This window comes from Salvelinus alpinus, chromosome 28, assembly GCF_045679555.1.
Source record: "Salvelinus alpinus chromosome 28, SLU_Salpinus.1, whole genome shotgun sequence".
Classification (NCBI taxonomy): domain Eukaryota; kingdom Metazoa; phylum Chordata; class Actinopteri; order Salmoniformes; family Salmonidae; genus Salvelinus; species Salvelinus alpinus.
The window spans coordinates 14,500,060-14,570,007 of record NC_092113.1 but is presented as its reverse complement, the minus strand read 5'-3'; the positions used below and the strand labels follow the sequence as shown (position 1 = coordinate 14,570,007).

At 44.3% G+C, this 69,948-nt stretch overlaps 1 long non-coding RNA gene across 1 annotated transcript; it reads left to right on the top strand.

Moving 5' to 3' along the window:
* The first annotated feature begins 34,578 nt into the window (after nt 1-34,578).
* On the top strand, nt 34,579-69,716 carry LOC139558035 (uncharacterized). Its single transcript, XR_011671529.1, has 3 exons — nt 34,579-34,950; nt 65,978-66,019; nt 69,213-69,716. It is a non-coding gene; the product is annotated as an uncharacterized lncRNA (long non-coding RNA).
* Nucleotides 69,717-69,948: the final 232 nt, after the last annotated feature.

The following is a 69,948-nucleotide window of genomic DNA, read 5'->3' as shown; positions in this document are numbered from 1 at the left end:
AGAGGCAGGTGTCAGTAGTTGTCTCTGATTGGGAGCCATATTTAGGTAGCCTGTTTTCCTTTGTGTGTGGTGGGTGGTTATTTTCCGTTTCAGTGTTTACACCATACGGGACTGTTTCGGTTGTTTGTTTGTACTTTTGTTATTTTGTTCAGTGTTCTGTTGATTTATTAAATATCTCATTATGGACACTTACCACGCTGCACATTGGTCCGATCCTTGCTACTCCTCCTCAGACGAAGAGGAAATCCCTTACAGACAGCCCCGAAACCTGAAGGATCTGGAGAAGGTCTGTATGGAGGAGTGGGCCAAAATCCCTGCTGCAGTGTGTGCAAACCTGGTCAGGAACTAAAGGAAACGTATGATCTCGGAAATTGCAAACAAAGGTTTCTGTACCAAATATTAAGTTCTGCTTTTCTGATGTATCAAATACTTATGTCATGCAATAAAATGCAAATGAATTACTTAAAAATCATATAATGTGATTTTTCTGGATTTTTAGATTCCGTCTCTCACAGTTGAAGTGTACCTATGATAAAAATTACAGACCTCTACATGCTTTGTACGTAGGAAAACCTGCAAAATCGGCAGTGTATCAAATACTTGTTCTCCCCACTGTATACAGTATTTCCACACTATGAGGTTGGAAAATTGTCAAAGACTCCAGCCACCCTTGTCATAGACTGTTCTCTCTGCTCCCGCACGGCAAGTGGTGCCGGAGAGCCCAGTCTAGGTCCAAGGGGCTTCTAAACAGCTTCTATCCCCAAGCCATAAGACCCCTGAACAGCTAATCAAATGGCTATCCCGACTATTTGCACCCCCCCCCCCCCCCCCCCACGCTGCTGCTACTCTCTGTTATCATCTATGCAAATAGCCACTTTAATAACCCTACCTGCATGTACATAATTACCTCAACTACCTCGACACCGGTGCCCCCACACATTGACACATTGACACATTGACTCTGAACCGGTACCCCCTGTATATAGCCCCGCTATTGTTATTTACTGCTGCTCTTTAATTATTCATTTTTCTTATCTCTTTTTTTAAAAAAATTTTATTGTTATTTTCGTAAAACTGCATTTTTGGTTAAGGGCTTGTAAGTAAGTATTTGATTTGATTTGAATAATACTGTGAAATTGTGAAAATGATGATAATGCCATTTTAGTGTAAGATCGTCTGACATTTCTGCCTTTTCTGGTGGGATGGAGTTTTGGCCTGCCTGGTGACATCACTAGGTGATAAATTAGTTAACAGGCCAATAAGAAAGGGATTTCCTAACCTATCTGACAATAACATTTTTTACATTTTACATTTTAGTCATTTAGCAGACGCTCTTATCCAGAGCGACTTACAGTAGAGGGCCAAACCTGCCAAATAACAGATAGTTTTCAGTTTCCCCCTCCCCACTCAGACCAATCCCAGACAGTCTTATCAAAATTCTTGCTTGAAAAATTGCTCTTTGCTAAGAAGCAATTATTTTATTTTTTTTACCATTTTAATTGAAAACATTCACAGTAAGGAACTTAATTGTTACTCAGAAATGTGATATTGCAATTAAAATGGCTGCATTGGACCTACAATATGATCAAATTTGACATGATCCCTAAGTACTGACTTCTCAATATGAGCCCACCTGGGATTTGAATTGGATTTGGGGTACACTGATCTTTCCGCTGCGCCACAAAGTCTGTATCATTCTCAGAAGACCCCTACAGATTCATTACCTATAAAACATCTCTGCACTTAGCAAAGGGGTGCCATCTGCACTGCTATTTCAGTTATAAGTTCATCTTACTATTCTCTCATCATTGATTTCATTTACTTATTTCAGCATTTTGAGGGTTTTCTGTATAGTTGTATAGTATTCAGTTTTAATGTTACAACTCAATCATTATGATGAAAAAAGCTTTTTTTAGCTTTTCTTAGTGGATTTTGAACAGAGCTGAGAGTTACTTTGAAGCGGAAAGTGTAGTAATACAGGTGAAATATGTCATTGTCAGAGATGGTAGCGTAGCAGGAAGATCGGAATGTCATAAACCAAGAGGAATTCCAATCCCAGGTGAGGACATGTGGAATAATAATTACTGTATAAATAAACATACACAATGTAATCATGTGTCAAATATGTAAGTTAAAAATAGTGTGTGTGTGTGTGTGTGTGTGTGTGTGTGTGTGTGTGTGTGTGTGTGTGTGTGTGTGTGTGTGTGTGTGTGTGTGTGTGTGTGTGTGTGTGTGTTTAGCCTCGTTGCGAGCCAGGCTACCAAAAAATGAAAAGCCTGGAGAAGTTTATGGCAGAAAAATAGGGGTGGGAACTCCTCGCAACACGTCAAACCAATCAAATGTCTTGCTTTGGCGGAGCTCCAATAGTGCTCGATAGATTAGTGTCGTAGGTGCAACAGTGCGTGAGATTGGCCGCAAAATCGCTGACTAAACACCCATCAAAATATGTTGATTTTGTGCATAGAGCACACTTCTGGCAAAACAGAATTCAGTTTTTCCTCCAGGTTTTCTTCTATTTCCTGCAATATTACAAACTAGCATACGGAACAACACCCTGCAAAATGTGTCCTTCCCAGTCTGAAAACAGTGACGAACATAACACACAGCACCAACGGTCCATGCTATCCGGGATCCTTGGAACATCCCAACTCTGACCTTACCCCTTTGAAGTTGAAATTGAAAATGCTTATGGTAAGGGTTAAGGTTAGGGTTAGGTACGGTTTAAGGTTAGGGTAAGGGTATTGTCTCTGGCTCTGTTGTTGGCTGGTTGATATCCTGTTTTCTCTTGCACGAGTCCACTGCACCAGGCATTCATATAAATTACACATACATATGCAACCACGTCAAAGGAGAACACATTGCAGTGTAAAGTTATCCTAACGCCGCTGCTCTCTAAGCTCACAGTAAATAAGCAACCACAGAGAGAGAGCGCGTGTGGCTCTAGTACTCATCATATATTATTGATAACCCTAATCAGCAGGGTGAGTGGATAGGAGGAAACAGTGGAGAACAGCTCGTGCTCGGGAACGCACTGACTCTCCCAGCAGGACCCTGGGTCTCTGCAGGAATGCTCAGTCAAATGAAATGAAACCTGCAGAATGAGCCCAATAGCAATGGCGATTGGTCGGGAAAGAAATAGCATATGATCAATAATATTGGTGGAATTTGGTGGAATTATTTGTATTTTTTACTTTTGGTCTGACAGTAGTGAGTAACAGCAGGTAAAAATTGATAGACCAGACATTACATGGTAAACAGCATCAGACCTCAGTGTAATAATGGACATGAGGATCCACACGTGTAGAGACAGGAGACTTGCTGCTGAGTATAATATAGGAAGGATCTGGAACATTACAGACCGTAAAGTTATAATCAGCAGCATTTTGAACTTGAAGGGCCACAGTACAGTATGGAGGCTTAAAGAGTTTAGGGAGGCAACAGAAGACTTGTATGAGAGGCCCTAAGGGTTCTGACAAGAAGTTAGAGTCAGACGGAGGGTTGGGTTCTGGCCTGGTGCCATTAGGACAACTTTATAGTTATTCAATAACATATGACAATAATAACACACAGACGCATGTTAAGTCGTTTCTGTTTAATACACATCAATGGAATTTTATATCAGTACCACGAAACAATGTAGGCTTATTAAACTCATTTAATTGAACAGTTGTATTCATTGGACGTCTTTAATCAGACCATTGACCTAATCATGATTGGATATTTAATCCCCAGAACCCGCTCTCATTCTCTCTCTCACCCACCCGCTCTCTGTCTCTCTCTCGCTTTCTCTCTCTCTCCCTCCTTCCCTCCATCCCTCTCTTTCGCTCTCTCTCTCTCTCTTTGTTTTGCTAGCTGAAATGTGATCCTGTTAGACATGTAACTGAAGCTCTGTCACCCAAGCTTGTTGCGGCCGTATGGTGACTATTTTAGCTTGGCCTCTAACGGTTGTGCCTGTCACACTTCATGGGGAGCGTGGTGCTCTGTGGTGGCAGACGGGCGCAAGGACCAGCTACCAGTTTGTTCGTTCCCAGCTCTGCACACCGAGCCCTGCGCCAAGGTCGCTGCGCAGTGATTACTGACAACGCTGAACACACACTTCTCTCCCTTTCACTTCTCTCCCTTTCACTCTCATTGTCTCTCTCCTTGTATTTCCTTCTCTCTCTCTCTTTCTTTGTCCCTCTCTCTTTTTCTCTTTTAAGCTCTCCTTTACGTTCTGTTTCCCTCCATTCATTCATTTATTTCCTCGTTCATCAATTCAGTAATTCACTCGCTATGACTCTTGCCTGTTTTGTTCCCTCTCTCTCCCTGAGAGGGTGACATAACAATCATTTTTTCTTGCTCTGTCATTTAAACAAGAGTTGCTTATGCTTACCCATCATCACAGAGAGGAGCTGTGGTGTGTTTATTAACTCTGCTATAGTTCCACAGAGACTGTTGTAGTGTACTGTAGTGTAGTGTGGTGTAGTATAATGTACTGTAGTGTACTGTAGTGTAGTATAGTGCACAGTACTGTAATGTAGTATAGTGCAGTGTACAGTGGTATAGTATAGTGCACTGTGGTGTAGTGTACTGTAGTGTACTGCAGTGTAGTATAGTGTACTGTAGTGTACTGTAGTATAGTGTAGCGAAGTATAGTGTACTGTAGTGTAATGTATTGTAGTGCACGGTAGTGTAGTGTACTGTAATGTACTGTATTGTAGTGCAGTGTATTGTAGTGCAGTGTAGTGCACTGAGGTGTAGTGTGCTGTAGCGTAGTGTAGTGTAATGTAGTGTAGTATAGTGTATTGTAGGGTTAGTGTACTGTAGTGTAGTGTAGTGTAGTGTTATGTAGTTTAGTGTACTGTAGTGTAGTGTAGTATGGTGTAGTATACTGTAGTGTAATGCAGTGTAGTGTAGTGTGATGTAGTGTAATGCAGTGTAGTGTAGTGCAGTCTAGTTTAGTGTAGTGCAGTGCAGTGTACTGTAGTGTACTGTACTGTAATGTAATGTAGTGTAGTATAGTTTACTGTACTGTACTGTAGTGTACTGTGGTGTAGTGTACTGTAGTGTAGTATACTGTAGTGTAGTGTACTGTAGTGTAATGTATTGTAATGTAGTGTAGTGCAGTGTAGTGTACTGTAGTATACTGTAGTGTAATGGCATGTAGTGTAGTGCAGTGTAGTATACTGTAGTGTAGTGTAATGTTGTGTACTGTAGTGTACTATAGTGTAATGGCGTGTAGTGTAGTGGAGTGTAGTATACTGTAGTGTAGTGTAATGTTGTGTAGTGTAGTGTACTGTAGTGTAGTATACTGTAGTGTAGTGTAATGTAGTGTACTGTAATTTACTGTAGTGTAGTATACTGTAGCGTACTGTAGTGTAGTATACTGTAGTGTAGTATACTGTAGCGTACTGTAGTGTAGTGTAGTGTATGTAGCCGCAGTGGTAACCTTTGATGCTCCTCAAGTACATTCATGGCAGGGTTGATGGGGTGGTGGTGGGGGTAACTAGGGACTAGAGGGGTGGGGTAGTCATTGTCACTGGAGTCTCCAGACAGTGCCACTCATACAGCTGGATTGTATTCCTGTCCATGATCCTGACCCAGGATCCAGTCCAATGATTAATTCTGCTTTATTTCATTTTATGCATTAAAGTCAATTTCGGAAAGGTCAGAACAGGGGTGGTACTGTTAGAATTATTTGAGTTTCTAAAAAGCTCTTTGTTGACTCAAGGCAACTTTTCTCTGCAAGAGCTGTTCATAATCAGTTCTATGGATTCTTTCTTTCTTAACTTAAGAAAAATTATGCAAGGTAATATTATATATTCAATTATGGCTAAGCCCTACTTAGCCCAGCTAAGAGAAAAAAATGATTGTAATTCATTATGGTGGATTAAATGACAATTTAAAAGGCGTTTTGGTGAGATCATGGGCTGTGTTGAGGGTCTGGTGAGGAAAGGGCAGTGGTGCATTGAGCGGTTTAATATGAGCCCTCCATTTAGATCAGAAAATAGCTTCGTTTTACATTTCACGCCTGTTGGTCTGTCTCGACGGTGTCGTTTTAAAAGGCATCTTCGCGGCTGAGCGTTACACCAGACATACACTACATTACCAAAAGTATGTGGACACCTGCTCGTTGAGCATCTCATTCCAAAATCATGGGCATTAATATGGAGTTGGTCCCCCCTTTGCTGTTATAACAGCCTCCACTCTTCTGGGAAGGCATTAATATGGAGTTGGTCTCCTCCCCTTTGCTGCTATAACAGCCTCCACTCTTCTGGGAAGGCATTAATATGGAGTTGGTCTCCTCCCCTTTGCTGCTATAACAGCCTCCACTCTTCTGGGAAGGCATTAATATGGAGTTGGTCTCCCCTTTGCTGTTATAACAGCCTCCACTCCTCTGGGAAGGCATTAATATGGAGTTGGTCTCCCCTTTGCTGTTATAACAGCCTACACTCTTCTGGGAAGGCATTAATATGGAGTTGGTCTCCCCTTTGCTGTTATAACAGCCTACACTCTTCTGGGAAGGCATTAATATGGAGTTGGTCTCCCCTTTGCTGTTATAACAGCCTCCACTCCTCTGGGAAGGCATTAATATGGAGTTGGTCTCCCCTTTGCTGTTATAACAGCCTACACTCTTATGGGAAGGCATTAATATGGAGTTGGTCTCCCCTTTGCTGTTATAACAGCCTACACTCTTATGGGAAGGCTTTCCACTAGATATTGGAACATTGCTGCGGGGACTTGCTTTCATTCAGGCACAAGATCATTGGTGAGGTCAGGCACTGATTAGGCCTGGCTCACAGTTGGCATTCCAATTCATCCCAGAGGTGGTCGATGGGGTTGAGGTAAGGGCTCTGTGCAGGCCAGTCAAGTTCTTCCACACCGATCTTGACAAACCATTTCTGTATGGACTTCGCTTTGTGCATGGGGGCATTGTCATGCTGAAACAGGAAAGGGCCTTCCCCAAACTGTTGCTACAAAGTTTGAAGCACAGAATTGTCTAGAATGTCATTGTTGCACACAGCTGTGTGCTCAATTTTATACACCTCTCAGCAATGGGTGTATAGCCGAAACCACTAATTTTAAGCGGTGTCCACATCCTTTTGTATATATAGTGTAGAAGATGGAAGCAGAATGTGATACTTGTGTTTTAGGGTGGTTACTTCCTTCAACATGGAAAATGTATTATTTTTGTTCTTGAGACCTGACATTCTATTTCCAGCCATTGTAATGATGAAGGTAAATCAATGCTTTACTTCACTGTGTCAGCCAGCGGGTACTTACTATTAAATCAATAATTTATTCACACTGGATTAAGGTAACGATGGCTGGGAAGATGAGTAGCTGCTGGTTTGCTTACATAGTGTCGTCAACAGAGCGCCATAATGATGGAAGAAGATCAAAGATAAACAGTTATTTGATGTAGCTGTTGCTTATCCCAGGTTAGGGGATCAGTGGAGTAAAGTGCATGGGGTACTAAAGGGGGGTCAGGGAGAGAGCGCTGACAAGAGCGGAAGGGAGGTTACAGTGGTGGGTCTGAGACCTTCTTTGTGGTTCAGCCCCTCTGAATGTCGCTTTTGGGTCATGTTTCTCTCTATCGCTCTCTCTCTCTCAGTATCTCTCTGCCTCTCTCTCTCTCAGTATCTCTCTGCCTCTCTCTCTCTCTGTATCTCTCTCCCTCTCCCCCTGCATCGTCATCCACTGGGCTTATGTAAATCCTCCCCCTCTTACACCCACCTGATAGATAGATGGATCAATCCCACAGTCTGAACAGAGCCGTGCTAATAAACTGTAATAAACAGCCCGTCCACTGCTTTTTCAACTTTGACTCATTTCTTTCAATTAACCTTTAAGCTCTCCCTCCTTTCACAGAGACACAAATAATGTGGTGAGAGAAGGGGTTGGGGAGGTGGATATAAAAGGAAAGAGAGAGGGGGGGAGAGGGATATAGAGGGGGAGAGAGAGAGGGAGAGAGAGAGAGCGAGCGAGAGAGGGAGAGAGAGAGAGCGCTCCAATTCCCCAGCTGGATCAATCGATAGCCTATGAATATTCTTATCAGTGTCCTCGGCCCTGAGAAAAATGTCAACGCTTAGCTAGGCTGAGAGGAGGAAAAGAGAGGAGAAACAACGGAGTAGTAGGTATTGTGTAGTGGTGGATGGAGGAACGAGTATGAAATGTTAAGTTGATTGGGTTACTGGTATTAGCCGTGTGGAAACAAGTTACTCAGGCTTCTCCAGTGGAATACACGGGAACCCAAGGGACCCTAGAAGGTTGTTTCATACAAAATGGCAGAAGTAGTGATGAAAGTACTGTATGCATCAGCATTTCACTAAGTATACCTGGAAACAGAGGGAAATGGACTCTGACCATAAAAAAAATTGATTTTCATCTTTTGGGATGCAAAAGTGTTGTAACTTGTGAGAGGGGGTAGACCCCTCCTGTGTACTTGGAATGACAGGGTCATGTAATTCCATTATTACCCTGACTGACACATGGACCCTGAGATGGAAACATATTCCATATGCATGCACCCTCTGACACATTCCCCGTTTAGCCACCCCTCCCTCTCACAAGAGTCAAAATTGGAATGGAACTTACAGAGCTAAAGTGTGTGTGTGTGTATGTTTGTCTGTGGGTGTGTGTGTGGAAAGAGGGAGGGAGGGAATGGGGGAGAGTGGGGAGAAAGAATACATGCCCTACCCTGAAGGACAGGCTCCTCTTTGACTGGTTTCATCTCCTAAGTGATGTCACTAGCCCCTCCATTTAATCTTACTGGCTCCCTCCCTCCCCAACACCTTCAGCACCAGGACTATCACCCGTTATCAAGAAATTACTGGGACAAAATAGAGAGGAAATCTTTCAAAGCATTTTCTCTCATATTCTCACCACTCTCCGTTCTCTCTATCTTTTCTCCTCCGTTATCTCCTCTTTGTCCTCACTCTCATCTTCTTCGGTCTTTCTCTCTCTTACTCTCTCTATCTCCCCCTCTCCCTCTCATCTCTTTCTCCCTTACCCTCTCATACCCCTTTCTTCCTGTCTCTCTTGCCGGTGTTGGTTTCAGAGGGGTAATTCTCCTTGACCTCTGTGTAGGTACCTCGCGGCTTCGAGGATCAGCATTTTTCTCAGAGCTGCTGGTCTACCCGTGTGAAGGAAGGAGCAGGGCTGCATGGGTTGCACGGTCAGGCAGAGCACTCCCATACCCCCCCCCCCCCCCCTCTTCAGGGGACGGCGGGGGAGGAGGTGGGGGGTAACACCAGGAGAATGTCCTTCAGGAAGCACCTCCTCCTCGTTCTCAGCATCTGAGTCAGCAGCGTTAGAGAGGAGCTAAAGCTTTAATGGAGACTCTTCATCTAGAACACTTTACAAACACAGCACACTGCAGGACCATCCCATCCCATCAATGAATCAGGCCGAGGAGACCAGAGACCAGGAACTAAAAAGTGAATCAATCACCAGCAGGCTTCATAGGGGAGCTGTTTTTATACAGCACAGGACAGGACAGGGCAACAAGGACTTAAGTCAAATGAATCAAGAGAAGCCTCTTGATTCATAGCTGATTATCACCTTAAACATTGAATCAATTATGAAACATCTAATTTACTGATTAGCTTCATCCAAGGGTATTCCGGATTCAGTAGCATATGGTACTCTTCTCTAAATGGTCTTGGTGGATGCAGCCAAAAGGTCAGGCATTATCCTAATCTATATCTTAATAAATGGTCCGATCACTATAAACTATATTTAGCCCATTTAAAAAAAAATTGGTCCAGCTTTGGCTCATTGTTGTCCACCCATTGAAGCTCTGTGAAAGGGTGCTATTTCCTCCAACCTCCCCAACCTCCCCAGCCTGTTACCCTTGTTTCCCGTAATGTAATGAATGGCGCACCTATGTGATCATACTATACATCATGCACTTAAACTGTATATAATTTTAATGTTGTTATCTATTGACTTTATGTCTGACCAGTAGGAGACCGCATGGCTTTACTAGAAAGCTATGTAAACAGGATAGGCCTAATCTAATTGAAATAATGTTACTTTAGCTCATTGTGTCTCACCTCTCATACAGGACAGAGACTATAATCCTTGGCTTCTCTGATAGATATCAAAAAGACTTACGGGAATATTTGGTTATCATTTCTCGGCAGATTTTTCATCTCTTAAAGCACTATGTCATTATAACCATGATAGCCACGAGAACATAATCCTTGGCTTCTCTGATAGATATCAAAAAGACTTACGGGAATATTTGGTTATCATTTCTCGGCAGATTTTTCATCTCTTAAAGCACTATGTCATTATAACCATGATAGCCACAAGAACACCTTGATGACCTCTCCAATGTGTATTGACAATAAGCACAGATTGAGTTTGTGTGGATTTCCAGTGCCCCCTCTGCCAGCGGGCGATAGAGGAAGGGAGAGTGTGAGTACCACTCTATTAGATAAAGTGACAAACCCTCCCCACCCCTTCTCGCTCCCTTTGACCCACCCACTCCCCTATGTGTTTCTACACTTTAGCACTGATAGCACTGAGAGTTTGGGGCCTGCCAACCACACACCTAGAGTTAATAAATGGAGCCCAAATGCATTTGACCTCCAGGGGACACCGTAGATAAAATATGACACATTGACACAGGGATAATATCAAGGTATTGCGACCTTGATATTTTAACCAAGTACTTGTGGGGATGATTGACCCAAAATCCATTCTCTTCTCCATAACCCTCTCCACCCTCTACCCCTCCACTCATCCTCCTCCCATGCAGCAGCGGTAGTGGCAGTAAATGGCAGGGTTCACATGTTGGCTAGGCCAGCAGATGAATGACCTGGTTCATCTCACTGTTGCCATGCACCATGTGTCGTTACATTCATCATCTAGGGAGGCTATCACTTACCTCCCTTAACCTCCTCGCTGCTTCTCTCTATCTCTCAGACTCCCCCCCTCCCTTTTCTATGTGATTGTTGTCTTGTTGTTACTCCCCTTATGATATACAGTATGTACAGTACATATAATTATATGTATATATATATTTATCTTCCGGTCTCTGACATTGCTTGTTCTGATATTTCTGAATTTTTCTGGATTATGTGTGTATTTAAAAAATATAAATAAAAACATAATCTGGACCTGCTATAATATCTGAAGATCTGTGTAGGTGACCAATAAACTTTGATTTGATTTTGATTATATTTGAGAAGAGAGTTGTAGTTATTATGTTTCACTCTTATCTGGACCTCCAAACCACCCCATTGCTACCATAATGGCATAAGACAATAGAATGAAGGTCCCTGTCTCTGCTTCTACAGGTGCCTGTACATTCTAAATGGCCAAGATGAAACGGAAGTGGCTTCATTCAATAGAAGCCATGAATGAACAAACAATTTTATTGAGTTTGCCGTTATCTTTACGTTATTCCAAACTGAATTTACGGTCCTATATTTCATCGTAACATAGCTAGGGGACGGGGGAACGGACGGACGGGTTCATAATTCTCATACTAATTGTGCTAATACTTGTCATAACAACCACGATTATCATCCACCAATTCGGAAGCCTTTTGAGAAGTGTAACTTTTAATTTCACCTCATTTTAACATTCTGTCATAAAGAGCACCCTCTCAAGGGGTTAAATGAAAGAAATAATATAGTAAGTGCCAAATAAAGTAACAGGGTTGACCATAACAGGGTTGATGATTTCATCTTAAATCAGCCATGTATCCCCTCGTGACAGGGGGAATGGAAGCTTGTTGTGTGCAACAAGGATTGGCAATTAAATGCAAGTGTAAAAACAGTGTAAAAACAAATGGGGGGGGTCAATGGAAATCTTCCTAGAAGTTACACAGAGTTGACGGAGGGACATGTTAAAATGCAAGATTTGGGCACTTTAGCAAGCCTTTATTCATATAAAAAAAGTGGTCTATATTAAAGGGCACTTAATTTAATATAACAGGCTTTTACATTTTAATATTGGTGCACAATTTCTACTGAAAATATCTAAAGGCACTCTTTTTGTGGAACGACCCATGCGGGTGTCCAGTGTCTCAGACAGGAAACATTTAGCTTAGCAATAGCCAGTAGAACTGCACATCTCAGCTCTGTGTAAATCAAGGATTCATTTTATCGCTATGGGAACAGCTCTTGAAGAGACTTGCCTATCTCTTACGTAGTGAGTGTGTGCGGGTGTACAGTGTCTTTAAATGTGCGTGAGTATAAGTTGGGAATACGTGTGTGTGTGTGTGTGTGTGTGTGTGTGTGTGTGTGTGTGTGTGTATATGTGTGTGTGTGTGTGTGTGTGTGTGTGTGTGTGTGTGTGTGTGTGTGTGTGTGTGTGTGTGTGTGTGTGTGTGTGTGTGTGTGTGTGTGTGTGTGTGTGTGTGTGTGTGTGTGTGTGTGAGCAGGTGTATGAGAGAATGTGACACGGTGGTTGTCCCATCTCATCTTCCCTTTTCTGGGCTGGTTACACTGGGGGCATCTATAAAAGGAAAGGGGCCTGTCAGCTGGCCTGTAATATACAGTAGCTGCCGCATGTGTGTGTGTGTGTGTGTGTGTGTGTGTGTGTGTGTGTGTGTGTGTGTGTGTGTGTGTGTGTGTGTGTGTGTGTGTGTGTGTGTGTGTGTGTGTGTGTGTGTGTGTGTGTGTGTGTGTGTGTGTGTGTGTGTGTGTGTGTGTGTGTGTGTGCAGAGGCAGAAGGATATGGGCTAGAGGGGCCAGCTGAGTTTTCAAAACTTTCACAGGAGACCAAAATAGCCCCGAGAGTGTGTGAGTAGGTTGAGAGTGTGTGTGTGACTGAGAATACAGTAGTGTGTGTGTTTCTGTGTTTGAAAAAGATGTGTACACGTCCTGTACAGTATGCATCTCTTTTATGTTTAGTATAAAAGAGATCATCGATAATCTGAATGTGGTTTTGGTTTTTGATTTCACTTCTTTTAGTCACCACTTTAACCACACGTGTGTCCTGTCCTTCTGTACGTCCTTTAGCTCCCAGAGTGGTCAGTGGGAAGAGGGAAGAGAACAAGAAAGAAAGGGGGAAAAAGGGGGGGGAAATCTGCAAAAGATTGATGACATAGTGAATAAGAGGAAGCCGAGGAGTGAGGAGGGAAGGAGGGACGGAGCGAGGGAGGTAGGCTGAGAGGAGAGGCGTGTGAGGAAGTTATTGGAGGGATGGCAGGAACACAGGGTGGCTGTGATCGGGGGACTGAATGCCGTTAAATTGACTTTTTTTGGTGTTGCCGGCTGAGCATGCCTGTCGCTGTCCGTATTCAACATCAGGTCCCAGACAAGGGCCCACTGCCGTGCCCAATCACCCAGGCATGAAAAAAACAGCTTGACTGATACCGGACCTTCAGCAGCTTCCCCCCACACACCAGAATGTTAATGATCCCTCTCTCACTCCCTTCATCCCTCCTGCATAGCTCGCCTACCATGCAAACATGTAGCAGCCATGGGAAGTCATGGCTGCATATAACCATCAAATATACAGTTGAAGTCGGAGGTTTACATACACCTTAGCCAAATACATTTAAACTCAGTTATTCACAATTCCTGACATTTAATCCTAGGAAAAATTCCCTGTCTTAGGTCAGTTAGGATCACCACTTTATTTTAAGAATGTGAAATGTCAGAATAATACTAGAGAGAATGATTTATTTCAGCTTTTATTTCTTTCATCACATTCCCAGTGGGTCAGAAGTTAACATACACTCAATTAGTATTTAGTACCATTGCCTTTAAATTGTTTAACTTGGGTCAAACGTTTCAGGTAGCCTTCCGCAAGCTTCCTACAATAAGTTGGGTGAATTTGGCCCATTCCTCCTGACAGAGCTGGTGTAACTGAGACAGGTTTGTAGGCCTCCTTGCTCGCACACGCTTTTTCAGTTCTGACCACACATTTTCTATAGGATTGAGGTCAGGGCTTTGTGATGGTCACTCCAATACCTTGACTTTGTTGTCCTTAAGCCATTTTGCCACAACTTTGGAAGTATGCTTGGGGTCATTGTCCATTTGGAAAACCCATTTGCGACCAAGCTTTAACTTCCTGACTGATGTCTTGAGATGTTGCTTCAATATATCCACATCAATTTCCATGCCTCATGATGCCATCAATTCTGTAAAGTGCACCAGTCCCTCTTGCATCAAAGCACCCCCACAACATGATACTGCCACCTCCGTGCTTCACGGTTGGGATGGTGTTCTTCGGCTTGCAAGTCTCCCCCTTTTTCCTCCAAACATAACGATGGTCATTATGGCCCAAACAGTTCTACTTTTGTTTCATCAGACCAGAGGACATTTCTCCAAAAGGTACGATCTTTGTCCCCATGTGCAGTTGCAAACCGTAGTCTGGCTTTTTTATGGCGGTTTTGGAGCTGTGGCTTCTTCCTTGCTGAGCGGCCTTTCAGGTTATAGGACTCGTGTTACTGTGGATATAGACACTTTGTACCTGTTGCCTCCAGCATCTTCACATGTCCTTTGCTGTTGTTCTGGGATTGATTTGCACTTTTCGTACCAAAGTACTTTCATCTCTAGGAGACAGAACGCGTCTCCTTCCTGAGAGGTATGACGGCTGCGTTGTCCCATGGTGTTTATACTTGCGTACTATTGTTTGTACAGATGAACGTGGTACCTTCAGGTGTTAGGAAATTGCTCCCAAGGATGAACCCGACTTGTGGAGGTCTACCATTTTTTTTCTGAGGTCTTGGCTGATTTCTTTTGATTTTCCCATGATGTCAAGCAAAGAGGCACTGAGTTTGAAGGTATGCCTTGAAATACATCCACAGGTACACCTCCAATTGTCTCAAATGATGTCAATTAGCCTATCAGAAGTTTCTAAAGCCATGACATCATTTTCTGGAATTTTCCAAGCTGTTTAAAGGCACAGTCAACTTAGTGTATGTAAACTTCTGACCCACTGGAATTGTCATACAGTGAATTATAAGTGATATAAGTGAATTATAAGTCTGTAAACAATTGTTGGAAAAATTACTTGTGTCATGAACAAAGTAGATGTCCTAAGTGACTTGCCAGAACTATAGTTTGGTAACAAGAAATTTGTGGAGTGGTTGAAAAACGAGTTTTAATGACTCCAACCTAAGTGTATGTAAACTTCCGACTTCAACTGTACATGCTACTACAGACCCAAACACTAGCCAAGATGTGGAAGACAGGGTTGCATATACACCCAAATATACATGCTACTACACAGGCAAACACTAACCTTATAGACACCCAACCACTACCCTTCTAGATACCCAAACACTACCCTTCTAGACACCCAAACACTACCCTTCTAGACACCCAAACACTACCCTTCTAGACACCCAAACACTACCCCTCTAGACACCCAAACTCTACCTTTATAGACACCCAAACACTACCCTTCTAGACACCCAAACACTACCCTTCTAGACACCCAAACACTACCCCTCTAGACACCCAAACACTACCCTTCTAGACACCCAAACACTACCCCTCTAGACACCCAAACACTACCCCTCTAGACACCCAAACTCTACCTTTATAGACACCCAAACACTACCCTTCTAGACACCCAAACACTACCCCTCTAGACACCCAAACACTACCCTTCTAGACACCCAAACACTACCCCTCTAGACACCCAAACTCTACCTTTATAGACACCCAAACACTACCCTTCTAGACACCCAAACACTACCCTTCTAGACACCCAAACACTACCCCTCTAGACACCCAAACTCTACCTTTATAGACACCCAAACACTACCCTTCTAGACACCCAAACACTACCCTTCTAGACACCCAAACGCTACCTTTATAGACACCCAAACACTACCCTTCTAGACACCCAAACACTACCCTTCTAGACACCCAAACACTACCTTTATAGACACCCAAACACTACACTACTATGAATCTAAACACTTCACTTCTAGCCACCCAAAAACAACCCTTCTAGATATCCAAACATTACCCTTCTAGATATCCAAACACTACCCTTCTAGATATCCAAACACTACCCTTCTAGATATCCAAACACTACCCTTCTAGACACCCAAACACTACCCTTCTAGATATCCAAACACTACCCTTCTAGATATCCAAACACTACCCTTCTAGATATCCAACCACTACCCTTCTAGATATCCAAACACTACCCTTCTAGATATCCAAACACTACCCTTCTAGATATCCAAACACTACCCTTCTAGATATCCAAACACTACCCTTCTAGATATCCAAACACTACCCTTCTAGATATCCAAACACTACCCTTCTATATATCCAAACACTACCCTTCTAGACACCCCAAAACTACCCTTCTAGATATCCAAACACTACCCTTCTAGATATCCAAACGCTACCCTTCTAGATATCCAAACGCTACCCTTCTAGATATCCAAACACTGCCCTTCTATATATCCAAACGCTACCCTTCTAGATATCCAAACGCTACCCTTCTAGATATCCAAACACTACCCTTCTAGACATCCAAACGCTACCCTTCTAGATATCCAAACGCTACCCTTCTAGATATCCAAACACTACCCTTCTAGACATCCAAACACTACCCTTCTAGATATCCAAACACTACCTTTATAGACACCCAAACACTACACTACTATGAATCTAAACACTACCCTTCTAGATATCCAAACACTACCCTTCTAGATATCCAAACACTACCCTTCTAGACACCCAAACACTACCCTTCTAGATATCCAAACACTACCCTTCTAGATATCCAAACACTACCCTTTTAGATATCCAAACACTACCCTTCTAGATATCCAAACACTACCCTTCTAGATATCCAAACACTACCCTTCTAGATATCCAAACACTACCCTTCTAGATATCCAAACACTACCCTTCTAGATATCCAAACGCTACCCTTCTAGATATCCAAACGCTACCCTTCTAGATATCCAAACACTACCCTTCTAGACATCCAAACACTACCCTTCTAGATATCCAAACACTACCTTTCTAGATATCCAAACACTACCCTTCTAGATATCCAAACACTACCCTTCTAGATATCCAAACACTACCCTTCTAGACAACCAAAAACTACCCTTCTAGATATCCAAACACTACCCTTCTAGATATCCAAAAACTACCCTTCTAGATATCCAAACACTACCCTTCTAGATATCCAAACACTACCCTTCTAGACACCCAAAAACTACCCTTCTAGACACCCAAACACTACCCTTCTAGATATCCAAACACTACCCTTCTAGACACCCCAAAACTACCCTTCTAGATATCCAAACACTACCCTTCTAGACACCCAAAAACTACCCTTCTAGATTTCCAAACATTACCCTTCTAGATATCCAAACACTACCCTTCTAGATATCCAAACATTACCCTTCTAGATATCCAAAAACTACCCTTCTAGATATCCAAACACTACCCTTCTAGACACCCATAAACGACCCTTCTAGACACCCAAACACTACCCTTCTAGATATCCAAACACTACCCTTCTAGACACCCCAAAACTACCCTTCTAGATATCCAAACACTACCCTTCTAGACACCCAAAAACTACCCTTCTAGATATCCAAACACTACCCTTCTAGATATCCAAACATTACCCTTCTAGACACCCAAACTCTACACCAATAAAGCTAGAACCACTTCCAAACATATATAATGGCTAAGGCCCACAAGGAATAGTGTAACCCCAAAGTCCAAGGGCCTGAGATAGCTACCCTGTCTCCATGTCACATTGATTCCATAAGTTTTTAAGGGGTCTCTTATCATATATAACCATTGAGACAGGTACAGAGATGGGGTGATAGGAGAGAGAGAGAGAGCGAGATGGGATAGAGAGATTGAGAGAGAAAGGTGGGAGCGGAAATCCATCCTGTCACTTTTTCTCCTCACTCCATGCATCCGAAGGCCTTTGTTACTTTATCAACCCAGTAAATAAGCTTTAGGGAGAAGTAAATCTGTAATGTTTCATAAAGTGGAAGTGAATTGACGTGTATGGTCTCGGTGGGATAAGAAGCTCACGCTGAGAGGCTTGTTTCCACTCAGTTGGGAGGGAAGGGATGAGTCGCAAGCACGCACGCACGCACGCACGCACGCACGCACGCACGCACGCACGCACGCACGCACGCACGCACGCACGCACACACACACACACACACACACACACACACACACACACACACACACACACACACACACACACACACACACACACACACACACACACACACACACACACACACACACACACACAGATAGATGAGTCTTTCTCCTGCAATGCAGTAAACAGGGAGTGCAGTCAGATACGATCTACCAGGCTCCCACAGTAACACACACTAAGTCCCAACTCCCCAATTAGGTCTGCTTGGCTAGCATGAACCCACTGGAGGATAACCCCAGCCCACTAGGATACCACCACTGAATGAGCTCCATCACATTGAGCTGAGTTCATCTAAATAGACATTTTGAAGTCCTGGAGAAGTCACTCAGCGAATCATACACATTAAGGACAGACAGTCAGTGTAATAGTGGATACTATGCTTTATTGTATTAATTTATACTCCATGGTTTTCTCAATGTAGCATTTAAACGGATTACATTTATGTCCATTAAATTATAATTTTAATTTACATCCAGCACTAATTGAAAATGGTTTGGCTTAACTTACAGTAGGAAGGGAACCCTATTTGGCTTAGGAGAGAGGGAACACACTTTGGTAGGAGCCAGGAACTGGGGGGCATCCCCAAAAACATCATTTTAGCAACACTGAGTGAAAGCCAGAGAGAGAGTTGGATAAAGAGCTGGACAGAGGGGAACAGGGGATGGATAGATGACAGAGGAAGATATGTTTAGTTGGTTGTGTGTCATTACTGGCTGTCACCCAATGTCATCAAACCAAGCACGTTCCCTGGTCCCCAGGCTGAGCAGGGCCCCTCAGCTCAGAGCAGGCTGGGGAGGGGAGATCAGTTACTCCTCTGCCCCAGGGGAAGCCAGGCCCAGGCCAGCTCCACTCTCAGCTCTCTCTCCCACTGGAGCTTTGGCCTGCTAATTGTACAGTACAGTACATGTATGTATACCTCCAACAAATATACACAGTGTACAAATACACAGTATACTGTAAATAATGTGTTATGAGAAAAGTATATAGAGATTGATATGCACTGCTCTTCACCTGTAAACCCTTAACCAGCACTTACTGTACAGCCAAGGCCCAAAACAGTCATCCATCTACGCTATCCAGTTGATGTAATAGAAAGAGATGATAGGGGGTGTAAAATATGTAAAATGGAGGCCTTGTGAGATTCTAAAATGGGGCCTTGCCGGTGTGGGAGATGAGGAGGGTGTATAGACGGATTATAGAGCCCGTCCTTATCACTCATTTCCCTGAGCAGATAACCACGATACTGGCCAAGCACACTGCCGGCCCATCTGTCAAGTTAAAGGAGGCTGTGTGGGTAGTTTAGGGAATCTGTCAGTAATATGGACAGTCCTGAAATCACTTCATTAATCTAGACCCTCCATTCATTCATCTCCTCGCCTCGACTACGTTTAAAAAACGGCCTTCGCGTCTGTCACTGCTCTGAGCCCGCTCTTATAGAGAGGCCAAATTGGTGGGGACAGAGAGAGGGAGAGAGAGGAGAAAGGGAGAGAGGGCAGGAGGGAGGGAGAGAGGTGGGAGGCAGGGGGGGGGGGGTAGAGGGGCCATTCCTTTGTGTTATCTAACCTAAAGGTGACATTGTCAGTGGCAGGTTGTCCCTGAGGCTTGGCCCCGTCAACCCGTTGCTGGCAGTGCCAGGCTGCATGCATTTTCCCAACAACCCCTCTGCTTCCCAACGCTGCCTGCGTCCCTCCTGTGTGCGTGTCTGTGTGCGTGTGTGCATGCCTGCGTGTGTGTTTGTGTCTTTCTTTAGCCCTCTTTGTATTGTCAGGAAGGGAAGTCTGGTCTCTTGGCCCTGACAACAGTGGTGGAGAATGCCAGCTGTTTATGCCTTTACAGTACCCAGCTAGAACATTTGGTTCCTTGGAAGTTGTGGGAACGTACATTTTCGGTTTCCCATTGGGAACGAAGCCATAGGTTTCCTGAACGGTAAAACTGAACGTTTTTTAAACGTTCTGAAAACGGAAGTGAAAATTTTGCCTGGGAATTTTTACATTGCAGAGGTGTTCTGAGAACGTTTTACTATGGTTCCCTGAAAGATTTCATGGGAGGTTTTATTACCGTTCTGAGAACTAAAATTATAGGTTATTTGAAGGTATTTAAATGACGTTCTGAGAACGTGTTTCAAGACTTTTAATAACATTTAAAAGTAAAATGTAATATGTAAAATGCATGTATATGTAACAGAAAAGCTGTAAAAACAAAAAATTAGTAATAATAATACTAAAATATATATATATACATTAAGTACAAGTCAAAAGGTTGGACACAGCAACTTATTCCAGGGTTTTTCTTAATTTTTTACTATTTTTGACATTGTAGAATAATAGTGAAGACATCAAAATTATGAAATAACACATATAGAATCATGTAGTAACCAAAAATGTGTTAAACAAATCCAAATATATTTTATATTTGAGATTCTTCAAAGCAGCAACCCTTTGCCTTGATTACAGCTTTGCACACTCTTGGCATTCTCTCAACCAGCTTCATGAGGTAGTCACCTGGAATGCATTTCAATTAAAAGGTGTGCCTTGTTAAAAGTTAATTTGTGTAATTTCTTTCCTTCTTAATGCGTTTGAGCCAATCAGTTGTGTTGTGACAAGGTAGGGTTTGGTAAAAGACCAAGTCCATATTATGGCAAGAACAGCTCAAATAAACAAAGAGAAACGACAGTCCATCATTACTTTAAGGCATGAAGGTCAGTCAATCTGGAAAATGTCATGGACTTTGAAAGTTTTTTCAAGTGCAATCGCAAAAACCTGATGACCTGAAGATGAAACTGGCTCTCTTGAGGACCGCCACAGGAAAGGAAGACACAGAGTTACCTCTGCTGCAGAGGATAAGTTCATTAGAGTTAACTGCACCTCAGATTGCAGCCCAAATAAATGCTTCACAGAGTTCAAGTAACAAACACATCTCAACATAAACTGTTCAGAGGAGACTGCATGAATCAGGCCTTCATGGACGAATTGCTGCAAATAAACCACTACTAAAGGACACCAATAAGAAGAAGAGACTTGCTTGGGCAAAAAAACACAAGCAATGGACATTAGACCGGTGGAAATCTGTCCTTTGGTCTGATGAGTCCAAATGTGAGATTTTGGTTCCAACCACGGTGTCTTTGTGAGACGCAGTGTAGGTGAACGGATGATCTCCGCATGTGTGGTTCCCACCGTGAAGCATGGAGGAGGATGTGTGATGGTGTGGGGGTGCTTTGCTGGTGACACTGTCTGTGATTTATTTTGAATTCAAGGCATTCAAGGCACACTACCACAGCATTCTGCAGCAATACGCCATCCCATCTGGTTTGCGCTTAGTGGAATTCTCATTTGTTTTTCAACAGGACAATGACCCAACACACTTCCAGCCTGTGTCAGGACTATTTGACCAAGAAGGAGAGTGATGGAGTGCTGCGTTACATGACCTGGTCTCCACAATCACCTGACCTCAACCCAATTGAGATGGTTTGGGATGAGTTGGACCGCAGAGTGATGTTGGAATATTGCTGTGGGGACTTGCTTCCATTCAGCCACAAGATCAGTCTTGAGGTCAGGCACTGATGTTGGGTGATTAGACCTGGTTCGGCATTCCAATTCATCCCAAAGGTGTTCGACGAGGTTGAGGTCAGGGTTCTGTGCAGGCCAGTCAAGTTCATCCACACCGATCTCGACAAACCATTTCTGTACCGACCTCGCTTTGTGCACGGGTGCATTGTCGTGCTGAAACAGGAAAGGGCCTTCCCCAAACTGTTGCCACAAAGTTGGAAGGACGGAATCGTCTACAATGTCATTGTATGCTGTCGCGTTAAGATGTCCTTTCACTGGAACTAAGGGGCCTAGCCCAAACCATGAAATACAGCCCCAGACCAGTATTTCTCTTCCACCAAACCTTACAGTTGGCGCTTTGCATTCATGCAGGTATCATTCACCTGCCATCTGCCAAACCCAGATTCGTCCGTTGGACTGCCAGATGGTGAAGCGTGATTCATCACTCCAGTGAATGCGTTTCCACTGCTCTAAAGTCCAATGGCGGAGAGCTTTACACCACTCCAGCAGACGCTTGGCATTGGGTATGGTGATCTTAGGCTTGTGTGCGGCTACTCGGCCATGGAAACCCATTTCATGAAGCTCCCGACGAACAGTTTTTGTGCTGACGTTGCTTCCAGAGGCAGTTTTGAACCCGGTAGTGAGTGTTGCAACCGAGGACAGACAATTTTTACATGCACTCGGTGGTCCCGTTCTGTGAGCTGGTGTAGCCTACCACTTCACGGCTGAGCCATTGTTGCTCCTAGACCTTTCCACTTCACAATAACAGCACTTACAGTTGACTGGGGCAGCTCTAGCAGGGCAGAAATGTGACTAACTGACTTGTTGGAAAGGTGGCATCTTATGATTGTGCCACGTTGAAATTCACTGAACTATTCAGTAAGTCCATTTTACTGCCAATGTTTGTCTATAGAGATTGTATGGCTGTGTGCTCGATTTTATACAGCTGTCAGCAACGGGTGTGACTGAAATAGCCGAATCCACTCATTTGAATGTGTGTTCACATACTTTTGTACATATAGTGTATTTGAGAACATTCCCAATGTCATACCAGTTGGAGAACATTCCTAGAACATTACCAAAAATATAATTAAATGTAACCATTTGAACTTTTAGGAAACATTCTGTTGAAGTAATGAAATACCAAGTTCCTTAAACAGAAATGTCACCACTGCTCTATTTCGGTATATACAGTATGTCCATTAGTATGTTATTAATAACGTATATGTGTCATAAAAATGTTGCATTTCCTCACTACACTCAAATATCAGCGTTTCACCAGTAGAAACGGGGCAGCTACATTTCCTGGTTGCAAGCAATCCACAGTTCATGACGATTTCAGGACGTTTTCAGGATGTTCTGTCCCGTTGTGGTGTGTCCAATTTATGTGAGAAATGTCAAAATGTCTGTGTTTGTAGCCAGCAGTTCCAGCCAGAGGATTTCGAAATGGAACTAAAGTCTCAGCTGATGGGGTTGCCATGTTGTGGAACATTGAAAAGTGAAGCTATTCCATTGATTTTCCCTTTCACTTCAAAGATGAAGGCATCCGATCAGCCAATATCAGCGCAGCAGAAAAATGGACAAGCTGAGGTAAGGTAGCGAACATTAGCTAGCTAAATACATGTGTTTATCTAAACCAAACTCTAGCTAGCTTTCATAATACGCTGGCTAGACATTTCAAAGCATATCAATGTAAATAGCCAGCTGCTATCTGGTGATGTGATTTGTAACTTTACAAGATAACATTAGCTTTGTAAGGTTACGTTAGCTAACCGTTAACTAGCTAGCTAACTAACGTTACCGCAGAGGCTTACATGGCTACGTGTTCTCTTTAGAGTTCGATCCTATCAACATCTGCAGATGCATCAACACAAAGCTCAGTACCAGGAACTAGTGTAAGTCACCATCTAAAATCTTACTAAAATCTACTAAATCTTTTCCTGACTCCATGATAAGCAAATAAATATACTGGAGCTAGGCGTAAACATGTTCCGTGTCTTGTTTTCATAGTTGGTGTGTTTACATGTAGGCTACAACATCTACTATAGTTTTCTCTGTATTGTGGAGGCTTAGTTGATTGTTCATTCACTGGAGAACCTGCCTGGAACATTCAACCAACACAGCATCCATATTCAGTTAGTGTCACGGCCGTTAAAAGAAGAGGACCAAGGTGCAGCGTGTTGAGCGTACATTTTCCTTTTATTAATAAAGATGATGCCGAACAAAACAATAAACTCTACAAAAACAACCCGTGAAGCTAAAGGCTATGTGCCCTAAACAAAGTCAACTTCCCACAAACACAGGTGGGAAAGGGCAGCCTAAGTATGGTTCTCAATCAGAGACAACGATAGACAGCTGTCCCTGATTGAGAACCCTACCCGGCAAAACATAGAACTACAAAACATAGAACACAGAATACCCACCCCAACTCACGCCCTGACCAAACCAAAATAGAGACATGAAAAGGATCTCTAAGGTCAGGGCCTGACAGTTAGAGTGATGTTGTAGTATAATATAGAATGCCTAGTATGCTCACAACTGCATTGTGATATAAATATTGCTAGCTCTTGTACAGTAGATATGTATATAATGGAGTTTGATCAAATGTTTTATATAATCTTTTTTCCATGAGTACTGACAAGTGACTAAATGATTCCAGCTGCATCAGAAACCAATAAAGTGTTGACCCTCAACTTCTTGATAAATTCATTGTGATATTCATTAAATGTATTTGGATAAACTATCTTTAGTCTCACGGCTAAAACAAATGATGCAGGGAGTAGGTTTATCATTTAAACTTGAATTTGTTGGCAAGGTAACATGTTTTCATAAAACAGAAGATTAGTCTGTTAATATAGCAAATAAGTAGCTTGTATTCAAGACAAAGTATATTTGCTCTGGAGCCCGAGGTGAGTTTAAACTTATAGTAAATACTACAGTTCTACAAAGGGAATACTTACATATAGTTTGTTTGGGTGGTGCAGTGAGGTGTTCGGAGTAACTTTGATACAAGGTGAGATTGTTGTTATGGGACCTTTCACATCTTCTCTTGAGAGTCATCAACTTCTTTGTATCCAAGCGGTATTGTCTGTGAGAGAAAGACGAAAACGCTATTACACATTCATCTTCAAATAATATTTTTGCAGGAATCTCCTTGCGAATGATTTTGCCGAAGATTGTATCTCCGCCGGGGTGGGCAACCTGAGCTTTTGCTATCTCATCCGCCATGGCGTCTGTATTCCTACTGTAGCAGCATGGTGTAGAATACGAGACATCTTATCTCAATATGAGACCGACGTTAGCTAGCTAGCTAGCTAAAACACACAGGTGTTTACCGCGTTCACATGCTAGTCAGAACTCTTAAACTCGGAAATGTTCCACTTGCTAACTGGTTGAACGAGGTCAAATCATGACATTGGTGATCTTCAAGTCAGAAAGTCAGAGGTCTAGAAAGATTCCACATTTTCTGATTTGAAATTCAGAGTTTGATGACTGTTCAAACTGAATGCACTGAAGTTGGAAGTCTGAGATTTTCGAGTTCCCAGTTGTTTTGAATGTGTTATTACTCTCCGCCATCATTACATTTAACATTACATTTAAGTCATTTCTCAAAACATTTATCCAGTTTTGCTCGGAATAAGAGGCACTGAGACTAGCTAGGCTAGTTAGCTAGCTAGCTAGCTATAATGTTAGATTACAATACATTTAATGTATACCAAACACAGCTAGCTACTTGGCTAGCTTGGTTAGCTTAGTTGTAGTGGTACTAGCAAGCCCCATTATGGCCAAATCAATCACAAAATCCTTCTGTACTGAACAACACTGCCTCGTGTTAAAAGAGACCTTATATTGCTAGATAGCTATTGACAGCAAAACAACTTACTCGTTTGTCATTTGCCCTCCTGAGTCCTGGTCCAGCTGGTCTAGGCTGCCGCCCCTGCTTGCTGGTCTCTTGCTGTCTTAATTCCTTTTCAGTGTATTCCGGCTCAAGTCAATATGTTCCTATGTAAAATAACATTTAAAAAAATTTCATTATCCAACTCTTCTGGGAAATAGAAATCATCAGAAGCAGCTATTTATTTAGCATTCTCAGATAGACAGTGCACGGTAACATAGCTTCCGTGAACCTGTAAACTAGTACTGCCCCCATTTCGAAAAGCCTGTCTTCGAGGGTGGGAACAAGGAAGTAAAGGCTCCCACCAGGCTGTAGTCTTTACAAAGCCAGGGAAAATTTGTCAACTTAGATATCCTGCAATGTCCGCTCCACCAAACTGGAAGTCTTCCTACTAGCTTGGAAAGACAATACCATCATCCTATTTTTCCAACTTAATTGAGGAAAATAAGAACAATCCGAAATGTATTTTTGATACTGTCGCAAAGCTAACTAAAAAGCAGCATTCCCCAAGTGAGGATGGCTTTCACTTCAGCAGTAATAAATTCATGAACTTCTTTAAGGAAAAGATCATGATCATTAGAAAGCATATTACGGACTCCTCTTTAAATCTGCGTATTCCTCCAAAGCTCAGTTGTCCTGAGTCTGCACAACTCTGCCAGGACCTAGGACCAAGAGAGACACTCAAGTGTTTTAGTACTATATCTCTTGACACAATGATGAAAATAATCATGGCCTCTTAACCTTCTAGCTGCATACTGGACCCTATTCCAACTAAACTACTGAAAGAGCTGCTTCCTGTGCTTGGCCCTCCTATGTTGAACATAATAAACGGCTCTCTATCCACCGGATGTGTACCAAACTCACTAAAAGTGGCAGTAATAAAGCCTCTCTTGAAAAAGCCAAACCTTGACCCAAAAAATATAATAAACTATCGGCCTATATCGAATCTTCCATTCATCTAAAAAAATATTGAAATAGCTGTTGCGCAGCAACTCACTGCCTTCCTGAAGACAAACAATGTATACGAAATGCTTCAGTCTGGTTTTAGACCCCATCATAGCACTGAGACTGCACGTGTGAAGGTGGTAAATGACCTTTTAATGGCGTCTGCATCTGGTAAAGCACTAAATAAACTTCAGTTAGTGCTAAATACGGCTGCTAGAATCCTGACTAGAACAATTTTTTTTATCATATTACTCCAGTGCTAGCCTCCGTACTCTGGCTTCCTGTTAAGGCAAGGGCTGATTTCAAGGTTTTACTGCTAACCTACAAAGCATTACATGGGCTTGCTCCTACCTATCTTTCCGATTTGTTCCTGCCATACATACCTACACGTACGCTACGGTCACAAGACGCAGGCCTCCTAATTGTCCCTAGAATTTCTAAGCAAACAGCTGGAGGCAGGGCTTTCTCCTATAGAGCTCCATTTTTATGGAATGGTCTGCCTACCCATGTGAGAGACGCAGACTCGGTCTCAAGCTTTTAAGTCTTTACTGAAGACTCATCTCTTCAGTGGGTCATATGATTGAGTGTAGTCTGGCCCAGGAGTGTGAAGGTGAACGGAAAGGCTCTGGAGCAACGAACCGCCCTTACTGTCTCTGCCTGGCCGGTTCCCCTCTCTCCACTGGGATTCTCTGCCTCTAACCCTATTACAGGGGCTGAGTCACTGGCTTACTGGTGCTCTTTCATGCCGTCCCAAGGAGGGGTGTGTCACTTGAGTGGGTTGAGTCACTGACGTGATCTTCCTGTCTGGGTTGGCGCCCCCCCCCCCTAGGGTTGTGTCGTGGCGGAGATCTTTGTGGGCTATACTCGGCCTTGTCTCAGGATGGTAAGTTGATGGTTGAAGCTATCCCTCTAGTGCTGTGGGGGCTGTGCTTTGGCAAAATGGGTGGGGTTATATCCTTCCTGTTTGGCCCTGTCTGGGGGTATCATCGGATGGGGCCACAGTGTCTCCTGACCCCTCCTGTCTCAGCCTCCAATATTTATGCTGCAGTAGTTTATGTGTCGGGGGGCTAGGGTCAGTTTGTTATATCTGGAGAACTTCTCCTGTCTTATCCGGTGTCCTGTGTGAATTTAAGTATGCTCTCTCTAATTCTCTCTTTCTTTCTCTCTCTCGGAGGACCTGAGCCCTAGGACCATGCCTCAGGACTACCTGGCATGATGACTCCTTGCTGTCCCCAGTCCACCTGGCCGTGCTGCTGCTCCAGTTTCAACTGTTCTGCCTGCGGCTATGGAACCCTGACCTGTTCACCGGACGTGCTTCCTGTCCCAGACCTGCTGTTTTCAACTCTCTAGAGACAGCAGGAGCGGTAGAGATACTCTTAATGATCGGCTATGAAAAGCCAACTGACATTTACTCCTGAGGTGCTGACTTGCTGCACCCTCGACAACTACTGTGATTATTATTATTATTTGACCATGCTGGTCATTTATGAACATTTGAACATCTTGGCCATGTTCTGTTATAATCTCCAGCCAGAAGAGGACTGGCCACCCCTCATAGCCTGGTTCCTCTCTAGGTTTCTTCCTAGGTTTTGGCCTTTCTAGGGAGTTTTTCCTAGCCACCGTGCTTCTACACCTGCATTGCTTGCTGTTTGGGGTTTTAGTCTGGGTTTCTGTACAGCACTTTGAGATATCAGCTGATGTAAGAAGGGCTATATAAATATATTTGATTTGATTTGATGTCCTGGCAGACAACTTCAATGGCTCTATTGAACAAGAACAACCATATATACTCCCTGCTAGCGTGATCATGCAATCGGCAAAACACAAATGCCACAATCATTTCTGCAAAACATGACTCCATTTTGTTTATAAGACATCAGGCTCAATCTGAACTCTCCCATTGCGAAAATTATAAAGTAATTATATTATGTCTGAAATACCCTCTCATCACTCAGAATTATGTAGGGAGACTCAAAATACACCCCAAATAGCATCTAGCTGTGAAGTTTCCCTTTAAATGTGCTGAGAATGTTCCAAAATATCCTGCACCATTCCCAGACAAGTTGTGGGAAGACTGTATGCAAAAAACCATAGGACAACCAAGCTCTCGCCAAGCTCTAAGAAATATATGGAGCTCAGAAAGTTATTTGCTAGCTAGCTAGGCTGTTTTCTCCCTGGGCAAACACAATGGGGCTCTCCAATACATACAGTATGCTTCCCCTCATCCCTACCACCATGCTCTCTCTCCTTGTTCACCCACCCCCCCCCCAAATACACACTTTATCTCTTTTTTATCATCAATTGTTCCTTGACTTTTATTTCTGAGAATCTCCCCGTGTCTTTTTCTCACTCTCTCAACTTTATTTTCTCTATCATTTGCCCTCTTTCTTTTCTCTCAGCACTGCCACAGTTTCTGGGGTGACCCCTTTTTTTTTACTGTAGACAAGAAATCATGAGTCAGAATAATTTAGAAACCAATTTATAACGTAAGAAAGTCATCTAAGTATTTAAGAAACTATCCAATATCCTGGAGATATATTGCTATCGCATAGCAGCATACTCTGTCTCTGATGCCAATGTTTGCGACAGCCATGCGGTAATGATAATTAATGCTCTTAATTTGAGCAGATAATCAGGATATTCATTGAATTAGTCTCGCTGTACTCTGCCTGTGAATGGCCACGGAGGCTTCAGACTCATTTGTTTTGTCTCGCTTCACTGTCTGATAACTTGGAGCCTACTCCATTTACCATCATCACCCATTGTCAGAAGTGGACTGAGATAAACCCTAAAACTAGAGAGAGAACCTGGTTCATCTTTACAAACAAAGATCACATCCTCTCATTAAGAGCTGTGTGAAATAGGTTCCATTTTTGTTCTCAAAGATTATGCCTGTACACAGACATACCCTTTGAGAAAGAGCTCTGAACTTTGGAAGCTCAGATATGTGCTTAACTTGCCATATCTTTGAATAAGACATTGTACATAAGAACTTAAAACATCAATTCTGTTCATACTTTCATTAATTATTTTGCAAACACAGTCGAGTGTTAGGCTGGATAGTGAGATTTATAAGAAAAGTAAAGGAGATAAATCAAACCAAAATCTATTTTGATCCAAACTAATTTGTGTGCGATGGAATAACTTGTCTTCTCTTTGATATGGATACACATACACCCAGCATGGTCACCAAAGCCCCAAGACAAAGCCATCTATTACCCTCTCCCCAGAGAAACAGACAGAGGGGTAGAGGAAGGGGTAAAGGGGGGCGAGTGAAATGAGGACTCTAAACTGTGTGCCATGTCTAAATGTGTCAGCAGCCAGGCAGTCCTACAAGGTCAGCTCATCATGTTTCCAATGACCTTCACAGAGAGAGAGCTGCTTCTCCTTCACATATCTCCTACTCAGATCTCCTTCCCATATTTCCTTCACAGAGCTCCTTCAATGATCACCTTCCCATATTTCCTTCACAGACATCCTCAGGTAGCCTACCCAGTGTTCCCTAAAGTCTCCCAGGGCCTACTGGGTAATGGGGAGAAATGGGGTAGACTCACAACAACAAGTCCCGCTAGATAACAATAATTCAATACAGTAATATGAGATCTGTATGTAAAACATTTACATTTGACATTTTAGTCATTTAGCAGATCCTCTTATTGAGAACGATTTACAGTTAGTGCACTCATCTAAAGATAGTTAGGTGAGAAAATCAGTCAAATACGCAGGATACGAACATTCATTCCAGCTAAACAATGTATTGAAGAAGATGGCGCCGGAGAGGATGGCTGCCGTTTTATTGACTCTTAACCAACCGTGCTATTTTGTTTGTTTTTTTGCGTTGTTTGTAACCTATTTTGTACATAATGTTGCTGCTACCGTCTCTTATGACCGAAAAGAGCTTCTGGACATCAGAACAGCGATTACTCACCTAGAATTGGACAAATCATTTTTATTTAATGAGTCGGACGGGAAGGATATACTCCAAACACCCGAACAGGCTCTCATCCCTGTCATTCGCTGGAGAAAGAAACTGAGACTTCACGGAAAGAGATCGGGGTGCCTTGTGAGGATCAGGCGACGAGTGGCACTGTTAGCCAACGTTCAATCGCTGGAAAATAAATGGGACAAACTGAAAGCACGTACTGTATATCCTACGAATGGGACATTAAAAAGTGTAATATCTTCTGTTTCACCGAGACGTAGCTGAACGATGACATTAATAACATACACTCTATCGGCAGGATAGAACAGCAGCCTCTGGTAAGACACAGGGCGGCGGCCTGTGTATATTTATAAACTACAGCTGGTGCACGATATCTATGGAAGTCTCGAGGTTTTGCTAGCCTGAGGTAAAGTATCTCATGATAAGCTGTAGACCACACTATCTACCAAGAGAGTTATCATCTGTATTTTTTGTAGCTGTCTACATACCACCACAGACCGATGCTGGCACTAAAACCGCACTCAATGTGCTGTATATGCAAACAGGAAAACGCTCATCCAGAGGCGGCTCTCCTAGTGGCCGGGGACCTTAATGCAGGGAAACTTAAATCAGTTTTACCTAATTTCTATCAGCATGTTAAATGTGCAACTAGAGGGAAAAACTTTAGACCATCTTTACTCCACACACAGAGATGCGTACAAAGCTCTCCCTTGCCCTCCATTTGGCAAATCTGACCATAATTATATCCTCCTGATTCCTGCTTACAAGTAAATAATTCAAGCAGGAAGCACCAGTGACTTAGTCTATACAAAAGTGGTCAGATGAAGCAGATGCTAAACTACAGGACTGTTTTGCTAGCAGAGACTGGAATATGTTCTGGGATTCTTCCAATGGCATTGAGGAGTACACCACATCAGTCACTGGCTTCATCAATAAGTGTATCGATGACATTGTCCCCACAGTGACTGTACGTACATACCCCAACCAGAAGCCATGGACTACAGGCAGCATTCGCACTTAGCTAAAGGGTAGAGCTGCCGCTTTCAAGGAGCGGGACTCTAACCCGGAAGCTTATAAGAAATCCCGCTATGCCCTCCGATGAACAATAAAGCAGGCAAAGAGTCAATACAGGACTAAGATCGAATCGTACTACACCGGCTCTGACATTCGTTGGATGTGGCAGGGCTTGCAAACCAATACAGACTACAAAGGGAAGCACAGAAACCCTAGACCCACTCCCAGAAACCATAGACACACTCCATTTTGCATACCACCCCAACAGATCCACAGATGATGCAATCTCTATTGCACTCCACACTACCATTTCCCACCTGGACAAAAGGAACACCTATGTGAGAATGCTATTAATTGACTACAGCTCAGCATTCAACACCATAGTGCTCTCAAAGCTCATCAATATGCTAAGGACCCTGGGACTAAACACCTCCCTCTGCAACTGGATCCTGGACTTCCTGACGTGCCGCCCCCAGGTGGTAAGGGTAGGTAACAACACATCTGCCACGCTGACCGGAGTGCCAAGTCTAGGTCCAAGAGGCTTCTAAACAGCTTCTACCCCCAAGCCATAAGACTCCTGAACATCTAATCAAATGGCTACCCAGACTATTTGAACTGCCCCCCTCCTCCTCTACGCTGATGCTACTCTCTGCTATTATCTATGCATAGTCCCTTTAATAACTCTACCTACATGTACATATTACCTCAATTACCTCGACGCCGGTGCCCCCGCTCATTGACTCTGTACCGGTAGCCCCTGTATATAGCCCCGCTATTGTTATTTTACTGCTGCTCTTTAATTATTTGTTATTTTTACCTCTAACTTTTTAAAATGTATTTTCTTAAAACGTCATTGTTGGTTAAGGGCTTGTAATTAAGCATTTCACTGTAAGGTTGTACCTGTTGTATGTGACAAATACAATTTCATTTGATTTGATATATAGCGTTTAGCAAGAAACAATTTTTTGATTCTAAAATCTATTAATAAAAAACCTGAGAACAATAATATTTTACACACACATGAAATTACCCATAAGCAATCATTTCTGATGAAAAAACAAATGTGAAAAATTGGTGGATATAGCAGTCATATGTATACTGAGGTCCTCTGCGGCTTTAGAGCCAGTTCTCTCTGGTTGGGCTTCCCTATAGTGCTACTGTACTGTACTGCATGTAACTCTGCCTCTCTCACTGCTGTCACAGGGCTTATCTCCTAACAGGAAAGGTAAAAACCCACAGAGCATTTATCTGAAAAAAATGCTCATGTTGCTTTTATTGTTAATATTATTTGTCTCCCTTTGCTAAGATTTGCTTCAGTTTTTTTTATTATTTCCTTGCCACATTTCCCTGGCTGGAACACATGCCATCAGATTAAATGGGACGTGTTGGAGAGAAAATGGGTATGATGGGCTGAACAGGGGGTGGGCATCTACAACGTTCTAGTGGGAGAGACAAACATTTCATTTTATCAAAATTTTCAATACGAGGAGCACGTGGAATACTGATAGACGTTTCCAATGCAGCACTTGCTCGCGAGGAGGACTGTGTAGTTGTGTAAACTGATCTGAAAGCTGCTCTCTGTAGGAGAGTAGATGGATACTGCAATGTCCCTTTGATGGGTCTGCTGTGAATGTGAAGGTATTGAGTCAGAATGTACTGTTTCAGATTTGTCCTTCTGCTGGACTTGTGAATATTGCAAGGAATGTGACAGAGTGACACTGTCATACAATAGAACAATCAGCTATGCATTAATACTCAAATAGACATTCATTGCACTATTGCAATATTGCGAGCATAAGCACCACATGAATGGTGTGTTTGTAAATTCACTAGTGTCCGAGTGCAGTCAGAGTGCACTCTGGGTGTTCCTAAATGCAGAGCGTTTTCAAATTGTCCGTTTGTAAATTCAAAGCGCTTCCCTCTCGGAGCGTTCAGAGCGCCCACTGGATGCTCTGGCCGAGGAGTAGGGTTGATCCGAGCTTTCTGACCTCACAACTCACAACGGCAGTCAAGCGCCTAAGCTAATAGGCTGAAGTTGCTTAGCTTGCACGCTAATTCCAGACACAAATGAGAGAAGACATCAATCTTGAAATTTAACAAAAGTGCATTTATTGGTTGGCCGACAATTCAAGTAGCGTAACATTTCTGTTTTGTTTCATAACAGTTGTAAATGTTTTATTGAACCTTTATTTAACTAGGCAAGTCAGTTAAGAACAAATTCTTATTTACAATGACGGCTTACACCGGCCTAACCGGGAAGACACTGGTCCAATTGTGTGCCGCCCTATGGGATTCTCAATCACGGCCGGTTGTGATACAGCCTGGATTCAAACCAGGGTGTCTGTAGCCTCTAGCACTGAGATGTATTGCCTTAGATTAGTTAATTTGTCACAACCTCCCGCAGTCTACAACGAGTTATGAAATAATTTGTCAAATCGTGTCAGTGATGACATCATTAACTAGGCTAAAAGGATGTAGCTACATTTCAAGCAAAGCGTTAACGATCCATCTTGTGTGGAGCGTCTTATTACACGACTAGAAATCAGCTTGTATCATTGATCGTGGGCCTGTCCTTGGATAGACATGCTTCTACAGGAATTCAGATTTAAAAAATTGTTACAACAAGAAATATTTCAGAACCACTGTTTTTCCATGCTGTAAGTACTGGCTGCTGTAAGCCTAGACACTACTGTTTCAGAGACATATTGTTTGGTGGTCATAGTACTAGTCATAGTAATAGTTTTTCTGGGCAAGACTCAGCTTCATGCATGGTGGCCTTTACGGCCAGAGAGGCCAGAGCAGGCGGTCCGGTAGGTCCTCCCTGAAACCAGAGTCTGCCCTGATCCTGGGGGGTATTTTGGTCACTTACCCCACTGCCCCTCTTACGTCCCTCCTGCGTTCTCCTACCTCCTCTTACCCCGTACTCCCCCCTCAGTAAGCCCGTGCCCTGAGCCTCAGGAAGCAGCTGAGTGCCGCTTTTAAACCCTCCATCAGCTCTCCGCTGCTCAGCCTCATGAGGGGACTAGTGACCTCGGGAACATGTGTCAATGCCACACTAAAATACTATACTGGGCAGTGCTATCTTTTACAACACATTTGCATTTTAGTCATTTAGCAGCCGTTCTTATCCTGAGTGACTTTCAGTTCATTCAACTTACAGTGCATTCATCTTAAGGTAGCTAGATGAGACAACCACACTAGACAGTCAGACAACCACACTATCTTGTACTAGGCTGCTCTGTGCTGTGCTGTCCAATGGGTAAACCGCAGAAGTGATAATCCAGCTTCATGAATGAGCTTCTCCTAAACTGCTATGGAAAAGTAACTTCCGGTTGTAGCTGTACACCACCTAGTTTCTACCCCGTTTGTGTCGTTTGGTTCTGTTAGTTTCCTAGTGAACACACCCCAGCTTTAGGTTTGGGACGCGGACGGCTGTGCCACAGCCTATAAGCACTCAGCGCTGCTCTGAAGCTTTCCAGGACAGGACGGTGAGTCCCGCGGGCCGTGAGATACCTCTAGCTATTGTTGTCTCATTCTCTCCTTCTCTCTCTCTCTCTTTCTCTCTCTCTCTCTCTCTCTCTCTCTCTCTCTCTCTCTCTCTCTCTCTCTCTCTCTCTCTCTCTCTCTCTCTCTCTCTCTCTCTCTCTCTCTCTCTCTCTCTCTCTCTCTCTCTCTCTCTCTGTCCGTGTTCCACCAACACACTCTTTAAAGAGCCACTGAACATGCCGATTGGCATGTGTGTTTTTCTGTTGCTCATTAGAAAAACAACATTTCCGTCTTGGAGGTGAGTTACCTGACCGATACAGTTTCGTTATTGATGTTTGTCCCCTATGAGACACTGTAGATGTGGAAGCCTATTTCACTTCCTCAAAATTAGAATGAATCTTAGATATCTCAAGAAATCTGTAATTAATTTTGTCATATTTGCAGAGGATGTTTTACAGTAGTTGTGCAATTTCACATCTAACTAAAGTGTTTGGTGCAGTATTTCTCAAGTGAACAAAATGTGTGACGCGTTGTCTTATGTAAACAAAGTCGGGCTGCTGGGCAGGTCTGTCTCACTGTCTCTGCTATTGGGTAGAGAGCGATCACCGCAGCTGTTCACCCCATGTTAGTGGGCAAATGTACATCTTCAAATCAAAACCCAACCTTCATTTACCCATTGTGAAGCACGGATGTTCCAAACTCTGTTTTAGACCAGACTGACTTCATGACCAAAATGATCCTATTTACACTTTGTAGTACATTTTGACACTAAAATAACTGTTTCTGACACATATCGATGCCACAAAGGGATTAGTTGCTTTTTAAAGGCTGTCGCTCTTTAAAGGCCTACATGCACAGTGCAAATATACTTAAAGAATCAAAGTATATCACGGTCAACTGAGCACAATACACAGTAAATGGAACAGCATGGAACCACAGCTCAATGTTCTTGTTTTACATGGGCTGCATTATGGAACCACAACCAGACCCACAGTCTGTGTCACACAGGATGTGTCCCCTATGGGCCCTGGTCAAAAGTAGTGCACTATGTAGGGAATAGGGTGCCATTTAGGACGAAGCCTCAGACTAGAACACTGAGCCACTGGTCCTCTGGGCTGGAGGCTGCCTATAGCCTCCAACTAACTAAACACCAGGAGATAGAGAAACCATAGAGTACCACTACCGCCTCTAGACTAGTCAAACATGTAGAGGGCCATCAGGGTGACATAGTTGTGTAATGACACAATGGCTGTGTCCCCGTTTCACGGAGTGCACAGGGCAGGGTGAGGGGGTTCCAGGGGGTGGGACACAGAGAGGGGACGGGACGGGACGGGGAGGTGATGCTATCTCAACAGCTGTCAGCAGTTCGTCTCTGCCGCCGCTTGTCCAGCTTTGAACAAATCTGCTTCAACAGCTGAAATGTAGAATGTGTGCGTGTGGTCTAACTACTATCATTTTGGGTTCCAAAAGTCCCCCCAAGGAGAGTAAAACAAGGTCAATTTGACAAGTGGGGACCTTCTGCCGGTCCCCAAAGAAAGAAATGCTATTTTAGGCTTAGGGGTTAGGGTTAAGGCTACAATTAGGGTTAGAATTGGGGTTGGGGATAAAGGTTAGGGTTAGAGTTTGGGTTAGGAAATATAGGATTTTGAATTGGAATACATTTTTTGGTCACCACTTGGATACTAAAACCAATGTGTGTGTGTGTATGTGTATGTGTATGTGTGTGTGTGTGTGTGTGTGTGTGTGTGTGTGTGTGTGTGTGTGTGTGTGTGTGTGTGTGTGTGTGTGTGTGTGTGTGTGTGTGTGTGTGTGTGTGTGTGTGTGTGTGTGTGTGTGTGTGTGTGTGTGTGTGTGTGTGTGTGTGTGTGTGTGTCAGAGAGAGGGACAGAGAAAGCGAGAGTGTTTGTTTGTGAGTACGTATAACAGTAGAGATTTCATTTGTGTTTTGAGATGAGAATGTCATTGTGCACGTGTATCAATGATAATATGGAATAAATTATTAGAAGATCCATGAAGTCCAACAACTACTTTCCCTGTGTTTCCTTTTTAAAATCCAGTTGGCCTATCTATCATGAGGAAGGTAGAATCAAAATTGCCCTCAGCATCTCACTGGTCACGTGTTGAATGGTAGTGGTGAGGGCAATTATTGGTCAGCCAAATAGTAAAGAGAGAACTAAGTGAGTGAGAGAACTAATATGTTTTACTTTTAAGCTTCCGTCAGCAACTTTTCCACCTGTCCAGAAAATGGTCTCTACATCTCCTGTACGCCAGCGATGGAGGACTCATCAAAATTAATGGTTGTTTAAAAATAACATTAAAAGTTATGAGTAAGAGGATCCTATGTCTAATCTGTAATTTGGCCAGTGGCCAGTTTGTCTTTTGGGCTGCCTATCAATTATAATGACACTTTAACTGCCTGGGGCTGAGGGTTTATCACTCATATCCCTGTCGAGACTCAGGCCAAGCTAAGCCCATTCCTTGTCTGTGTCTGACTGTGCGTGTTAGTGCGTGTTAGTGGGTGTTTGTGTGTTGTGTGTGTGTGAATGTCGCACAGGGAGCACTGGCTCACTGGTAATGAATGTCAAGAGGCGCACGTTAATAAATTAGCCACGCATGTATTTTCCTTATTAATTGCCTCTGTGGCAAATCACAACCTCTTTAATGCATTTCACTTAGTGTTGCTTATGAGTGCGTTTCATAAAACATGGCAGCTTTTTAGACGCTTATTCTTGGATGGAATTTATCACTCTCCCATACTGTCCTACCCCCCCCCCCCCCCCCTCTACAGCTTTTGAATTTACAGATATTTGCACTGCAGGGTTTTTTTTGTTACGATTGAGTGTGACTTGGCAAAAAATAAATCATGTGTAAAAAAAAAATGCTCATACTGTATGTAGGAAAAATATCAAAGATTGTTAATCATTCCAAATATTATTTTATAATACAAAACATAATTGAACCATATGTTGATGATAAATACACTCCATGCCCTCAGTGGACAGCTATTATATTTTGTTCTACTGCCTACCAAATTAATGTATTTTAGTTCTAAAAGGCTCTATCTTCTCTGCCACCATATCTCAGTGTTACTCAGAGATGACAGAGGTATGCCACCATATCTCAGTGTTACTCAGAGATCACTGAGGTATAACACCATATCTCAGTGTTACTCAGAGATGACAGAGGTATGCCACCATATCTCAATGTTACTCAGAGATCACTGAGGTATGCCACCATATCTCAGTGTTACTCAGAGATGACAGAGGTATGCCACCATATCTCAGTGTTACTCAGAGATCACAGAGGTATGCCACCATATCTCAGTGTTACTCAGAGATCACAGAGGTATGCCACCATATCTAAGTGTTACTCAGAGATGACAGAGGTATGCCACCATATCTCAGTGTTACTCAGATATTACAGAGGTATGCCACCATATCTCAGTGTTACTCAGATATTACAGAGGTATGCCACCATATCTCAGTGTTACTCAGAGATCACTGAGGTATGCCACCATATCGCAGTGTTACTCAGAGATCACTGAGGTATAACACCATATATCAGTGTTACTCAGAGATTACAGAGGTATGTCACCATATCTCAGTGTTACTCAGATATTACTGAGGTATGCCACCATATCTCAGTGTTACTCAGAGATTACAGAGGTATGTCACCATATCTCAGTGTTACTCAGATATTACTGAGGTATGCCACCATATCTCAGTGTTACTCAGATATTACTGAGGTATGCCACCATATCTCAGTGTTACTCAGAGATTACAGAGGTATGTCACCATATCTCAGTGTTACTCTCAGAGATCACTGAGGTATGCCACCATATCTCAGTGTTACTCAGAGATCACTGAGGTATGCACCATATCTCAATGTTACTCAGAGATCACTGAGGTATGCCACCATATCTCAGTGTTACTCAGAGATGACAGAGGTATGCCACCATATCTCAGTGTAACTCTCAGAGATGACAGAGGTATGCCAACATATCTCAGTGTTACTCAAAGATCACTGAGGTATGCACCATATCTCAATGTTACTCAGAGATCACTGAGGTATGCCACCATATCTCAGTGTTACTCAGAGATGACAGAGGTAGGCCACCATATCTCAGTGTACTCAGAGATGACAGAGGTATGTCACCATATCTCAGTGTTACTCTCAGAGATGACAGAGGTATGCCAACATATCTCAGTGTTACTCAGAGATCACTGAGGTATGCCACCATATCTCAGTGTTACTCAGAGATGACAGAGGTATGCCACCATATCTCAGTGTTACTCAGAGATCACTGAGGTATGCCACCATATCTCAGTGTTACTCAGAGATGACAGACGTATAACACCATATCTCAGTGTTACCCAGAGATTACAGAGGTATGTCACCATATCTCAGTGTTACTCAGAGATCACTGAGGTATGCCACCATATCTCAGTGTTACTCAGAGATCAGTGAGGTATGCCACCATATCTCAGTGTTACTCAGAGATGACAGAGGTATGCCACCATATCTCAGTGTTACTCAGAGAAGACATAGGTATGCCACCATATCTCAGTGTTACTCAGAGATCACTGAGGTATGCCACCATATCTCAGTATTACTCAGAGATCACTGAGGTATGCACCATATCTCAATGTTACTCAGAGATCACTGAGGTATGCCACCATATCTCAGTGTTACTCAGAGAAGACATAGGTATGCCACCATATCTCAGTGTTACTCAGAGATGACAGAGGTATGTCACCATATCTCAGTGTTACTCTCAGAGATGACAGAGGTATGCCAACATATCTCAGTGTTACTCAAAGATCACTGAGGTATGCACCATATCTCAATGTTACTCAGAGATCACTGAGGTATGCCACCATATCTCAGTGTTACTCAGAGATGACAGAGGTAGGCCACGATATCTCGGTGTACTCAGAGATGACAGAGGTATGTCAACATATCTCAGTGTTACTCTCAGAGAAGACAGAGGTATGCCAACATATCTCAGTGTTACTCAGAGATCACTGAGGTATGCCACCATATCTCAGTGTTACTCAGAGATGACAGAGGTATGTCACCATATCTCAGTGTTACTCTCAGAGATGACAGAGGTATGCCAACATATCTCAGTGTTACTCAAAGATCACTGAGGTATGCACCATATCTCAGTGTTACTCAGAGATCAGTGAGGTATGCCACCATATCTCAGTGTTACTCAGAGATGACAGAGGTATGCCACCATATCTCAGTGTTACTCAGAGAAGACATAGGTATGCCACCATATCTCAGTGTTACTCAGAGATCACTGAGGTATGCCACCATATCTCAGTGTTACTCAGAGATCACTGAGGTATGCACCATATCTCAATGTTACTCAGAGATCACTGAGGTATGCCACCATATCTCAGTGTTACTCAGAGATGACAGAGCTATGCCACCATATCTCAGTGTTACTCAGAGATGACAGAGGTATGTCACCATATCTCAGTGTTACTCTCAGAGATGACAGAGGTATGCCAACATATCTCAGTGTTACTCAAAGATCACTGAGGTATGCACCATATCTCAATGTTACTCAGAGATCACTGAGGTATGCCACCATATCTCAGTGTTACTCAGAGATGACAGAGGTAGGCCACCATATCTCAGTGTACTCAGAGATGACAGAGGTATGTCACCATATCTCAGTGTTACTCTCAGAGATGACAGAGGTATGCCAACATATCTCAGTGTTACTCAGAGATCACTGAGGTATGCCACCATATCTCAGTGTTACCCAGAGATGACAGAGGTATGTCACCATATCTCAGTGTTACTCAGATATTACTGAGGTACGCCACCATATCTCAGTGTTACTCAGAGATCACTGAGGTATGCCACCATATCTCAGTGTTACTCAGAGATCACTGAGGTATGCACCATATCTCAATGTTACTCAGAGATCACTGAGGTATGCCACCATATCTCAGTGTTACTCAGAGATGACAGAGCTATGCCACCATATCTCAGTGTTACTCAGAGATGACAGAGGTATGTCACCATATCTCAGTGTTACTCTCAGAGATGACAGAGGTATGCCAACATATCTCAGTGTTACTCAAAGATCACTGAGGTATGCACCATATCTCAATGTTACTCAGAGATCACTGAGGTATGCCACCATATCTCAGTGTTACTCAGAGATGACAGAGGTAGGCCACCATATCTCAGTGTACTCAGAGATGACAGAGGTATGTCACCATATCTCAGTGTTACTCAGAGATGACAGAGGTATGCCACCATATCTCAGTGTTACCCAGAGATTACAGAGGTATGTCACCATATCTCAGTGTTACTCTCAGAGATGACAGAGGTATGCCAACATATCTCAGTGTTACTCAAAGATCACTGAGGTATGCACCATATCTCAATGTTACTCAGAGATCACTGAGGTATGCCACCATATCTCAGTGTTACTCAGAGATGACAGAGGTAGGCCACGATATCTCGGTGTACTCAGAGATGACAGAGGTATGTCAACATATCTCAGTGTTACTCTCAGAGAAGACAGCGGTATGCCAACATATCTCAGTGTTACTCAGAGATCACTGAGGTATGCCACCATATCTCAGTGTTACTCAGAGATGACAGAGGTATGTCACCATATCTCAGTGTTACTCTCAGAGATGACAGAGGTATGCCAACATATCTCAGTGTTACTCAAAGATCACTGAGGTATGCACCATATCTCAGTGTTACTCAGAGATCAGTGAGGTATGCCACCATATCTCAGTGTTACTCAGAGATGACAGAGGTATGCCACCATATCTCAGTGTTACTCAGAGAAGACATAGGTATGCCACCATATCTCAGTGTTACTCAGAGATCACTGAGGTATGCCACCATATCTCAGTGTTACTCAGAGATCACTGAGGTATGCACCATATCTCAATGTTACTCAGAGATCACTGAGGTATGCCACCATATCTCAGTGTTACTCAGAGATGACAGAGCTATGCCACCATATCTCAGTGTTACTCAGAGATGACAGAGGTATGTCACCATATCTCAGTGTTACTCTCAGAGATGACAGAGGTATGCCAACATATCTCAGTGTTACTCAAAGATCACTGAGGTATGCACCATATCTCAATGTTACTCAGAGATCACTGAGGTATGCCACCATATCTCAGTGTTACTCAGAGATGACAGAGGTAGGCCACCATATCTCAGTGTACTCAGAGATGACAGAGGTATGTCACCATATCTCAGTGTTACTCTCAGAGATGACAGAGGTATGCCAACATATCTCAGTGTTACTCAGAGATCACTGAGGTATGCCACCATATCTCAGTGTTACCCAGAGATGACAGAGGTATGTCACCATATCTCAGTGTTACTCAGATATTACTGAGGTATGCCACCATATCTCAGTGTTACTCAGAGATCACTGAGGTATGCCACCATATCTCAGTGTTACTCAGAGATCACTGAGGTATGCACCATATCTCAATGTTACTCAGAGATCACTGAGGTATGCCACCATATCTCAGTGTTACTCAGAGATGACAGAGCTATGCCACCATATCTCAGTGTTACTCAGAGATGACAGAGGTATGTCACCATATCTCAGTGTTACTCTCAGAGATGACAGAGGTATGCCAACATATCTCAGTGTTACTCAAAGATCACTGAGGTATGCACCATATCTCAATGTTACTCAGAGATCACTGAGGTATGCCACCATATCTCAGTGTTACTCAGAGATGACAGAGGTAGGCCACCATATCTCAGTGTACTCAGAGATGACAGAGGTATGTCACCATATCTCAGTGTTACTCTCAGAGATGACAGAGGTATGCCAACATATCTCAGTGTTACTCAGAGATCACTGAGGTATGCCACCATATCTCAGTGTTACTCAGAGATCACTGAGGTATGCCACCATATCTCAGTGTTACTCAGAGATGACAGAGGTATGCCACCATATCTCAGTGTTACCCAGAGATTACAGAGGTATGTCACCATATCTCAGTGTTACTCTCAGAGATGACAGAGGTATGCCAACATATCTCAGTGTTACTCAAAGATCACTGAGGTATGCACCATATCTCAATGTTACTCAGAGATCACTGAGGTATGCCACCATATCTCAGTGTTACTCAGAGATTACAGAGGTATGCCACCATATCTCAGTGTTATTCTCAGAGATGAAAGAGGTATGCCACTATGTATCAGTGTTATTCTCAGAGATGAAAGAGGTATGCCACCATGTATCAGTGTTATTCTCAGCGATGACAGAGGTATGCCACCATATCTCAGTGTTATTCTCAGAGATTAAATAGGTATGCCACCATGTATCAGTGTTATTCTCAGAGATGACAGAGGTATGCCACCATATCTCAGTGTTATTCTCAGAGATGACAGAGGTATGCCACTGTATCTTGGCTCCATGATGACAGAGGTTCACCATGCAGACAGAGATCAATCTCCCAAAATACTCTCTCCCTCTTTATGGTGGTTTTCTAGCTTGTTTGTTTTTCACATCTACAGTGGGGAGAACAAGTATTTGATACACTGCCGATTTTGCAGGTTTTCCTACTTACAAAGCATGTAGAGGTCTGTAATTTTTTATCATAGGTACACTTCCACTGTACCTACCAACCAGTAAGAATTCCGGCTCTCACAGACCTGTTCGTTTTTCTTTAAGAAGCCCTCCTGTTCTGCACTCATTACCTGTATTAACTGCACCTGTTTGAACTCGTTGCCTGTATAAAAGACACCTGTCCACACACTCAATCAAACAGACTCCAACCTCTCCACAATGGCCAAGACCAGAGAGCTGTGTAAGGACATCAGGGATTGTAGACCTGCACAAGGCTGGGATGGGCTACAGGACAATAGGCAAGCAGCTTGGTGAGAAGGCAACAACTGTTGGCGCAATTATTAGAAAATGGAAGAAGTTCATGATGATGGTCAATCACCCTCGGTCTGGGGCTCCATGCAAGATCTCACCTCGTGGGGCATCAATGATCATGAGGAAGGTGAGGGATCAGCCCAGAACTACACGGCAGGACCTGGTCAATGACCTGAAGAGAGCTGGGACCACAGTCTCAAAGAAAACCATTAGTAGCACACTACGCCGTCATGGATTAAAATCCTGCAGCGCACGCAAGGTCCCCCGGCTCAAGCCAGCGCATGTCCAGGCCCGTCTGAATTTTGCCTATGACCATCTGGATGATCCAGAGGAGGAATGGGAGAAGGTCATGTGGTCTGATGAGACAAAAATAGAGCTTTTTGGTCTAAACTCCATTCGCCGTGTTTGGAGGAAGAAGAAGGATGAGTACAACCCCAAGAACACCATCCCAACCGTGAAGCATGGAGGTGGAAACATAATTCTTTGGGGATACTTTTCTGCAAAGGGGACAGGACGACTGCACCGTATTGAGGGCAGGATGGATGGGGCCATGTATCGCGAGATCTTGGCCAACAACCTCCTTTCCTCAGTAAGAGCATTGAAGATGGGTCGTGGCTGGGTTTTCCAGCATGACAACGACCCGAAACACACAGCCAGGGCAACTAAGGAGTGGCTCCGTAAGAAGCATCTCTAAGGTCCTGGAGTGGCCTAGCCAGTCTCCAGACCTGAACCCAATAGAAAATCTTTGGAGGGAGCTGAAAGTCCGTATTGCCCAGCGACAGCCCCGAAACCTGAAGGATCTGGAGAAGGTCTGTATGGAGGAGTGGGCCAAAATCCCTGCTGCAGTGTGTGCAAACCTGGTCAAGAACTACAGGAAACGTATGATCTCTGTATTTGCAAACAAAGGTTTCTGTACCAAATATTAAGTTCTGCTTTTCTGATATATCAAAAACTTAATTACTTAAAAATCATACAATGTGATTTTCTGGAGTTTTGTTTTAGATTCCATCTCTCACAATTGAAGTGTACCTATGATAAAAATGACAGACCTCTACATGCTTTGTAAGTAGGAAAACCTGCAAAATCGGCAGTGTATCAAATACTTCTTCTCCCCACTGTACCTAAGTTAGATGTAATTCATTAAGGAACACAAAGAAAGACAGAGAGAGGAGACAGAGAGAGGACAGAGAGAGGAGACAGAGAGAGAGAGGAGATAGAGAGAGGAGACAGATAGAGGACAGAGAGAGGAGACAGAGAGAGGACCGAGAGAGGAGACAGAGAGAGGAGATAGTGAGAGGACAGAGAGAGGAGATAGTGAGAGGACAGAGAGAGGAGACAGAGAGAGGAGACAGAGAGAGGACAGAGAGAGGATAGAGAGAGGATAGAGAGAGGACAGAGAGAGGACAGAGAGAGGACAGAGAGAGGACAGAGAGAGGAGACAGAGAGAGGAGACAGAGAGAGGAGACAGAGAGGAGACAGAGAGAGGAGACAGAGAGAGGAGACAGAGAGAGGAGACAGAGAGAGGAGACAGAGAGAGGACAGAGAGAGGAGACAGAGAGAGGAGATAGTGAGAGGACAGAGAGAAGAGACAGAGAGAGGACAGAGACAGGAGACAGAGAGAGGAGACAGAGAGAGGAGACAGTGGGAGGACAGAGAAAGGAGACAGAGTGTCATGCCCTGACCTGACTATTCTTTGTTTTCTTTATATATTTTGGTTAGGTCAGGGTGTGACGAGGGTGGTTTGTGTGTTTTTGTCTCGTCTAGGGTGTTTGTACTGTCTAGGTTTTTTTTGTAGATTTATGGGGTTGTGTTCATTCTAGGTGTTTATGTAAGTCTATGGTTGCCTAGATTGGTTCTCAATTAGAGGCAGGTGTTTATCGTTGTCTCTGATTGGGAACCATATTTAGGCAGCCATGTTCTTTGGGTATTTTGTGGGTGATTGTTTCCTGTGTCAGTGTTTGTGCCACATGGGACTGTTTCGGTTTGTTCACGTTTATTGTTTTTGTATTTGTGTTCATGTTCAGTTTTCCCTATTAAAACATGGACACCTACCACGCTGCGTATTGGTCCGATCCTTGCTACACCTCTTCAGAGGAAGAAGTGGACGACAGCCGTTACACAGAGAGAGGACAGAGAGAGGAGACAGTGGGAGGACAGAGAGAGGAGACAGAGAGAGGAGACAGAGAGAGAGTCAGAAACTGCAAGAGAGCAGAGAGTGAGAGCATGTCTGCTGTATGTTAGTGAACCAGTGTCGTATCATACGGTTAGTGTACTGTACAGGGTTCCTCCCAGTTAGCCAACAGTGTGGGATGGGAAAAGGCTCTGTCAGTCTCATTACCCTAGCCCCTCCTCTACCTGCCCATCCCTGCTCTCCTTCCCTCCCCTGCTGGTTTGTCTCCACTCCCTCCACCTTGAAGGTCAGCGGCTGGAGAACAGATCCCGTTCTGCTGAGTCCGTCAAACGCAAAACCAGAGACCCGCCTGCCCACTGACGTCCATAAAACAAACACAGAATGACAGGTGTCGCCGCGTTTTCGCCTCCCTTTTCACCCCCATCTCTTTCTTTTCACTGCACTTCCTCTTGTTTGATGTTGATTTATAGTTTATTGTTCCTCATCGCGTTTCAAGGTCGCTCTTAACGCGGCCAAACTAGGCCCTTGAGGAATGTCTTTGAGTACACCTGCCAGTGGAACTTGGAGCTATCCTCCGTGCAGCTGGCACGGCTACCCGCCATGGAACTCCTGCCTGGGAGAGGCTAAATCCAGCCTGGGGTCCTACTGAGGCCCCTATGGTTCACATACAGAAAGCTCCAGCTCAAGTTACAATGCCGGCAGAGTATCTCAGAACCCAGAATCAAATCTGCCATGTTAAGGCTGTCAGTCACGAGAGACATGACATAAGGGATCAGCAGTTGAATTAGTCCCTGATTAGAAGGGAATAATGAAATAAAGCAGTGGAACTGGCTTCGAGATTTGAATTTGAGGGCTTTGGAGATTAGACACAGACGATTTACTGGTCCTTGCCATTTTGCCACTTGCCATTGGATTTTCCTGCACTAGTATTTCTGGTGGGCAGTAACTACTAGACTAGTACACAACTCAACTACTATTATTTTTGCCCTGATCACTCTTTGATTCGACTGTGCTGTAGATTGAGGGAGATGGTTGGAAAGAAACAGATATTTACTGCGGCATCGTCTTTCCCTGAACTGTAGTCAATGCAAAAAGGATCCATCATGGACTCCCGAGGGGCTCCCAGACAGCTAAATACAAATTAGCAGGACACCAGCAGACATTATAGATTCCTTAGCTACCGGATGGTTGGGTGGACGGGTGGATGGGCTGGGGGGACGGGTGGATGGTTGGGTGGACGGGTGGATGGGCTGGGGGGAGGAACTCATCCTTTTTTGCTTGCAGTTTGCTTCAATATCGGAGCATTTTATTTGAAAAGGATCCTGAATGTTCTCGTTCTTTGTACAAATGGTAGTGGTTAAAACATTAAGATCTGTGCTAGGCATTAAAAATATGGGTGTGTTTGTGCGTGTGTAGGTGTCTGTCCCTGACATGCATACTGATGAACAGTTCAGGCGTGCATCGTGCAGTGAGCTGTCATCAAGACTTTGATAGAGTGTGTGAATGTGTGTAAGCTCATGCATGCTCATGAGTGGACGCTTTGAATGCTTGATCCAAAGTAAAACTGTACATTTCTGTGAAAAATGGATAGTGATGTGTGTTCAATCGTGCTTATGCATGTGCACATGTTCCAACCTCTTTGTTCTGTTTGCTGTGTGTCAGGCAGGTACCCCCCCCCGTCTCTTTTTTGTTACTCTCTAGAAAGGGATGTTACCCTCTCCTCCTCCCACTTTTGAGATGATTGTATCAGTATGCTGCTCTACTTCAAAGTCCTGCTTGAGATTTTCAGGTCACTCCTTCCCTACAGACGACTCAACCTCTAGCTTTCCCTCCACATCCTTAACAAGAGGATGAGGGGCTAACCCAAAGCAGAGGGTTTATTTGGGAGAGTCTGATGGAGCACTAAGGCAGGCTCTCTCCATCTCTGGAGGTAGATGTGTTGTAGAAGGACCAGTACGAATGGCTCAGGGGAAGCCCAGATGTCAATCGAGGCCAATTTTATGCTAAAGTACACCTTAACATGAAAGCACACTACCGTAAATAATAGATTTTCAGGGGCCGCAGGGTATATTGTTTTGCAGTCAAATGTTACATATTTGTTTTCATCTTTCAGTCATCCCATGTTTTTATGAAGGTTCCTAACAGGGCCAATATGAGCTGTCTGACTGAACTAGGAGAAGTAGTTGAGATACATCCTGTCATGATGAGTACTTCATTTGGAAATCGGAAGGTTCCGGAACAGGGGGGGGGGGGTCCCGGAGCACATGAGAAGAAAAGTGACATACACAACGTAGCAGCGCAGCAGACTGAGTAAACAGCCAAGTAGCCTACTATCTGTGTTGGTGAAAAGGACAGCGCTCTCCAAGGTGCTGATTAATTTTAGACATCACTGCAGAACACCTGCCCTACGCATAGCCTAGATGTCCACATACTCGAATATAGCTGCGGTGGTCCGAATTTCATACAACCTAATTTTCAAGACATCAATGTACAGCAACATTTTTTTAAATGGCACTGCAGAACACCCACCATATGCACATGCACACGTAGTCAGCCGTGGGGCTTACAAGACCTGAATTTCATATCATTTTTAAGACATCATTGTAAAGCAGTCTCTGATTGGGGATCATATTTAGGCAGCCATTTCCCCTTTGTGCTTTGTGGGATCTTGTTTTGTGTAGTGCCTGTGAGCACTGCATTTTCTTCACGTTTCGTTTGTTCGTTTATTGTTTTGTTTTGCTTTGAGTTTCACATAGTAATAAAAGATGTGGAATCCAGATCACGCTGCGCTTTGGTCCAGTTATTATGACGAGCGTGACATCTACAGTGCTTACTGCCACTAAATGTGCCTTGGTTCAAATAACTTTTTTCTGAGGGCTCTTTGATGTTTTTGTATGTTGGAGGCAGAGGACTTTACTGTACATTCCACCCACACTTTTGCAAGTTTAATCCCTCCAGTCTTTTCTAGACCCAAGCTCCCTACCTTTTTTGCATGTTGTACATTCCAGCTACGAATTTTGCAGGACAAGCCAGGGGTTATACATTTGCTTGTTCTTGAACTGAGCCTCCGTCATAATTGCACCTGATCTGATCACTTCGCCGGTAATAAAAGATGTGGAACCCAGATCACGCTGCGCTTTGGTCCAGTTATTATGACGAGCGTGACAGAAGATCCCACCAACAAAGGACCAAGCAGCGTGCCCAGGAGGAAGTATCCTGGACTTGGGAAGAGATTCTGGATGGGAAGGGATCCTGGACTTGGGAAGAAATCCTGTCAGGACAGGATCTCCTTCCGTGGAAGCAGACGCAAGCGGTGAGGGAAGGACGGCAACGACGCCAGGGTTCGCGGCCACGACGCAAGCCCAAAAGACAACCTGAATTTTATTTTGGGGGGGGCACACGGAGTGGTCGGCGACGCTGAGGGGTGAGTCAGAGACCGAGGAGGAATATTGGGACAGATTGAGCGAGGAGTGGGTGGCGAAAGTTGAGGGGAGTGAACCAGAGACTGTCAGTGAGTTGAGGGAGAATGTGGAGGAGAGAGAAATGAGAGAGTTATTGAATTGGTGGAGGATGCACAACATTTGCCCTAAGGAGTGTGTTATCGATGTAAAGCCACCTGAGTCAGCTCTCCGTACTCATCCTGAGTAGTGTGTTATAGATCCGGTACAAGTGATGCTGGCTATACGCACCAGGTCTCCAGTACGCCTTCCCAGCCCAGTACGTCCTGTTCCAACTCCCCGTACTCATCCTTAGAAGTGTGTTAAAGTTCCGGTACAATTGATGCCGGCTATACGCACCAGGTCTCCAGAGCGCCTTCACAGCCTAGTATGTCCTGTGCCAACTCCTCGTATTCACCGTGTGAAGAGTGTCATCGTTCGGATACAATGTGTGCCGGTTCTACGCAACGTGTCTCCAGTACGCCTCCACAGCCCGGTATGTTCTGTTCCTGCTCCTCGCACTCTCCCTCATGTATGCCTTCCCAGCCAGGTACGTCCTGTACCTGCTCCTCGCACTCTCCTTGGAGTGCATGTCACCAGCCCGGTGCCACCTGAGGTGCGGCCCCACGCATCAGGCCTCCAGTGTGCCTCCACAGTCCAGTATGTCCTGTGCCTCCTCCCCGCACTCGCCCTGAGGTGCATGTCACCAGCCCGGTGCCACCTGTACCGGCCACTTGCATCAGGCCTCCAGTGCGCCTCCACAGTCCAGTACGTCCTGTGCCTCCTCCCCGCACTCGCCCTGAGGTGCGTGTCACCAACCCGGTGCCACCTGTACCGGTCCCACGCATCAGGCCTCCAGTGCGCCTCCCCAATCCAGTACGTCCTGTGCCTGCTCCTCGCGCTTGTCCTGAGGTTCGTGTCACCAGCCCGGTACCACCAGTGCCGGCCCAACGCACCAAGCTTCCGGCGACAGTTCGCGGTCCAGAGCCTCCAGCGACAGTCTGCAGTTCCAGAGCCTCCAGCGACGGGCGGCAGTCCAGAGCCTCCTGCGAGGGTTCCCAGTCCGGAGCCTCCGGCGGAGATCTACGGTCCGGAGTCCCCGGCGTCGAACCATGGTCCGGAGTCCCCGGCGACGAACCACGAGCCGAAGTCCCCGGCGACGATCTACGGTCTGGAGTCCCCTGCGACGACCCACCGTCCGGTTCCTCCGGCAACAATCCACGGTCCAGAGCCCCCGGCGACGATACACGGTCCGGAGCATCCGGCGACGATCCCCGCACCAGAGCCGCCATTGACGATGACGTATTCGTGAGCGGAGTGGATACTTCACCCTTTGTGCTTTGTGGGATCTTGTTTTGTGTAGTGCCTGTGAGCACTGCATTTTCTTCACGTTTGTTCGTTTATTGTTTTGTTTTGCTTTGCTTTGAGTTTCACATAGTAATAAAAGATGTGGAACCCAGATCACGCTGTGCTTTGGTCCAGTTATTATGACGAGCGTGACATCTACAGTGCTTACTGCCACTAAATGTGCCTTGGTTCAAATAACTTTTTTCTGAGGGCTCTTTGATGTTTTTGTATGTTGGAGGCAGAGGACTTTACTGTACATTCCACCCACACTTTTGCAAGTTTAATCCCTCCAGTCTTTTCTAGACCCAAGCTCCCTACCTTTTTGCATGTTGTACATTCCAGCTACGAATTTTGCAGGACAAGCCAGGGGTTATACATTTGCTTGTTCTTGAACTGAGCCTCCGTCATAATTGCACCTGATCCGATCACTTCGCCGGCGGATGCACTGTCCCTCCAATGGCTCCCCGTCCTCCTCTTCCGCCGAGTCTGACTTGCTAGTAGGCCTACTAGCTAGTGGAGATGCTGAACTGGCAGAATTAGCAGCGCTGCTAGCTATGGCTTTGCCATCGGGAGCATTTGCCAATTACTCCTCTCCTCCGGCTTTGACAGTTCTTTGGCTCATTTCGGGTTCGATTCACCATTTTTCTCTGGATGGTGTGGCAGGATAGGATTACTTCACAGAAGGATCCCCGCGCTTTAAGTCATGTTTTTCCGGGGTGGCGGGAAAAATAACGAGGAGGCAACTTGATTTAACTCTGGTCACTTTTATTAGAATGTTTACAGTGCAAAAAAAGTCAAAAAGTCAAGTCTGAGAGGTGTCTCTAACAAATCTAACCAATCAGAGAATCAAAGTTGATAACATCATGGGCTCTGGCCCAACTCATAGGTTTCGGGGACCAATCAGAATGGTCAGATTGTGTGCGCATTGTGGAAGAAACATCAGTTTGGCCGAAGCCATGTGGATGGGTATCCAGGCAAACAATCCAACCCATTGTAACTATATTGTTCGGGGACATTGCAAGTATATTCTCAGTATACAATAAATCCCAAGCTCTTTTGTGCTTGTGCTATAAAGGACTTCCTTCGTTGTCTCTCTCTTACACACATTTCTGTCACACCCACACACATTCCTACACACTAACATGTACTCAAAATGTCTTATGTTATTGTCAAGGCATAAAAGGATGAAATTTGTTAAGAATATCGTTTGATGCTTCATGTCCTCTTACAAAAGGAATAAGCTACTCGCAAACATTGTGACAACTAACCCCATAATATGTGACATCCAACCCTGCGATGGGGCTTGCTGTCACAAGTGGACAGAGTGTGTTTGATGGCTTATAACTCCTGGTTGGAATAAGATATGAGGATTAAAAGGGTTCCCCTTTCAACCTACCTTGGTCTTTCTCCTAATATTGAAAAGAGTCTTGCAAGATATACTGGTGCTGAGAAATACACACCAGAGTGAAAAGTGTGACAACCAACCCCGGTCTCCCGTACTAGGGCTGAAGGGTAGGTTGTGTGGGACCAGAGATTCCCCCCCCCCCCCCCCCCTCTGACAGGTCTTGAGCTCCATGAATCAATGCTGCTAGCCAAAAGTCAGGCAGAGAGTGGCCGTCTTGGCTGGTTGGCTGGAGTCAGCACTCTTTCTCTCGCTTTATCGCTTTCTTTCTCACTCTCTCTATTTCACTCTCCCTCTCTCTTTCACTCTCTCTCTCTCTCTCTCTCGCTCTCTCTCTCAAACACACACACTCTCTCCCTCTTTCTTGCTCTTTTTCTCTTTCCCATTTCTTTGTCTACTGCAATAGATGATACAATCATTAAACAGATCATTACTTCTTTACGGTTCTCATATAAGACCTAGAAGTTCGACGTATATACATTTTAATCAGACAAATAATATGATATGTTGCTATTCAGAGTGAAACAGAAACATAAAGAGTATGAGGGGTTTTTAAAAGTTTGAGGACATACAGGGTCTATACTGTAGCTGGTGCCGCTAGTCTGAGTGTTGTTCTTAGTCTCCCTCTGTTGGTGCTTTAACACCAATGCAGGCCAGCAGCACCACTGAAATAAATGTGTCCACTCTTTTCCTGGCAACAAGGTGTAGGTATTTTTTAAACATAACAATATACACAAGGCAAAAATATGTCTAGCATTTTCAATGTAAAAATTGAAATTCTCTCTTTTTCTATGCATGTTGCTGAGATACAGTGCAGGGGGGCTGGGTGGGTGGGGCTGGGGTGTGCCCATTCCACAACCCATGTGGAATTCCGGGTCTTTGGCAGCGTTTGGAACTGCCAAGTTCATCTCAGCCTATGCTGTCCCTTGACTTTTTGGCCCTGACGGATCCATGGATCACCCTGCTACTCCAGCTGCTCTCTCTTCATCTGACTATGTTTTTTTCTCATGGTCTAAGAGCATCTGGTCGTCACGGTGGTGGCACAGGGCTACTCATTTCTCCTATATTTTCTCCCTCACTCACCTGTCCATCTCCTAATTTGAATTCCATGCTGTCACTGTCACTTGTCCACCCAAGCTTAACAATGTTGTCATCTATCGCCCACCAGCTGCCCTTGGAGAGTTCCTCAATGAGCTTGACAACTTGATAAGCTCATTTCCTGTACGATGGCTCACCGCTCTTCGTACTTGGCGACTTCAACCTCCCGACATCTGCTTTCAATTAATTTCTTTCCAACTCTCTCTTTCCCTTCCTTGCCTCGTTTGACCTCACCCTTTCCCATCCTTGCCTCTTTTGACCTCACCCTTTCCCAATCCCCTCCAATTCACAAGGCAGGCAATATGCTTGACCTTTAGTAGAGGTTGTTGGCCTACTAATCTCACTGCAACTCCCTCCAGGTCTCTGATTACTACTTTGTTTCCTTTTCTGTCTCCCTCTCCTCCAACGCTAGCCAATCAGCCCCTACCCAGATGGTCATGCACCATCTCAATCTTCGTTCTCTCTCTCCCACTACTCTCTCCTCTTCTATCCTATCATCTCTCCCTTCTGCTAAATCCTTCGCCCTCTTGTCTTCTGATTCCGCCTCTTCAACCCTACTCTCCTCCCTTTCCGCATCCTATGACACACACTGCCCTCCCCTCCTGATCCGTGTCTGAGTGACTCATTGCGAGCTTACAAAACAGGGCTGAGGCCAGCTGAGCGAAAATGGAAAAGAAAACTTCAAGAGGACCTATCATCCTTTCACTCCCTCCTCTCTACCTTTTCTTCCTTTGTACTCGCAGCTAACACCCCTTTATATCACTCTAAATGTCAAGTTTCCCTATGAAACTCTTTTCCACCTTCTGCTCCCTCCGTAATACTCCACCCCCTCCCTCCTCACTCGCTGCGGACGACTTTGTCAACCACTTTGAAAAGAAGGTTGACAACATTCACGACATTCACTCCTCATTCACTCAGCCTATTGAGTCTGCTGGTCCTGCTCACACAGAACTACCCTACGCCTTGACCTCTTTCTCCCCTCTCTCTCCGGATGAAATCCTGCGACTAGTGAGGTCTGTCCGCCCGACAACATGCCTTCTCTCTTCTCTGTTCTCATCCTCCTAGATCTATCTGCTGCTTTTGACTGCGTGAACCATCAGATCCTCCTCTCAACTATCTCAGGGCTGTGTGTCTCAGGCTCTGCAAACTCTTGGATTGCATCCTACCTGGCAGGCTGCTCCTACTAGGTGATGTGCAGAGGATCTGTGTTTGCACCACATACTCTCACTACTGGTGTCCCCCAGGCCCTCCCCTCTTCTCTCTATACACCAAGTCAATTATCTCTGTCATATCTTCACATGGTCTCTCCTATCATTGCTATGCGGATGACACTCAACTACTTTTCTCCTCCCCCCTTCTGACATCCAGGTGGCGACACACATCTCTGCATGCCTGGCAGATTATCGCAGATATCTCAGTTTGAATGTCGGCCCACCACCTCAAGCTCAACCGATACAAGATGGAGCTGCTCTTCCTCCCGGGGAAGGCCTGCCTGCTCAAAGACCTCTCCATCCCGGTTACCAAATCCACAGTGTCGCCCTCCCAGAGTGCAAAGAACCTTGACGTGACTCTGCAAACATCAAAGCAGTGACTAGCTCCTGCAGATTCATGCTCTACAACATCCATAAAGTACAGCCCTACCTCACACAGGAAGCGGCGCAGGTCCTAATCCAGGCACTTGTCATCTCCCATCTGGACTACTGCAACTCGCAGCCCCCGCTCAGCTCAGTCCAAGCTCTTCTCTGTCCTGGCACCCCAATGGTGGAACCAGCTTCCCCCTGAAGCTAAGACAGCAGAGTCCCTGCCCATCTTCTGAAAACATCTGAAACCCTACCTCTTCAAACAGTATCTTAAATAATCCCCCTCCTCAGTTTACCCCCCCAAAAAAAAAAAATACACACAAAAAACAACCTTGCACTTGACTCCCCCCCCACCCCCCCCCCCCCTCTAGCTCTGACTTTGCTGATAGCTACTTTATTGAGGAAAAGTGTATTTACTATGCCTGTGATACATGGTTTTCCCACTTAGCTACTGTATCTTAAGATGAATGCACTAACTGTAAGTCCCTCTGGATAAGAGTGTCTGCTAAATGACTAAAATGTAAAAGTAAAATGTGTGGAGGAGTGTGTAAGGGAGGATGGAGGAGATGAGATGAGAGGGATGGAGAGAAGGGAGGAAAGACGCAGCGGGAGGGGAGGGAACAGCATTGCAGATTGTCTGTCTATGATAGCGGAGTGGAGAGAACAGCATTGCAGATTGTCTGTCTATGATAGCGGAGTGGAGGGAACAGCATTGCAGATTGTCTGTCTATGATAGCGGAGTGGAGGGAACAGCATTGCAGATTGTCTGTCTATGATAGCGGAGTGGAGGGAACAGCATTGCAGATTGTCTGTCTATGATAGCGGAGGGGAGGATAAAGACTGACATTACAACACAACCTGGGAGATACTGCAACTACAGCTGGAGATGAAAGGGTCTTTTACAGACAAGTCTACAATTCATGTGTAACATCCTTGGAAATCTATAAACTTGGACGGAGCAGGTATCCAGGAACATTACCATGACACAACAACTACACGATATAAGCAAAGAACCAGAGAAGTTCTAAAACATTTATAACATAAGTAATCACCTCTGAAAACTAGCCCACGTCTGGACAGATTGGAAAGGGAGCAGGAAAGAAACTGTGACATCATATTGCTGTCGCAATGATATTGGCCAAAGAGACTGCAGTTGTTTGGAAGTACTATACAGAAAGAACAGCAGAGGGAGGGAGGGAGGGAGGGAGGGAGGGAAGGAGGGAGGGAGGGAGGGAGGGAGGGAGGGAGGGAGGGAGGGAGGGAGGGAGGGAGGGAGGGAGGGAGGGAGGTTGGAGAGGAGGTGAGAAGGAGGAAGGGAGGGAGAGAGAGAGAGACAAGAGGGAGGGATTGAATTGAATTGATAGACAGGTAGGGAGGTAGGGAGAAGACGAGGGGAGAGGGAAAGAGCAGGTGTCTCAGTTTTAGGGAGGAGCTGATTGCTCTTTGAGTGGTGGTGGTGATCTGTGTGAACGGTGTGATGAAGGGATAGAAGGAGGGGTGGAAGGAAAATCGCTTACAGTGATTAAACACAGAGTGGGGACTGTGGGTGTGTGGAGGGAGGGAGGGAGAGAGAGAAAGGCAGGGAGGCTTTGGAAGCGTTTCAGGGCCTGCCCGCCTTTCGTAATGGATTAGCGGTCGGTTGCCCCTATTTTTAATACGTGTGAAATCTATCATTAATGGACATCTAGAGGACTTCATAGGTATTCAATGAGAAAGACATCATTCCACTGTCACCGCCAATAATGTTGTGCCTGGCTGGCGACTGGCGGAGTGCACTAGGAAATAGTGTTAAACAACTATCATTAGGTGCAGACTGATTTTCAGTCAATGATATTAGATTTATCACGTTGTCACACTAGATATGGATTTGTTGAACTCATAGAGATACGCTCTGCAGTGGATGTGCTTGTTTGGACCTATTGAGTCAAACTTGGAGAAACAGGAATGATTACAATTAGGGAGAGAGGATTATGAATGCACCCATGGTAAATATCTGCTGTATGAACAAATTACCACCTTATAAAACCCCTGCTAATAAATGTGTTTCAATCTGCCAGCACACACGCATTGACACACACACACACATACACACACATCTCTTCACTACTAGGGCTGGGAATTGCCAGGGACCTCACAATACAATATTATCATGATACTTAGGTGCTGATATGATGTGTACTACGATTCTCACGGTTCTATTATGTGATTCGATACTGTGATTTTATTGTGACTCGATGTTCCAAACATATTGCTCACCATACTGTAAGTCTGCTGCAGACGGACAAGAGAGAGCCATGAGAAAGCGACTTTTGATCAGTCATGGAAATTAAAGAGGTGAAAACAAATTGGCTCCCTATTTTAAAAGAGAACGGAGAACAAGCTGTGAAGGAAAATACTGTAGTTTTGGATAACATAATATATAATATTACGATATTGTCGATACGATATATCTTGCAAAACTAATATCCCGATATGTAACAGTATCGATTTTTTCCCCCATCACTACTCACTACTGTGGCATGGCGGTGTGTATTCCATCTCCTGGGTGAGAAGTTAGTGAGTGAATAATTCAGCTGCGATCCAGGAGGTTAGGTAGAGTATTAGCTTCACCTAGGGGCATGTTACACACTGAGAGGAAACCAGGGCAAGCCAGCCACCAAGACACCTTATGAACAGCGCAGGCAGCACCATGACGAGGTACATCCCAAAAACTTCTGTTTAAACCTCTTACTATTCAGAGAAGGGGAATGGGAAGAGAAAGCAACTCAGAGATGATGTGAAAGACCTAGACTAGAAAATATTACAACTTGCATTTGGAGGTGATGGAGTAAAGTCCTTATTACAGAAAAGACCCAGGTTTCACTGCATGCAGGGAGGCAAAATGCAGAGCTGGGGTTTTTTTACCCTTGGATTGCCCTAATTATACAGCGCATTGATTTTACAATGCATCCATGGATTGACTAGCGATGCCTCGCTCCTCCCCCAAGGAAGTGCTCTGCACACTGGCACTTTCTGATTTCTGGCAATCACTCCCAGAGGTGAACCACTGGTGCCTGCACTCTTCTCCTGTCTTCTACCTCTCCCTGTCCCTCTCTCCTCCATCCCTATCTCATCCAGCCCCTCTAGTCATCCCTCCTTGTTTACATTCAGGTACCTCCAGTGGGGGTGGGGTAATAATGGAGGACAGAGAAGAGGGAATATAGAGAGGATAAAACAAAGAGAGATGCTGCCTTTCTTTCTTCTTGTTTCTTTTAATAAAAAAGGAGAATAGAGCGGGATGTAAGCGACAAGAAAAGAGATCAATGTCTCAGGGCGGATAGAGGGATGGAAAGGAGAGCGTGTTTAAAAATCAATTCCACAGTAAATATGACATGAGTCAGCTATGATGCCCTTAGGGGATCTGGGGAAATATGTGCCTGCCTGCTCATCCGTAAATCTAGTATCCACATATGAATTACACATTTTATAACGGAGGGAAAAACAGCAATGCATACACTGAGCGTAAAGGGTTACGTACACACTCTATAACTCCCCAAAGTGAACATTATACATTGGTTTAGGTTTTGCTGAGGGAATGGGAAGAGCATATCCCAGTTACCTCTGATCTTTAGGAGTGTCAGCAGCAGCCCGGAGAGCCAAAGGAAATCACTGCGCCATTCACCGCTTTGAAGATGCCCTCACAGGCTGACCTAAGACCGAGAGGAGAGGAAGGGTTGGGTCGGTCATCAGTCGGTTGGTTCAACAGTGCCCATCCTCCAACCTATCAGTACCATCATCATCATCCATTAGATCACATCCCTGCTCCCATAAATATGTAAACACACCATCCCAAAACTTAACATACTGCCACTCCCCGAAATGAGCTTTCGACCACCCTGCATTTTTGCCTTACCCTAAGTTAGGGAGGAGCAGCGTTATTGGAGCTCACTAATGAAGGCCATTGATCACGATAACGTTATCGTTCGTTAACGGCTCCGGTGTTACGCCATTAATAAGGTGACTGTTATTCTGTGGAGGTTTAATTAGGCTATGGTGTAAAAGTCCTTACGGGGCGGCTTGCCACTCGGTCGTCACCGCCGGAACCACACACACACCTCGCTCATTTCACGGTCCCGTGGGACCAGGATCAAGACACCGCGCTCCGTTCATTCAATTAATAGTTACATTAGAAAGCCACACAGTGTGAATGTATTTACCCCCATCGCCCCCCGTACGCGCCTCTCACTGGCTGCCAATGGGCCCTGATGAGTAGAGTCTACATAAAGACTCACGGAGATACACTACATAACCAAAAGTATGTGGATACCTGCTCGTCAAACATCTCATTCCAAAATCATGGGCAGTAATATGGAGTTGGTACCCCTTTGCTGCTATAACAGCCTCCAGTCTTCTGGAAAGGCTTTCCTCTAGATGATGGAACATTGCTGCGGGGACTTGCTTTCATTCAGCCACAAGAGCATTAGTGAGATGTTAGGTGATTAGGCCTGGCTCGCAGTCAGCTTTTCAATTCATCCCAAAGGTGTTTGATGGGGTTGAGATCTGAGCTCTGTGCAGGCCAGTCAAGTTCTTCCACACCAATCTCAACAAACCAGTTCTGTATCAACCTCACTTTGTGCACAGGGGTACTGTCATGCTGAAACAGGAAAGGGCCTTCCTTAAACTGTTGCCACAAAGATGGAAGCACAGAATCATCTAGAATGTCATTTTATGCTGTAGCATTAAGATTTCCTTTCACTGAAACTTAGGGGCCCGAACCATGAAAAACAGCCCCAGACTATTATTCCTCCTCCACCAAACTGTACAGTTGACACTATGCATTCGGGTAGGTAGTGTTCTCCTGGCATCCGCCAAAGCCAGATTTGTCCGTCGGACTGCCAGATAGTGAAGCGTGATTCATCACTCCAAAGAACGTGTTTCCACTGCTCCAGAGTCCAATGGTGGCGAGCTTTACACCACTCCAGCGGACGCTTGGCATTGCGCATGGTGATCTGTGCATTGCGCATTGTGTGCGGCTGCTTGGCCATGGAAACTAATTTTCATGAAGCTCCCGACAAACAGTTATTGTGCTGAAGTTGCTTCCAGAGGCAGTTTGAAACTCGGTAGTGAGTGTTGCAACCGAGGGTAGACTATTTTTACGTGCTTCAGCACTCGGCGGTCCCGTTCTGTGAGCTTATGTTGCCTACCACTTTGCGACTGCACCATTGTTGGTCCTAGACATTTCCACTTCACAATAACAGCACTTACAATTGACCGGGAAAGCTGTAACAGGGCAGAAATTTGATGAACTGACTTGTTGGAAAGGTAGCATCCTATGACGGTGCCACGTTGAAATAACTGAGCTCTTCAGTAAGGCCATTCTACTGCCAATGTTTGTCTATGGAGTTTGCATGGCTGTGTGCTCGATTTTATATAGCTGTCAGCCAAGGATATGGCTGAAATAGCCGAATCCACTAATTTGAAGGTCTGTCCACATACTTTTGCACTTATACTGTATCTTTGAATTGCATGGTGGTCACTTGACTTTTACTACTGTTACAAAATATAATGGTTATTATTGTGTGGTCATTTTGGCACTTTGTAAACTATATTTAACAAACATATAAAGTATGTATATTTTTTTGTGTTTTAACGGGTTTATAAGTAGGTAGTAAACTGTTCAAATTTTGTTTTAGTGTACCTTATAAATGTCTAAATCAAAGGTTGAGGTAGACTTTCGACCCATGGAGGACTTTATTCTCTTTAACAGACTGAGTAAGTTAAACTTTTCCCTGCCCAGATAAAAGACCACTTGCTTCCAGGGATTGGTAAACTGAAGAAGCCCTTTAACCAGAAATAAACATGTTCCATGATCTCTGGAGACTGACCACTGAGTTTACAGAAAGATAAATAAAGGCTGTCTGAAGTCAGTCTGTAAATATGAAGGAATAACATTCAGAAATTAATTTTAAAAAATGGTGTGTGTGCATGAAGTAATCTCATCGGCTGGCCCGGTTCAAGGTGATGGCTGAAAGGACCCTCACTGTCTGTCTCCCTAGCGAAACTATGGTCACTTGGCAGTCTGTCATATAATACGGAGCAGCAGCCTGAGTTATATATGCCCGTCTAACACTTCCTCATCCCCCAGCCCTTCTAATGCGACTAGCCCTGATGCTTCTCCCGTTTCTTCCTCTGCCCCGCTATACAGTTTCTGTCTGAAGTACTAAAGGAGCTCCTTAAACTTGACCCCTAAAAACATCTGGGTCAGATGGTTCAGATCCTTTCTTCTATAAGGTTGCGGCCCCTATCATAGCCTATCTCTAACCTTTTGAACCTGTCTCTCCTCTCTGGGGAGGTTCCCAGTGCATGGAAGGCAGCCACGGTGCGCCCTTTATTTAAAGGGGAGATCAGGCTGATCCTAATTGTTATAGGCCAATATCTTGCCCTGTTTATCAAAAGTGTTGGGATTAAAGTATTAATCAACTGCCTGGCATTCTTGTTGTCTATGGTATTCTCTCTGGTATGCAATCTGGTTTCTGCTCAGGTTATGGATGTGCAACCTTAAAGGTCCTAAATGATGTCACCATTGCCCTTGATTCTAAGCAATGTTGTCAAAGCTTTTGACACGGTAGACCATTCCGTTCTTGTGGGTCGGCTAAGGAGTATTGATGTCTCTGAGGGGTCTTTGGCCTGGTTTGCAAACTAACTCTCTCTAAGAGTGCAGTGTGTAAAGTCAGAAGATCTGCTGTCTCAGCCACTGCCTGTCACCAAAGGAGAACCTCAAGGCTCGTTCCTAGGCCTAACAATTCTCAATTTACGTTTATATGCAGATGATACAGTCTTATACCCAGCTGTCCCCTCCCCGTGTGTTAAACACTCTACAACAAAGCTTTCTTCATGTCCAACAAGCTTTCTCTGCCCTCAACATTGTTCTGAACAACTGGACATAAAAAGCTCATGTGGTTCAGTAAAAATAATTCCCCCCCCCCCCCCCCCCCCCACTGGTGTGATTACTACCTCTGAGGGTCGTGGACCTGTTAATGGTGGGTCGAGACGTGTCAGAGTAAATGTATTATTATTTCATTAATTACTGGAATTGATTTGACCAAGTGCAATTGTGCTTTCTGTTCAGTGCACTCTCTGCTTAGCAGCGGTGTCTCTCAGTTTGGCAGCTATGCAAGTGGGAGGGAGATGCCCGTGTGCTTTGCCATTTACCGGATCTGTTTTCGGCAGTTTTCTTGAAGATCACTCCGGACTGTTGTTCAGCAGCAGCTGATGTGCTGTCAGCCACTGATTTATCATTCCCTCTCTCCATCACTCACCGCTAACATCGAATGGACTCAAGCTAGCCACAAGTTCTGACTGAGCTCAATCGTCATGAAACGCAAATACCGCGATTAGTTTCTCTCTCCTTGTTTTATACAAACGTTGAGAAATAACGAGGAGCGCAATGTATTTTGTGCGGGGAAGGTCTTAGTAATGACTCTCTCAAAACTAACAAATTAAAATGACACATCCTGACTAAACACCCACAGCATGATGGTAAACCCAGGGAGTTATTTCAGAACAGGGCACAATGCTTCAGGAAACAGTGCTTCAACAGTGGAAGAGTAAGTCAGCTAGCAAGGCATTGTTGTCATTTTTTCCATGTGATGGTAAGCAGAAAAAAGGGAGTACTATCTCACATAGTATGTGATTTATTTTAGAAACTATGCCCTTTTACACAGCTAATAGCTAGCTAGCTAACGTTAGCCAAAGCAAGTTAGCTAACTAGCTACTGATAGTGCAACTAGCTACTGATAGTGCAACCGTGGATGTATTTCAAGGCCTACCTTCAAACTCAGTGCCTCTTTGCTTGACATCATGGGAAAATCAAAAGAAATCAGCCAAGACCTCAGCACAAATATTGTAGACCTCCACAGGTCTGGTTCATCCTTGGGAGTAATTTCCAAATGCTTGAAGGTACCATGTTCATCTGTACAAACAATAGTACGCAAGTATAAACACCATGGGTCCACGCGGCCGTCATACCACTCAGGAAGGAGACGCGTTCTGTCTCCTAGAGATGAACGTACTTTGGTGTGAAAAGTGCAAATCAATCCCAGATCAACAGCAAAGGACCTTGTGAAGATGCTGGAGGAAACAGCTGCAAAGGTATCTATATCCACAGTAAAACGGGTCCGATATCAACATAACCTGAAAGACCGCTCAGCAAGGAAGAAGCCACTGCTCCAAAACCGCCATAAAAAAAGACAGACTACGGTTTGCAACTGCACATGGGGACAAAGATAGTACTTTTTGGAGAAATGTCATCGGGTCTGATGAAACAAAAATAGAACTGTTTGGCAATAATGACCATCGTTATGTTTGGAGAAAAAAGGGGGATGCTTGCAAGCCGAAGAACACCATCCCAAACGTGAAGCACGGGCGTGGCAGCATCATGTTGTGGGGGTGCTTTGCTGCAGGAGGGACTGTACACTTCACAAAATAGATGGCATCATGAGGGAGGAAAATGATATGGATGTATTGAAGCAACATCTCAAGACATCAGTCAGGAAGTTAAAGCTTGGTCGCAAATGGGTCTTCCAAATGGACAATGACCCCAAGCATACTTCCAAAGTTGTGGCAAAATGGCTTAAGAACAAAAAATTCAAGGTATTGAAGTGGCAATCACAAAGCCCTGACCTCAAAGACTGAAAATTTGCAGGCAGAACCGGACCCTCTCTTTCTAAAACTTATCTGCCGAAATTGTTGCAACCCCTATTACTAGCCTGTTCAACTTCTCTTTCGTGTCGTCTGAGATTCCCAAAGATTGGAAAGTCATCCCCCTCTTCAAAGGGGGAGACACTCTAGACCCAAACTGCTCCAGTCCTATATCTATCCTACCCTGCCTTTCTAAGGTCTTCGAAAGCCAAGTTAACAAACAGATTACCGACCATTTCTAATCCCACCGTACCTTCTCCGCTATGCAATCTGGTTTCAGAGCTGGTCATGGGTGCACCTCAGCCACGCTCAAGGTCCAAAATGATATCATTACCGCCATCGATAAGAGACATTAATAATGTGCAGCCGTATTCATCGACCTGGCCAAGGCTTTCGACTCTGTCAATCACCACATTCTTATCGGCAGACTCCACAGCCTTGGTTTCTCAAATGATTGCCTTGCCTGGTTAACCAACTACTTCTCTGATAGAGTTCAGTGTGTCAAATCGGAGGGCCTGTTGTCCGGCCCTCTGGGAGTCTCTATGGGGGTGCCACAGGGTTTAGTTCTCGGGCCGACTCTCTTCTCTGTATTCATCAATGGTGTCGCTCTTGCTGCTGGTGTTTCTCTGATCCACCTCTACGCAGACAACACCATTCTGTATACATCTGGCCCTTCTTTGGACACTGTGCTAACTAACCTCCAGACGAGCTTCAATGTCATATTACTATCCTTCAGTGGCCTCCAACTGCTCTTAAATGCAAGTAAAACTAAATGCATGCTTTTCAACCGATCGCTGCCCGCACCTGCCCGCCCGTCCAGCATCACTACTCTGGACGGTTCTGACTTAGAATATGTGGACAAATACAAATACCTAGGTGTCTGGTTAGACTGTAAACTCTCCTTCCAGACTCACATTAAGCATCTCCAATCCAAAATGAAATCTAGAATCGGCGTTTCCATTTTTGCAACAAAGCATCCTTCACTCATGTTGACAAAATACTCTAGTAAAACTGACCATCCTACCGATCCTCTACTTCGGCGATGTCATTTACAAAATAGCCTTCAACACTCTACTCAACAAATTGGATGCAGTCTATCACAGTGACATCCGTTTTGTCACCAAAGCCCCATATACTACACACCACTGCAACCTGTACGCTCTCGTTGGCTGGCCCATACTCGTCGCCAAACCCACTGGCTCAAGACCGTCTAAGTCTCTGCTAGGTAAAACCCCACCTTATCTCAGCTCACTGGTCACCATAGCAGCACCCACCCGTAGCACGCGCTCCAGCAGGTATATCTCATTAGTCACCCCCAAAGCCAATTCTTCCTTTGGTCGCCTTTCCTTCCAGTTCTCTGCTGCCAACGACTGGAACGAACTGCAACTGGAGACTCATATCTCCCTCACTAGCTTTAAGCACCAGCTGTCAGAGCAGCTCACAGATCACTGCACCTGTACATAGCCCAACTGTAAATAGCCCATCCAACTACCTCATCCCCATACTGTATTTATTTATTAATCTTGCTCCTTTGCACCCCAGTATCTCTACTTGCACAATCATCTTCTGCACATCTACCATTCCAGTGTTTAATTGCTATATTTTAATTACTTCACCACCATGGCCTATTTATTGCCTTACCTCCCTTATCCTACCTCATTTGCACACACTGTATATAGACTTTTTCTACTGTAATATTGACTGTATGTTTGTTTATTCCATGTGTAACTCTGTGTTGTTGTATGTGTCGAACTGCTTTGCTTTATCTTGGCCAGGTCGCAGTTGTGAGTGAGAACTTGTTCTCAACTAGCCTACCTGGTTAAATAAAGGTGAAATAAAACAAATTTAAAACTGAAAAAGCGTGTGCGAGCAAGGAGGCCTACAAACCTGACTCAGTTACACCAGCTCTGTCAGGAGGAATGGGCCAAAATTCACCCAACTTATTGTGGGAAGCTTGCGGAAGGCTACCCGAAATGTTTGACCCAAGTTAAACAATTTAAAGGCAATGGTACCAAATACTAATTGAGTCTATGTAAACTTCTGACCCACTGGGAATGTGACGAAAGCAATAAAAGCTGAAATAAATCATTCTCTCTACTATTATTCTGACATTTCACATTCTTAAAATAAAGAATGAAGAATATAAAATTATTCAAATAAAACTGACATAAGACAGAGAATTTTTACTCTGATTAAATGTCAGGAATTGTGAAAAACTGAGTGGAAATGTATTTGGCTAAGGTGTATGTAAACTTCTGACATCAACTGTATGTAGACCAGAACAGACAGACACACACACACACACACACACACACACACACACACACACACACACACACACACACACACACACACACACACACACACACACACACACACACACACACACACACACACACACACACACACACACACACACACACACACACACACAGCTGACAAAATGCTTTCTCTTACAGGCATTCAAAGGGAACAGAGCTATCCTCAAAGCGTCATACCAGGTGAGCCTAAATATTGCCCAGGCAAGGAAACCCAGAGTATAGGTGAGGATCTCATCAAACCCTGCCTGAGGGATGTCTGTGTGTCTCTTTTGGGTGAGGGGGCAGCAAAAAATGAGATCTCAAAAACATAAATGGGTGAGGTATGCCTTTCAAGGAGTGTCCTCATCAGACCTACAGTAGGACTAAGTCTGCAAGAGATGGAGACCTTAGTGACACTGCAAGCAAGCAATGGCAGCAATATGCTTTTTGAGGCAAACACACTCACACAGGACTGGGTTGCTCATCTACAGTAGGAAGCGGTCTCCTGCCTGGCAGAGAAAGCAGCAGATGTTCTGGTCCAGTTTGGCACCACATACCTATGCGAGTCAGGGTTGTGTGTGTGTGTGTGTGTGTGTGTGTGTGTGTGTGTGTGTGTGTGTGTGTGTGTGTGTGTGTGTGTGTGTGTGTGTGTGTGTGTGTGTGTGTGTGTGTGTGTGTGTGTGTGTGTGTGTGTGTGGTGTGTGTGTGTGTGTGTGTGTGTGTGTGTGTGTGTGTGTGTGTGTGTGTGTGTGTGTGTGTGTGTGTGTGTGTCTGTGTCTGTGTCTGTGTGTTCTGTTAAACATCTGTGATGTGATCAATCAGTTTATTCCAGTTCAGAATTGATATGATTCTAATTATATGGGTATTTCATTGTTATTTGTTTTTGTCTATGTTGCATTTGTTTTAGGCATAATGGAAATTAAATGTACCGATATTTACAATGTAGTTGCATGTTTTCATAAGCTTGGGTCCCAGGAAAACACAGAATTTCTCATTGGGTCCCAGGTTGAAAAGGTTTTAGGAACCCCTTGTTTAGAGCTTAAGGTAATCCCCTCACACAAGTACTTGGGAGTACGGCTAGATGGTGCACTGTCCTTCTCTCAGCACATATCCAAGCTGCAGGCTAAGGTTAAATCTAGACTTGGTTTCCTCTATCGTAATCGCTCCTCTAACACCCAAGCTGCCAAATTAACCCTGATTCAGATGACCATCCTGCCCATGCTAGATTACGGAGAGGTAATTTATAGATTGGCAGGTAAGGGTGTTCTCGAGAGACTAGATGTTCTTTACTATTAGGCCATCAGATTTGCCACCAATGCTCCTTATAGGACACATAATTTAACTCTATACTCCTCTGTAAACTGGTCATCTCTGTAAACCAGGCGCAAGACCCACTGGTTGATGTTTATTTATAAAACCCTCTTTAGGTCTCACACCCCCCTTTTTGAGATACTTCAACCCTCATCCTACACATACAGCACCCATTCTGCCAGTCACATTCTGTTCAAGGTCCTCAAAGCACACACATCCGTAGATTGCTCCTCTTTTCAGTTTGCTGCAGCTAGCTACTGGAACAAGTTCTTTCTCCATCTCTACATTCAAAGACTCAAACATGGACACTTTTACTGACACTTGTGGCTGCTTCACGTGATGTATCATTGTCTCTACCTTTTTGCCCTTTGTATTGTTGTCTGTGCCTAACAATGTTTGTACCATGTTTGTGCTGCTACCATGTTGTTCTGCTGCCATGTTGTGTTGCTACCATGCTGTGTTGTCATGTGTTGTAGCCATGTTGTGTTGTTGTCATAGGTCTCTCTTGATTTAGTGTTGTTGTGCCTCTCTTGTCGGGATGTGTGTTTTGTCAGACATTTGTATTTTTAATCCCAACCCCCGTCCCCGCAGGGCCCTTTTGCCTCTTGCTCATTGTAAATAAGAATTTGTTCTTAATTGACTTGCCTAGTTAAATAAAGGTAAAAAATATATATTTACTGTATAAACATATATATGTGATTTTACTCTACTATTGAGGTCTGATATGCCTCTCTCTCTTTCTCTCTCACTCACTCACACGGACACTCACACACACACACAACTCAGGACTGGGGAGGGGTAGCTAGGTATTCAAGTGCACTGAACACACACGGGACATCGTAAAAATGGGATGGTCCGTTCATCACTGTCAGAGAGACAGGGTATCATAACTGTGCAGCTTGGATGAGCCTCGTCTCCTACCATCGTCATGGGTTGTTGACCCATCACTGAGGCGGGGAGTCGGGAACAGACAGGAGGGGTTTGTGACTGCATGGCCACCGCTCCACACTAACGTGTCACTCTGTCTTTAATTACCAGCCGTTTGACCTGGTCATAACTCACAGCCAGTCTCTGTCAGCGTGTATTCTATGGGCTTGTGTGTGTACTCTTTATTGGCCTCCATCCTAGTATATTGTCATATGTGTTGTGTAAATGTGTATACTGCAGTGTACGTTGAGATGATAACATGGATGCTTTTCCATGAACAGTATCCTCACCTCTTCCAACCATGATACACTATATGTACAAAGGTATGTGGACACACCTTCAAATTAGTGTATTCATCTATTTCAGCCACACCCGTTGCTGACAGTTGTATAAAATCGGGCACACAGCTATGCAATCTCCATAGACAAACATTGGCAAACAAGCTTTGGCTGGGGTGGTGTAAAGCTCGCCGCCATTGGACTTTGGAGCAGTGGAAACGTGCCGGGACAAGGCTACCTGTCCGAATGCATAGTGACAACTGTAAAGTTTGGTGGAGGAGGAATAATGGTCTGAGGCTGTTTTTCATTGTTCAGGCTAGACCCCTTAGTTAATCTTAATGCTACAGCATACAATAACATTCTAGAAAATTCTGTGCTTCCAACTTTGTGGCAACAGTTTGTGGATTATCCTTTCCTGTTTCAGCATGACAGTACCCCTGTGCGCAAAGCGAGGTCCATAGAGAAAGGGTTTGTCGAGATCGGTGTGGAAGAACTTGACTGGCCTGAACAAAGCCCTGACCTCAACCCCATCGAACACCTTTGGTATGATTTGGAACTACGTGCCAGACCTAATCACCCAACAACAGTGCCCGACCTCACTAATGCTTTTGTGGCTGAATGGAAGCAAGTCCCTGCAGCAATGTTCCAACATCTAGTGTAAAGTCTTCCCAGAAGAGTGGAGGCTGTTATAGCAGCAAAGGGGGGGACCAACTCCATATTAATGCCATGATTTTGGAATGAGATGTTCTGTTTAACCTGATTTTCCCTCTCCTCTCCTCTTTCCCCCTCTCTCGCCTCTCTTTCCCCCCTCTCTCTCTCGCTCTTCTCTCTATCTCTCTATTTCCGCTCTCATACCTTGTATATAATCCTCATGAAAGCGTTGAGGGGCGGAGCAGTGAAGGTCAACCCAGTGAGTCAGTGACTATGCAGGATGTGCTTTTGACTCAATGGAGAGAGACGGTGGCATCCCCTCCCTGGTGTGGTTGGGCAGGTCCAGGACCACTTTGGGATGTGCTTTCCTCAGTGGTGTCCCAGAATAGAATGGGCAAGATCCCCAGATAGCTCAACTCTGATAGAGAGCATGGGGAACTCTCTGACAGAGTGCAGACACACCTCTTTTCTCCCCTTCCCTCTCTCTCTCTTTCTCTCTCCATCTCTCTAACAAGCTCAGATTTCCCCCATGATGAAGCTCACCATCGCCAAAAACTGCCTTGGACAGCAAACCTGATCGACTCAGTGCCGCAGGGACCAGGTGCTCAAAATGTAGGGTTGAATTGTATTAATAAAGTGTGTATTTGTGCTTGTGTGTGCATTTGAGTGTGATTTTGTTGTGATATGCTTTTTTTGTGATCACATTTCTAGTCATGTTGTTATTTATTCGGTAACAGGTAGACAGGCCTACAAAATTCAGACTCATATCAATTCATATATTCAATTTATTTCATATTTTCTGATCCATATTTTCACATTTATATTCCTGTTGTAGGCTTACCTGTGGACGGCCACTCGATAAACAGACACATATATACAGAAGAATTATCATATTACAGAGTTTAGTAATAATACATATAACCCCACTCAACCAACATATCTCCAGTTATTCCTATATTTTAT